This window comes from Trichoplax adhaerens, genomic scaffold (assembly GCF_000150275.1).
Source record: "Trichoplax adhaerens TRIADscaffold_5 genomic scaffold, whole genome shotgun sequence".
NCBI classification, from domain to species: domain Eukaryota; kingdom Metazoa; phylum Placozoa; class Uniplacotomia; order Trichoplacea; family Trichoplacidae; genus Trichoplax; species Trichoplax adhaerens.
Window position 1 is genome coordinate 6,259,716 of NW_002060947.1, and position 72,089 is coordinate 6,331,804.

The following is a 72,089-nucleotide window of genomic DNA, read 5'->3' on the forward strand; positions in this document are numbered from 1 at the left end:
GTAGGAACGACTGCATAGTAATAATTGTGGTACCGTAATCGCTTGATTTCTACATTACTTGCTGTTCATTATCAATCATAGCAATGATACGCACCGCTAGGCAACACCGGATACCGACCACTTAAGGCAGTAATTATAGCTATGCAGCTTACTGTCGTCATCATTTGCCCTCCTAGAACATGTCAGGAACTACAACTTCGCTGTCGTTAATTTTAGCCAGTGATTTCTTTTCACATACATATCTCACCAAATGGTTTCACGGTCAACGTATTTATAATTGAGTAGCAGTAGTCACGGACTATTCAATAAAAAAAGTGAATAGTTCATGCAGTAGTCAACTAACTCTATCATGCTAATTACTGTAAATAGATATAAAGAGGAATAATGTCCAATGCTAATTTAGATTTCGTTATCGTTGTACCCAAAAGTTACAGATAGATTTTCAACCTTTTCGGATTTACTTTACTTTATTGTAAACTAGGGTAGCATGATGGAATAAACTATGCAATACCTACGCTATCCTAGATATAAGTGATGAAAAATACTTCACTCTTTCTCCCCGTTGTCTACTACGTGTCATTCAATGAGCTCTTTTCTACAGCTAATAGTGTATTATCGGTAGTCTATTCCGCATTGCAATTATATTTCTCTCTATCCTCTCCTGATAGTCAATATTCTATGCTCTATCATTTTCATTAGTACTCTTATAAATTAATAACCTAGAATAACACTACCCGTAGTGGATACATTTACATACACTTAATTTAAGCGTAGCTCGTAAATCTTTAGTGTTAAAAATACTGCCATTCCCATATTAATCCAGTAATTGATAACTGCAATCCTACAACATCAATTATTATACTCTTAATCATAATTATGGTACATTCCAATACAACACAAAGTCAATGAGTTTATAACTAAATAAGAGTGTAACTGCACTATTAATGCCCTTCACATTTCGTAAAGTTCATGATTAAAGTGAGCCATGATAGTACGTTAGACATCTGCTAAGACACTACCAAAATTGAAAAAAAAAGGTCTTTTACTGTGTTGATCACAGTTTACGATAAGTAAAAACGCCATTGAAGATGTATACTGTATATCCTTGTAGATTTTATAACGTCGTTCCAATGATAAATTATACCCATATTTCATACGCACAAACAATGATGTATATTGAAAATGGTGTTTAAATATCTTGTATCTACACTATCGGATTTCAATTTTGCAGACGTCGACACACGACAGGACGAAACATAGGACGAAGGCCAAGGTACCTAATAACATTAGTGACTTTTTCAGTAATCATGGAACTGTACATTACTAAGCAAAGTAGCTTTTATATCCATATAAATCTACGAATAATGATGAAGCTAGTGTTTTTTATGAACTGCCAATGACATAATAACCTCATGTAATGATGTAAATGTCAATTCTAATGCATTAGTAGATTAACTAAATTATGTTCTTATTTACTTTACTGAAACAACATCAAATTTGTAAAGAAAGCTTATGTATTATCATACTGAAGAATTCTGTTATAACATTCGCTTAAAAAGTAACTTACTTTCACAGATCTAAAGTCTCTTTTGATCAAACCAGATCAAATAGTCAGCATCTGTAAACTAAAATTTGAGTGCAATTTATTCGTATTTTTCATCTAAAATTTTTAGTATTTGTTTATGCTGTAGGATCACGTCGCATATCGAGCGCATGGTTACGATGCCAATGACACTTTTATTGACGATAACCAACATGTTAGTTAAAACGATAAGACTGTATATTTTTCTGTTCCTTAACTTTTCGCAGTAAGCAAATTGGTTGTATTCCCTCCAGTTGATATTTCCAGCCACAATGACTCTATAGTTGCTTGGTAGCTAGTATTGAGCCACATGCGTCTGAGATCATTCTCAGTATAAAAGTAATAGATTCATCGCTGTATGCTCATTAGTAAAAGTGATATGTAGCAATAATAAATTTTGATAGAACTGATGATTAACTATATTTACAGAATATATCGTTTATCTCAATACTTGTCATACGGGAATATCTGTACTGTTGTGAATTGAATTATAGACATGTTCTTATTCATTTATGTTATTAACTGAATAATTTCATTTTTAGTGTGACGAAAATATTCCTAATAACGTAACCTTTAAATATGGTGGATTTTACATCAATTCTAATGAAGTGGAATATCGGCGATTAAATGATAGGTAATTTAACATACTTTCATGTAACTTTTCTTCTGCATATTATTTAAATTATTTCAACTTTACACTTATAACGAATATTAATTATCTTATGCACTTATTATATTTATATACTGTTTGGTATTTACTGAGGTCAACACCATATCTAACTCTCTTAGTATAACAACACAAATTAATGAACTACTTTCTCATTATAGTGATGACGAATTCGTTAAAGTATCGAAAAAGAAGGTCAGCGTGATTTAGGTGTTACCATTACGTAAAATTTGCCTGGCGTTTGAAATATCTCTGTAATTACAGATTTCAAAGAAACTCCTTAAGAAAAAGAAAAAGGATAAGACCGCTAAAGAAAAAACAAAGTTTGTACTCTAAACTATACATATGTAATTAAAAATTGCAGTCACACCCTCATCACTGAAACTAATCGGAACTTTGTTACCTATCAAGATCGAAACCTAAATCAAAAGATTCGAAGTCTAATGCTGAGAAAGTTAAAAGACCACGTAAAGTTAGCGATAAACCTAAGGAAAAATTGAAAAAGAGCCCTACTAAAGTGAAAAAGGAACCCGTTGGTCCGTATGATTGCTTCTAGACATATCTCCGGTATAACATAAAATCTAATGCTAACATATTGTTAATAGATAAGATTAATCCACAAACAACCTTGCCGAAAGATTTACCGATGGAAATTATAGAGATGGTTAATCAAATAGTTGAGGTTCGTAATTTATTAGCCTTTTAGAATTTATTAATTTGCCGTACATTTCCATCCTATTATATCGATTGAAGATGAATAACTTGGGCACAAATTACTACAAAGTTATAATGTTATATGAAATAGTTGAGATTACATAAATGAATTTTACAGTGCATCATTATCGCATTAGATGCGAAGATGTTTGACGCTAATTTAATCTCTACATAGATTGGTGGTAGTTTGAAGGACAAAGAGAATTTTGAAGATAGTCGAGCTCAAGAAATTCTCAATAAGTATGCAAAATGCGAAACGATTGTATTCGGATACTTTTAGCATCATGATCTCGTAAATCAAATCAGTTGCTCATCGTCTTAATAATATTACCTTTACAATCGATAGATTAGCGTCAAAATTTCGTTACTCAAATGTTTGTAGGAAAATGCGCGAGGTAAATGATATTGGATCGTTAGATGAAGAAAGTTTTCGAGATTACGGCTTTATTATAATCTTTTATTTTCTTAGAATGTCTGTATTTATTTAAAACATCACCTTCCCGGTTGTAAGATGCCAGTTCGTTCAGTAATAATCAAAATGATGTTGAACGAAGTTGTAAGTTTTTAGTGTTTAAAGACTGAATTTTGGTGATCAGATGTATATGGGTTATTATTATTATTATTATAGACTGATTATTCCTAATTATGGGTTATTGTAGAAGGATGATCTAAATGCACGGATGAATGAATTAAAGGAAGGTAATCCTTGATTTTGAGAAATACGTTTGTTGTAGCATTGGATGTGAAACTTGGAGCTAGACTAAGGATTTCTCGATTAAATTACCATGCCAGTAAACAATAAATGTCTTCCAAGTAACTAAAATTTTTTCTCCCTTATTCCTTTAGAAATCGACAAATGCATGGAATCACAGCAAAAAAATTATGATAAGATGGTTTCTCAGTTAGAAAGGCGAGCAAAAATCTGAATTAATTATGGAAATATTATTTATTGACTTTACTTTCATGATAACTACATTTTTCGTATAATCACGAAACATTGGAAAGTAGTTGTCAACCGCCTACTAAAGCAGAAGTAAGTTTCGTATAAATTTGTGGAAGGGTATTTGCAATATTAGTTGACAAAATATGATATTCATTGTGGATAGCATAGTCACGGTGTGTCTAATTAAATATTATTCGTTTACAGACAGGGGATAATAAGGAAAATTCAGATGATAGTGATATGAACGACCACACTGAAAAAGAAGTAATGGATTAATGTACTGTGTATTTCCCAAATTGTTGTAATGTGAATTTTTATGTAATGGATATATGGACAATACCTAACAATTGCCACGGTCTTTTGATCTTTTGATGCTGAGTAATTTATAATAGCGATTTTTTAATTTATCGTTGGTCAGCTTATTGATAGTAATCAACTTGTGTTTGAAGTATTTCAGGATAATTCATCTGTATTTGCGATGCATTTTCTGCTATAACATAACGTTGCAGTAATAGCTATATAGTTACAGGACATAAAGTATTAAATTTTTTGATATAGAAGTCTAAGGAAGATCAAGAGAAGCAAGATAAAAAGCGCCTTCCGAGAAAATCTTTCCAATGGAACGAAACGTTACGGTACTAACCAAATTTTGTCTAGCTGTGCATGAGTGATTTTAATAATCCCAACCACGATATTTATACTTAATGCCACCTTACTTGGAAATATACGTCGTGATGTTTATAGCCAGCTGCTGGAAAAAATTGTAATACTGAAGGAAGAATTCACTAAATTGTCATCCAATCGAGTTAGTCTTTCTGATAATTGGTTAACGGAGTTAAAGGTAACAGCGGCGATTGTTTTTACAGAGCTGATGCTTTGAAAGTCTTTCACACTCGTATTCTAAAATCCCTTTACCATTTTAGCTCTTTTTCGACAAAGAAGTAAAAACACTGTGGCCTAAAGGATGGATGAATAAAAGGTAAAATATAATTGCAATAGTTGTAACGATTACATATGTTTTTCCAATAATTATAATAAATATTTTCTGTATTTCGCCGAAGGGATGTACTAAGGGAAGTTAAGCATCTTGTCCACTTGCCGAAATCTGAAAAGTAATCATATTTTTTGTTGAATTACTATCAACAAGCTATTTTATATTAATCTTCTCATTTCAGTAGTTTCAACATTTCTTTTTAAATTTTCTGTTACAGATCAAAAATTGGTCAAGGTATTCCTTAACGGTTTTACAAATCACCACTATGTTCACATGAGTGACATCTTATTGTATTGATATAATCCTTGGGAAAAGATAGTGTATAATAATTAAGATTAACTCAATTTGACCGGCATTAAAGAGTATTAAAATTTGTATTGTATAGGTCCCAAAAAGAAGGAATCTTCAAGTAAAGGCGGGAAATCAAAGGTATGGATAAAAATGATGGAAAATAATTTTTGAGATTGTATTAAGCAATGGACGTGATAGCTGGCATGTAATTATTGAAAACTGATAAAGTTGAACACCTGATACTGTCAGCTTTCTTGATTGTGACTTTCTTTTGTTTTCCTTAGCAAATTAGTAAACGATGGGATTCACATTCACAAGCGACCTCAAGCACTCCTATTAAGGAATCAAGTGAAGGTACTATCTCACAATATATTCTTTCAAGTTACTATTAGTATATCCATACTCCTTTTGCAGAAAATATGTCGGTAATCGGACATCTGTTGCATTAATATTTTAGGTGAGGCCGCCTCGCCAGCAAAAGTACCAATGTTTGGAAATACTCCGCTGATATAACGTACTCTAGATTAGATTAGGAATTATTAACTTACGATTATTATAAAATTCCTTGAACAAACATTCCCCTTTCTTTTGATTATTTGTATTATTTTTATTAACAATTATACTCAACTGAGATAATTTAGATTCCTCTGATTATCAATCAGTATTGGTAGGCGCCTGGTAGCAAGTGTACAATTGTTACCATTATTGGCATAACTTTTTACAGTATTAACTGTGAAATCAGCGGAATCACGTAAACTTATGTTATTGAAACCATCGTTCGGATGTATTATAATTAATTATGATACTCGTAAATAGACATATACAGGAAACTATTGAGAGTAGTCACATGCAGAAATAGTAGACCCCTTTAGATTTGAGATCATGTAAATTCTTTTATTTATATTAACAGTTAGTTTGATCTATACTGTATATAAATTTTTTACATCGTACATGTTACGCTACTTTGTAGCGTTACGGCACTAGGATATAATATGTGTGTCATGTATTTTTACGGAGAAACTAGAAATATCGGTAGTGTACTGATCTGCATGGCTGCAGTCCATTGTAAATTTCTCTATGCTTAGTTCTTGTGTGAAGACATTTGATTGTAATTCATAAAGCTGTAAGCCATAAATTCGTACTTATAGCGAAAAAAATTTTGAAAGTTAGGAATACTATATTCGAGTAACATGATAATATGCGGATTGTAAAGTTATTACAAATAAGCTTATTGGATGTAGTATCTGCAATATGTGAACTGCGATTCCAGATTACTTACATTGTTACTGCAAGCACAAAATAAAGCGTATGATTTTGGCGTATTCAGTAATAGACTTGCTGTTGTTAGGTAAGACCTAATAAAATCTATATGTTACAAGTGAATGTAAGTATAATTCGTACAGGAGGCCTCCTGATAAACGTATAAAATTATTGGTAAGTACGTTAGTATGAGCGTTTGTCACATGTTGGTTTATGATAGATTAAAACCCAACGGAAGTTCAATTCTAGTCACCCGGTAAGGGTAAATTGCTACTATTTCCCATTTATACGATAACAGTAATTTCTAATTATTATACTGTTATCAACTATACATACAACGTGCTGCGTTAATGATAGATTGCAATTCTCCTCATTAACTAGCAGGCAACAGAACGATTTCAAAATTATTTTCTATTCTTGTTACCTTAATTCTTTGTACATAAGCTTAGCAAATATCATAGGAGTATAGATTTTTCCCCCCTTTTATAGATCGTGCTTTAAAGTTTGTACGGTATAATAGTTCTTAGATATTATTCATGCAGAATCCGGCTGAGGTAGAGAGTCAAGTACGTTTTTGCGATTGTCATGATTTCAATTAATTAAAAGTGGGTAAGTGCCTTGATCGTGTGGCAACATTTTGCAGAAACCACTGCAAGATGTCGAATAGTCTGCTGACTACTAAAGTAATGGTGGATTATAGTCATTATAATGAAATGGTGCAATGGTACTATTATCTAACTCACTCTGCGGTATCATTGATAAAGTAGCGATTTAATTAAGGTGTGATATTCTGCCAAGATTACGAAGAGATAGCTTAAAGCAACGAATGTGCAACATATTTTAGCTGACAAATTATTTGCAGAATATGAGCTTCTTATTGTCTGGAATGTATAATGATTGACATTAATAAACTTCTAAATATAATCGTAGATACCTATTATATACTTTTCACGGTACGTACTATCGTAAAATATTAAATATTAAATGACTAAATTTAGCGAATTTAACATCTCTATATATGGGGATTAGAATTGATTATTTACCGTAGGAATAATTGAAGTTATAATGTGTGACAGTAAAATTACATGCAACACTGCAATGAAATTGTTATATATTAATTGATTACAGTACAAGCTCTTGTGGCTGCAATTCTGACTAAAGAGTAGAGGTACTAAATGGATTCTATGAATGGATGTACAGTACTTTACTGTAATTCGACTGTGTAAAATTAGTCAGTAGATGTCCATATCCATAAGTATTGTTGTACTGTAAGATGATTCATCAATGATAGCTGCTGTTGAAGGGTATATTAAGCCTAGCAGATAGTAGAATAAAATCAGTTCTCTAGTTGTGTAATGTAGAAGTGAAGGTGACTGAGCTCTTGTTAGTAGTCAAGGGATACTGAATCTCGAAGACTAGAAATTTAGAGATTTGTTTTCGAGTAAACCTTGTCACAAAGCTGGTTTAATGTAATACTTTTAAGAACTAGATGAGATAAATTTGATATTAGTTTTGAAGGATTTGGCCTATGGGTCTTGAATAATTAGCTGGCTAATTAGATAGGAAATAAATCGGACTAGTTGAAGGCTGAGATAGAGGAAATTAGCCTGCAGCACTAATCAAGATCTTAGAGAAAGGGTAGTTAGTTAAATCAACCGTAGAGCAAATCGATATAATCCCTCAGAAGATTGCCCAGATAATCATCTATTTGGGCGAGTAATGATTTTTTATAAATTGTATGGGTTGGATTATTATTTCGTCTTTATCATTATCGTTTCAACACCACGAATTGTCTTGCTTAATTCAACTTTTTATTTATAACTTATAGTTAGATCTGATCTAAGATAATATTGAAACCATGGCTAATTTTAGCCTGCAGTATACATGTCAAAGAATGATTTAATTGAAAAATACTCTGCGCGCATTAAGTGGTTGAGCTGGACGGAAGTTATTAACCATCAAAACGCCAGGATCGATAGCATCTCCAGTGTAAACTTGAGTTCTTAATTTGTTAAGCTGAGAAATCGAAGAGTTACAGTAGGTAAATAAAATATTTTATGATATAGTTAAACTAGGCTAGAAATACTTTGTATTTATAATCACATAGATGTAACAAATAATTATGAGTGGTGCTAATTCTAATTGAAATTCGATACATTGTACTTAAGAAAAGACAGCTAAAGTTTAAAAATAATCTTGATGACTAGTAGAGAACGCTGCCTTTTTCATTATAGTTAATTCAGCCTAATAATTTACATTAAAATTAAACATGGATAGAATTTCATACCTGAGCATCAGTTGCGTGGATATGATTATTAAGAACAACCCATGTAACAGATTCATCACAAGTTGGTGTAGTTAAAGAACCAGCGTAAGTGGCATAGTAATGATGATGGGGCATTAATTTAGAGACATCAAAATTTGCGATGTAATGGGTATCACCTAAAGATTTTGTGATAAATACATACTGAAAGGATTAGCATTAAAGTGGTGAAATAATGCCAAATGAAATATTGTCAAAGAATTTTAAGATTTTTTTCACTTAGAGCAGCAAAGATAATTACATAATAGTTAGGGATTACATAGAAAAATTTTAATCGACATACCAGCATATTTAACGTATTGGGCGTTGTTTGCAATCTTATCGAATTCGTTATGATGTTTAGCATGGAGCTAATTAGAGAAATGGTTTTAAATAATTAATTATGGAACAAGATAGGAGACATTTACAATGGTAAAATTAGCCTAACAACGGCTCAAATCGGGTTCTATTTTGCGGTAATGATTACTAATACTAAAGTATCGCACAATTGCCGTTATTATATGAATCATGGAAAATTAAGCAAAACCTATTGACCATTTCTTAATCTAAATTAGATCAACAAGATGCATACTGTGTGACAAAGCATTAATTTTATAGTGGTATAGCAATATTTTGCTTAACACATAGATGGTCAACTAACAATAACATACATCAACAAGACCACCAATAACAGCGAGGCCATTGGCATTATCAGCGGCATCAGCAACGCTAAGGTACATGTCACTATTATAAAAGACAAAATGGACCTAAAATTTTCAAAAAAGTAAGACTTCACTTAGATAAAAAATGGCATATTTCTGCTAGTTATTAATTTAAATAATTATATTGATTATCAACAGCCATTTTTGGAATGAGTTTAAATTTTTATATGATGGTAGTTGAGATTTTCAACCTCACCTCTGCAGCGAAAGCACGACCATTAAGACGATGTTCTGATCCTTTAGTAGCGTCCGAACCGAAATGCACGTGGAATTGTCCAAGTCTATAGTTGTAGCTGAATGGTCCACCAGTAACAGAGTAAGAAAAGGTAGGATCTAAGGTACATTGGACAGCATGGCCAGTATTGATTAAAGTACAGCCACCAGAAGGGGTACCAGTAAATACTAATGGAGACATGTTCGGGATGTGAATCATGTTAGCAGTTACAATATCGATAGGTGATTGTTTCTTGCCGCCGCATAATTTGAAATCGTTAGCCCATGAAAGAGGATCAACTAACATGATAAAAATCAAAATTAGGAACGAAGGCTGTGATGAAGTTAACTCAGTATAATATAATTGAGGTAAATAAATGTGACTGCAAATATCCTTAGATTATACTTTCTTCCAAATCTGATGACTACTAGACTTTATCTTTAACTACTGGTTCTAGTTCAGTAATGGATATCATATCGTGGTTGATATTATTAGATGAAAACAATGCTAAAAGGTAATAATAGAATGAAATTGGACTGCATATACTACTTTATAACCGCTATTGTTAAAACCAACTTGTCAATTCAGTAAATTAACTAGATATTGCGTATATTAATTATATGCGCATCAGAATATGAATCGCATAAGAAAATGATTCACAAATGCAAATGACCAATTTGAATTATTCTGTACTGTAGCTATGAACTATTCTACGTCTATGTTAGGTAATAGGATTACATAATGTCGATCATTCATTAATTAAAGACTGCTAGAAAAAAATAATGACTACCGATAATTGTAATTAGCCATTTCATAGATATATATGTACGCGTATAAGGAAAATTTTTGCATACTGGTCGTTTTATTTCTGTATTTTTATTTATTTTATACCGAGGAGTGAAGCAAAACGTATATGTTAGCAAAATAGAATTAAGATTAAATCAAGTTTTTACTTCCGTGGCCGCCGTATCCCCAAGTGCTAGCGCTTGCGTCTAAAATAATTATAAAAAAAGACTTTTACAAGAAAGAAATATCAAATTATAGGTCATTTTTACTTTATCTACAGCTGCAATTTCAAATTAGAACTACTTTGAAACATATTAAATTGAATGCATTTAATTTACCAGCAACAAGACAAATTAAAATAATTCCAGAAAAGATTTTAGCAATCATGATGGCAATTTTACAACTGAGAGAAGTGATGATAATAGTGTCACAAATTCACAGCAATCCAGAGCGTGTGGTAAGCGAAAAATTTCGTTTCTGCGAGTCTATTTATAGAGTTACACTGGCAATGGGGCGGAGATAGCTTAAGTAAACAAATAGGGTCGAAGTCACAAGGCAAAAGAAGTGCTAGCATTAATTAATTAATCAAGGATTGTTTCCACCTGAATTTCTGCTTGCATAGTTGAATTGATAATATAATTAGGCATGATTTGGAATTATTTCGTTCGTCATCAACATATTTCTATGTCATTATACACATTTATTATTTATATTGATTTATTATCGGGTAATCAAGGATATGCCATGGTTATTAATTGGCAGAAAGTGAATATATCTTAAGTGAATTAGTATTTTACTAGTAATAACATTAGATATGAAGGTGAAATGATAGTTGCGACATTATCTATTCCATAATACTCAATCACTACGTATAAACGAATTTGTTACAATGTATGCCCACTATGAAATGCATCGAGATCAACGTGAATAGATCAAATATCACCCTGTTTCTGCTATTTTTTGATAAGACAAAAAATATTATTAGCGAAAATAGTCCGGTAACTGTACTAATGAAAACAGATTGGATAGATAAGAATTAAGTGTGCCTTAGTTTGATAAGGGAGATAATAACCCTTAAAACTACGAGATTAAAAATATAGGAATCGAACGAGTATAACAGGCGAGATAGGTAATAAGATTTTAGTTGAATAAAAAGATTGATATGAAGAGTTTAGAAACTGAATATGAGAGATTGACAGCATCGGATATTTACAGTATATGATTAATAAAGAGTAACACATCGATTGGATAGATTTCGCTACTTTCAACATGTTGCAGAGAAACATCATAGTATTGATTATTACGGCAGATTGCATATTAGCCTATTCAATAATGTAACATCAATCCTTTTTTATCAGCTTGATAACTCCTGTATCTTTCGATGAGCATAGAGGACAGGTAGTACAGCTATCCAGTCATACTTTGTTCTCGAAAGTAAAGCTCTAACAGAATGGAAAAGGTGCTACAATATAATATAGGATTCACGAATTATTGTTATTCTTTAATTATTACTCTTAACAAGAATTTCATAATCCAAGCAGCCGTCGATTATGGTAAGCTTTAGTTTCATTAAATGAATCGATTTTGTTCTTTGTTAATCTTGCGATCGAATAAATTAACTAAGACACGTGGGTAAACATCATTAATTGGTGAAATCCGATAGTATTTGTGACATTTGATTAATTTTATACTCTATCATGTTCTGGACAGAATAGAAATTGTTTTCTATCTCACGCAATATTATTGTCACTGGCTATCACGTTGACCATTAAAAATTTTTCATATCCGAATAATTTTAAATTATCTTCTTAATTAGTCATTAATTAATTATTACTCAATACACGGCTTTAACTTAGCCGGTATTGAAAGTTATGGGGTATGACTCCGATCCGATCCGATCCGTCGATCGCTTGTTATTGCTATAATGACCAGTCTAGTTCCATTTTACTTATACTATTACAGTTGGTTAGCAAAGTTCGTTGCAATTAGATCATTTATGTTATTCATTGTAATCATTTTTATCATTATAAGGTATGAATAGGTAATAATTGTTTACGTAGATGCGGCTACAGCGACGTAATTTTATCGGCAATTTACATTATAATAAGAATTCATAAACGGACAACTTCAGTATGGATGTGATACTATTATACTATAATTAATTAAATCTTTAAAATGGAATTACTATAAATTCAAAAATATTAGAACGAAAGATGCAGAGAGATCGATAAATTAGCGTATTATAGGGATTGATGCAACTCACGCTTTTATTGGATTAAGTTGATTATTAATTTACAAAATTGTAATCATTAATGTAGTAATTTGATGCTCAGGAGCGAAAGTTATTTCGAAAGTTAACGATTATTAAAGCTTATCATGGACGAGCGATATTTAATATGGTTTTAATCATTACGTTATGGGTTTGCATATCAAGGCCAATTAGTAGTTAATATCATATTCATGTATGTATGTTGGTAGTCTACTCTTAGTCGCTTTGTAAATAAGTGAAATGTCAATTATGGCAACTTTCTCCTACAGTTAGGTTAGGTATCACTGTAAGCATAATCATGCGAAGCGAAGTATTTTATGCTGTAACTGCAATTTTTCGGTCATCAGAAAGTGAATTCAACTGAAGCAATCCTGTTGCCATATATTCAATCTAAAATGATCGAAAATACGCTTTCTGAATTAAACGGATTTAAAGCTAATTAGTTATATATATATATATATAAAGTGCGTTCATCAATTTATCTATCAATCAAACTATGTTAAAGAGTGTTATGTATGGATCACGAGATTACCACTGTAAGCTGTAGACAATGCTATATGGGAAGGATCATTGCTGTAGATTAGAAAACCTAGTTATTCAATTTTCCCACATCTGTCTTAGTATTGTTTTCTGAAAACTATTATTTTACGAAATACATTAGTTGATATCATTGCTTGAATGTTATTTCACTTAAAGTCAGAAGACTTTAAAAGAAAAAAATCTTAAAATTGATAAGAGACCTATAATAGTCGCGGATGTATGTAATCCGAAAGACAATCGTTTAAATTACTTTAATTTACAGTAGAACTACTTCACAGATTATCCGTACATTTAATGGGTTATATTATATTTTCCTTTATATGTAAGTTATCAATATATAACAGCGAGATGTAGCACTTAGTGTGATATACATTACTTCATGTCTACTATGCTTATAAACGCTACCTCCGATGAAGCCTTAATTGATTTAAAATTAAAAATTGTTATTGTCACCATAAAATAGTAACTGTGATCATTAATCTTACAAGTCGCAAACGCTCTTTTTTATTTCAACTTCATACAAGCTATGATATTGCAAAGCTAGAAATGAATCTTAAATCTAATTAAACGTGATAACATTTTACTACTGATGACCGATAAATAGTTGGACTATGGACGCGTCAGTGATGGTCATTGTAAATCTATAAAGGATAAAGTTGTTTTTTGTTAGTTATTCATTTCGAATTTTGAATTTAGTAATTACATAATTAGAAAGGACTTTGATATTATTATTGACGTATTTTTTAATTGGTTAATGTTTACTTAGTTATTATCTACTGTTTCTTAATCATTAATTATTTCTTTACGCTTACTAACGGGTGATAGACAGACGAATTTAACGGGAGGATTGACTATTTATTGCTATACTTATCGCCTGGGAAAGTAAAAATATGCTACGTGTTTTTTTCTGATCCACCTTGTATTACTTAATTAGATAACAATGTAAGTTAATTGTATGCTTATTTTAAATTAATCTGTTAATGAGATTAAAGGTAATAGAAATTGATCGTTTCGCAGTCTGGCTGAATGATTTAGTTTAATCATTATAGTCCAGATCGAATGAGGCCTTGTTTTAGTGAACCTCTGTTGCTGTATATCAGTTAAGTAGTGAGATTAGATTTTTTCTTATTCAAAACTTATTTCGATACCAATCCGGGGTTAAATTCCTAATACATCTCATCAATATTATGCTCTAGACCCTTAAAATAATGTAAAAGCTATTATTAAAGATAATTGAACAGTTATTGTCGTTACTGAAATCCTTTTGTACTCAACATGATCCACTTATAAAAATGTAATTATTTTCACGCAGTATTTCGTGTTTTAACTTTGTAGGAGATCATTTATTAATTACCATTTGGTGCTATCTTAGGTTGTAAATTCTCTGTTCTATTGTTATGAACATTATCTTTCGGTTAGCTATGTAATGAGATTAGTATATTATCATTTCTATTTACATTTGGCTTCTGTAAGTTAAGACGAGTAATAGGGTAGTAAGAGTATATTTGAAGATTGTTGATATTATACTTCCTTTAATTATTAATTTGATTACGAGCAGCAATTTTTCAGTTAAGATACTTATATTTCATCTTTGCTTCAGTATATATTAGCTTTAATTGTTATTGTATTTATAGGATTTAAACTGTTGTTACTAATTGATTTTGTATTTATCAAAGTAATTGCAATCAATTAATGCAGCATTGACATTTTAGACTCTAATTCTAGAATGAGGATCATCTAACTACTGAGCTCTAGTATACGTATGCTCATATTATTTTTATCATGCTTAGAAGCTATGATTAACTATAAATTGGTTCACATATGTTATCTAATAGGCAGTCATTATTAGATTAACTGATATTAAATTTAAAAGATGATATTTTGTAGTAGATACAATTGTAGTCCAGCTGATAAATGAAGTACAGACTTGTAGCAAGTTTATTCTTTTAATCCTGTATCATATGTGTCAGTGGTACAGATCAGTACAAAAAACTTTCACGTACAAGTTCCATTGAAATATTTCCATGCTACAGGAATTATTTTTCCGTCATTATTTCGAACCAAATTGAAGTTTGCAGATCATTTGCAAAATTTGTCATTATATTTGTGAAATTATCAGATCCTTCTGATTAGTTGTTATAAATTTATTACATTTGTAACGATTGTAAACGTATTACTATTCTAATTGATCTGAACATATATATAACTATTTTGCCAACCCAATGGTATTATCAATGCGATAATGAATAATATTTATTTTCAGGTAGCCTGAAGTTGTTAATGAAGTTTTTGATATGCATATTATATTGGATAAAATTAAAAGAAAGTCTAAGGTTCAAGATAAGAGTCCGTTCGCATTACATTATTTTTGACTTGTTTTGTTTGATTGGCATTCTCATTTATTGATAAATATTTTTCATCTGTCAAATAGGTCGCGACCTGTTTATAAGATGATTCAGCATAGTTCTAAAACCCATCGGTTAATTTGACAGTTTTAGTATTGTTAACATAATATTTGCACAGTCATGACTTCATAAGTCATTGGGTTCGAAGTTCTACATCAGATGCTGTCCTCGTGAATTCAATTTGTTGACTGTTGATTAAGTCAATGTGCCGGCAGTTAAATCAATAGCGTTCATGTATACGTTTTATCAGCATAATTATTGATTCATCTGCTCTAACATTCTTAGAATTAAATTCGACGCCCATCATCAGGCTAATAGGTTATTATTGTTATTAGATAATAGACAACAAGATGATTGTTATTACTCATACAGATAAAGAGATTAGCTTAGATAAGGCACAATTATTCCGATGACTTATACTCGTGCGTGTATCCATCTAAGTAATGGTATGCACAAAAATTAGACAGGAAACTCAATAGAATGCTATAATCGGTTTATATACGTAACATTATTCCTGGAAGTAAATTAACGCCTGGAATTTTGCCTTATTAGATTTAGTATTTTGTTGAAGTGGATGGATTAATGGTCAGATTAATAATTAATGAGATGAAAGTTTTATTTGCGTGGGAGGCAACGGACCAAGATAGATAGAATAACATTTGCACGCAGCCTCCTCATGCGGATTCTTTTCTTCCTGGAATATTTTTAAAAATTTTCGTAATCTGACCATCATTTCTCGTACTTTTATTACTTAACAATTAGCAATATTGTCAAGGTGGGTAATCTGAAATAGTAGCCAGTTCAAAAGAAATTTATATATTATTGTGTTGATTGCCTATTGCGATCAGGTGAATTTTAACGACGGATATTACTAAAGTAATCGATATTAACAGTTATTTTTTCTATTATTTTATTTAAGAAATGTTGAGCATCCATGTTATATGCATTGCAAGATAAAGTAGTACCAATTCTCTTCTAGTTATTAACAAACACGCTAGTCTAACTTTATTTGATTACGTGTACGATATACTCGTATTTTCATTTGATTCTTTTCTTCATGTGCAGATGATATCATGTGAATTATGTGTTTTACATAAACGAGCAAGCAATAAGGGTTACTGCAATGGCATGCTTATTTTTCGAGAGTACATCAACGGACAAACATTACTGTTGTATTTATGGAATGTTGTATGGCACTAGTATCAAAAGCTCTTTTTGATGTTTAATTGTTTGATTATGGGTAGACAGCGATTGTGTCTTGCAGTTCATTATTTCGCGAAACTATTAATGCATTAAGAATGAACTCGTGACCCTATGTTGACATAAGCAGAGAACTACTCATTTTGCTTGATAATTGTCATCAATAGGATGAGCATAGCTGTGGTAAAATCCAGCTAAGAAAACAGAAAAACATTCAATAGAGTTTAGCATGTGTTTGGGATAGTTTATTGACTGGGTGTAGACGTACTGTGGTTGAAAAATCGTCTTTAATGCCTAAGTTTAGTATTAAGATGTAATCCTTCATAAACCGCAAAAAAGTTTGTTTAAAAATTCTCGGAATTAGTTGCAAAATATTTAGGAAGTTACTCTATGAAGTTATTTTACGATAAGGTAGTTGTTGATTTACAACGATCAAGGGTATTATTATTTTTGTATCCAATAGAGAAATACGCATCGATGAGCCATCGTCAAAAAAGTAAACAGATGTGAGTAATTCGGAGGGGAGTAGGGGCAGGTGGCTTTAATTTGACAGGTGAACACCGAAAATCTTGCTGGATTTCACTAAGAATTGACAGATATGTTTGGATAAATGTATTGAAGATATATAGCCGTTTCAGCGGTATTTCTGGATATGTCATAGGGAAATGAGTGGATCTGATGTCCATATTATACCAGTATGTGATAGTGTATTTTAAAAAGCAATTATTATAAATCGAAATTTGTAACGAGGAAAAAATTAAAACTATTACAGAAATTACCCTATGAGTCTAGTCTGTCAGGTTTGTCTTCCCTGACATTACCCTACAGTACGACTGTAAGTACTGACGATTGAGATCGTCAGAAGGAACAGTAAGACAACTTGTTTCTCTTAGACAAACTGAACGTAAACTTTATAGAAAAAGTCATTCAATTTATAGTAGATCGAGATATAAAGATGAATTCTATTAAAGGTACCAGTGCTTGGATACTATTATATAAAATATGCATAACGTCATAGATAGCGGTATGTTATCTGACGAAAATAAGATCAGTATTTTGTGGGAAAAGTACATGTATCTATATTGGTATATTATATATAATTAACTAATGTATACTTATATATATATTGATATGCTTTATGTCAGAATACGATCCTATTGGATTAATGTGCTTCAAGTTGTGTCGTCCTTAATAGATAGCATGCTTTTGAGGTGTATCGCTTTTGTCCTAGTGTCAATTTTGAACAGGAAATGGATTCAAAATGCTAATAGAAATATGTCTATAATAGAGTGGATCAATGCTACTAGGAAACTGCGGTCACTGCTATGAAAGAAGAGTGGTCTTGTTTGGCTTCCTTTGCGGCTACTTATCAATACGATCTACCAGATTGGAAATGTTTAAGGGATACTTCTTTTAGCTCAGGTTATTTACTCATGCCAATTCGCTCATTATTGATCATGATATCTATCCCTTGACTCGTCTCTTACGTTGTTTTTTGCAGATATGGTTCTATTTCGTGCTGTAGGAACTGAGCAAATGGGTTATCCTTCCTGGCGTACACGTACCCGCATCCAGTATCTGAAAATGAGGAAAATCTGTCCGTCTGTTATGTAGGATAGAAATGCTATAGCATAGCAAACGTCTTTTCAGTGCGCCAAGTAGAATGCATTCTATTGCCAATTTTTTCTTCATGGAAAGCGGGCTAAGCTATTGGTATATATAGAATTAATATCAGGGATCAGAGATATTTGAAGAGCAAATTCCTCTTGCTATCTATCTGGCGTTTTGTTCAGCGCGCTATTCGCCATGGTAGCTCTCTTGGTACAGTACTGTACTGTAGTCCGTCGTATATACAGTACAGTATATATGACAATAACAAATCATACAGTATATACAGTACTGTAAGTCGGATATGTAGAATTAATATCAGGGATCAGAGATATCCGTCTGGCGTTTTGTTCAGCGCGACTTTCGCCATGGTAGCTCTCTTAGTACAGTACTGTAGTCCGTCGTATGCATAGATGACAATAACAAATCATATATAAGTCGTATATATAGAATTAATATCAGAGATCAGAGATATTTGAAGAGCCAATTCCTCTTGCTATCCGGATGCCTGGCGTTTTGTTCAGCGCAACTTTGGCCATAGTAACTTTCTTGGTGCACTACTGTAGTCCGTGTGGTACAGTACTAAGATCAGAAAGAGACTGTAGCTTAGAATACAGTACTGTACTGTACTGTACTGTACAGTACGCTGTACCCGATTAGAAGTACTGTACAGTCTGTACTATATCCATTGTGGCGTTGTGCATGTACCACGTCGTACGTACGTCGCATAGTATGTAGTGTATCATGAACGACGCACGTACGCACCATGAAATTGAGGCCGACCGGGCTTACAGCGCTGTAGGAAAATCGAAAACCAGCAAATACCCTTCTACAGTGTATTCTATGCTTTATTGCAGCTGTTTGTGCACTAAACTTCGTTGCGTATGGATGTCGTGACGGACGGATCAGAGCACCAGTGGGGAACATCTTGCAGGTAAATCGACAGTATGATTCCACCAGCTGGTCCCAGCGCCAGTGACGGTCATCCGCAGTGCACTTCACTTCAACATGTACAGTCACACCTAGAGTTAGACACACACACCAGCTGATCCCAGTGCCAGTGAAGTTCATCTGCACTTCACTTCAACATGTACAGTCACACCTAGAGTTAGACACACACACCAGCTGGTCCCAGTGCAAGTGACGGTCATCCGCAGCGCACTTCACTTCAACATGTACTGTCACATCTAGAGGCTACACACACACAGCGACGATTGGGCCAATCACAAGACTGAAGGTGACGTGTGTACTAGTGTCAGCGGAAAGAAAACACGATCGGCCAGTGCGGTCATCCCCTTCCAGTTGCTTTTGTTGGCAAATGCAAAATGGCGAGCTCGTCTAAGAAGAGTAATATCGATTATTCCGCTTCCTCGCCTCTTACCTTATCCATGGAATCATCCATCTTAAGACAGCAATCGCTATCCGATGAAGATCAGTTCAATCAGTCTGCTTCATCGTTGATAACCAACGATAAGACAAGGCAATCGTTGGAGTCGTTATTACTCATGATTCCGAAAGTCTCCACCGGTCAATTATCCCATCAAAAAATGATTGATGGCATCTTTAGCCTTGTAAGTATATTATTTTTCACCAGGATATTTTACTATTTGCTTTATCTCTCTTTTCAATGGCAAGGGATCATCATTGTCGGCAATAGATTCCATTTGTAGTTCAATGTGATACAACATGGCTAGCGATCATCATTACCTCCATCCACTTGTAAAACGTAAGAGCATCGTCATCGCTAGTAGTCATCCTTTTCGTCATCGATGGACAAGAGGATCATGGCTGCATCTTGACATACAGTAGAATCGTATTGTCGTCAATGGACGATGAAGAGAGTTGAAATGAAAAGTATATAGTACTGTAATGCATAAGGGTAGAAGCAATATTAGTCCATGCTCTATTATTGGCTTTGCCGTCTGAGTCAAAAGTACTTTGAAGTGGCTTAAAGTCCGCTTTCAAATTAAGCGATTGTCATTCTGTAGAACAGGATCAGTACGATCGTGCCAATGGTAGTGCTAAACGATAGGATAACAAAAGTGTTTCATTAGTGCTCTATCAATTTTAGCGATTGTCATTCTGTAGAACAGGATCAGTACAATCGTGCCACTGGTAGTGCTAAACGATAGGATAACAAAAGTGTTTAGTCAGTGCTCTATCATTGCATTTTTTTGGCCAGATTGCTAGACTTATGCAATAGTCTTAATATTTATACAGTGAGGATCAATGGATATAGAATTGAATTGCAATGATTTCCCTTCCATACAACTACATCATCTGAATGGTTAGATCGCTAATCCAATATCGTCTTGAGGATAGTCTTTCAATGCTATTCCTGTTACAATCAGATATCACTTTCTTGCAATGACATCATTGACTGTACACTTGAAGTTGTTCTATCGTGAATGGAAAGCACTCTACTATCCAACTTGTACATGCATAGACTGTCCATCGATGAGTAATATCTTGGCATAACCACCATTCCATTGGACAGTCAATGGCTCCAATGGATGATATCAACGACGAGTCGATATTCTCCATTCACATGGATACTCGTCCTCACAAGCAAGATCAAGTGGTTATAAATTTCATTGTGGAACCATGTACACTAGATAGTCAACTACAGTAGAACTACATGACAACATGATTGAATAAACTCATTTTTATTGGACAAAGGACATTGGCTTACTAACCAGGCAGTATCATTGAATTCGAATGCCATCACAGTTGTTGGTATAGCATTGATCGTAACCTGGAGTTCTAATCCATGAATTAGATCATGATTATCGCTGATCATCCATCAACCAACATCATCTTCGATATCCATTTTACGACGATATTCTCCTATGCCATCGTTACTGAACAAGTACCACGATTACCCATGTGTAATCTTGTAGTATAGCGTCTTCATGCACATGTTACCACCATGGTGATATGCAATCACGAGACTTTAAACAGTCGACATAGACGTACAGTAAATGCAATCACCGACTTGTTCAAGTAAAAATCCTCCCCTTCTTATCCCTTAAAAAATGGATCTTGACACGTTCTGATCCACTGCTATGGAATCTTATCCCCTATATTTTATTCACTGTAATGGTTAGCACAAGTGTACAATCGATCTTAACCATGAAATCCAATCTGGCCCTACACTTATAACAGCAATAACAATATTGAACATCATCCAGTACTCTGCAATTGCCAACATGTACAATAAGAAGAAAAACCTACGTACACTCGATACTGTTTCAATCAGTTGTTTCCTTGCTCATACGTACAACAGATTACACTCTAAGTTTCAATAAAATTATCCAACTGGCTTTCCATCGATGATTAACAAAACTGTAGTATTTACCCATATTTAATATTTCATTGATGAACTACCGAATGAGATCAAGTACATCGATGACCAGTATCTGAGCAAGAATAGAAATGCTATCGAAGGTAATTGCCATTGCAGGGAAAATAGCAAATCTTGGAGGTTTAAAAAAGCATGATTATAGAGCGTAAAATGCCTATTTTCATACCATTTAGAAAGCACAACAGCGATGCTACGTAACATACGAAACGAATTTGTATCGTTGATATCAAAGGTGTAGTCATTTACTTGCATCATCCCATCTTTATATGATCCCCAAAAAATAAACTGCCTTTTCTATGTAGTAGTTGGATGAGTAACAGCGATATTTCCAAGTTGGTTAATTGATAATCAATTGGACTCTGTGTTGAAGATGGCAAACCTATCAAAATTTTAAGATCTGCATATAATAATGGACTTGACGAAGATAGAATGTATCAATAAGATATTCATCGATTCTGGTAGAATATCTACAAGCAACCGATAGATTCAGCATTGGTATCGGCTTTTTTATATAGCGTATGATGTTGATTGACGAGGAGATGATCCATTGATCACAGCACGTTGGTAGCTTGGGCAATTATGCCATCATTTATTCTAGATTGCAACTGTATTGAATACGGCAAATATGAGTACTTAATATAACATGGCAGCTAAGCGAGAAGAATAGTAATTTTGACAGAAGTAGACATCTTGAAAAAGATTTCAGTTATTTACTGTCCAAATGATGACAATCCGTACGATATACCTTTTAGACCTATATCGTTTAGTAACGGGTATATATCATCACAGCTTTGGGCTTGAATGATGAGTCAGTGATAGGACTTGCTTACAAAAATGGCTGCTATACTTTATCGTGTCGCTTTAAATGATGCCATCATTAAAGATGATGTGGCCTCTTAACTCTTTCATTGATTGGATTCAGTATGATATAGGCAATAGAGCAACTTAATTCTAGTGAAAGGTTATAAGATGGATTAACTAGACATCGTGATTCTTAGTAGAGTATCAATCTCTCGTAAAAAGGGTTACCAAACAGTCCATATACATTATGATATTGAAATACTTGTTCATAGTTGATCATGGATAATCTTGACAAATCGAATTTGTTCAGAAATGATATCAAAATGATAAAACATGCATAATTCTAGGATAACAACTAGCGGTCAAATAAATTAGTTATTTCTCCACCTATAGATTATTGGTGATCAACAATTTGATGCTAAAAATGCAAGAATACAAAGTCATCATGGCATATTACTATTTCTTGAACTGTTAGATAAATGCTTGGATGCTTTAAAGGTGCGGGTATATTATTGATTTTTGAAAAATTATAAATATGAGAAATAGAGTGTTTTAGCCAAAATGAAATCATAGTTTTTCTGATTTGTTTCATCAACATTCTTAGGCAACTTTATGGAGTACGCTAACTGCCATTTTGAAAAACAACATTCATAACTTACAGTTATGTTCTAGAAACAATCTTATTAAACAAGCAATTTATCGATTAAGAGACGCAAACCGTCATGTCGAAGGTTGGTGTAGCATCATATAAAATTTTACAATTATTTTTTGTAAAAAGTCATTGTTGCTGTGCTACCGACATAAATTGTACTATTAGCTGTATTAGTCAACGATAGAGACGATCTTGTTCTATTTTTTTACTTACTATAGATGCAATACTGGAACTTATTGTAGTGCTAGCACGCCATAGTATCAGTGTCAAAGAACTGAAATCATTGATGGCTGCATTGAAGGGAGAAAACAGTACTTGGGTTAGTTGATACCAACTTTTCTAACTACCTTTTACAACTCTATTTCCCTGATAAATTAATTGAGAATATTATAACTTGGATGCGTAAATGTAATTGTATATTAACGTAAGTTATTGTTTTACTCATTTTAATCTTATTTGTAGCCTAAATATTCTGTAAAGTTGTTAGCTGCGATGCGTCAAATCATTAATCGCGATCAGACAGATGCTAGTGTCTTTTTTAATTTTTCAGGAAGACGAGGCGGGGTAAGTAAAATGTTATCAAGTTGAGCTGTCTATCAACGATTTAACGATCGATCATCATTAGCTAACAGTAAAACAATTTCGAACATGTAGACTATTGCTTTACCACCAATTCGGAAATGGCCAACACAAACAGGATTTTCGATAGTAACATGGTTTCGTCTCGATCCGCTAGTCAATAGTGGGTCTACCAAAGATTTATCTCCTTATTTATATTGGTAGGAAGAATTGCCTTATACTGCTGGTTTGCATTAAGCTGTTATTGCAAAGAGCATCTTCACTTATGTTATATTTTTTTGCTTTTACGTCTGTAAAGCTTTCAAAATGGCAAGGGTATAGGCTACAGTGCCTATTTTGTAGAGTCAAATCTTATGATAGAAACGATTACGAAACCAAAGAGGAAAGGCTACAGTCATGTTGTTAATCATAAGTTCCGTTCAAGAAAAGTAATATTGGATAGAGGATAGATGAATATGTTTTCTTTTATACGCATATTGTATTGATATACATTAAGTTCATTTATTTTTATTCAATTTAGTGGTATATGGTTGGAATTGTGTATATATATAACCGATTTAGACGCAGTGAACTGCATTGTTACGTTAATGGTCAAGAAGTTTCACACGATGATGTATCCATAGTTTCTTGCGATGAGGTAAAAATTTCGTTGACATCAATATGTCAGAACTTATAATCTACTCGTCTTACTACAGTCTCAACAGCTTTGTAATTGTCATCGTACGTAGTTTATTTACTTATGGTCTACTGCAGTTATAGTCATTTATACCTGTCATTTATTTCGTGTTATGATCCAGCCATTTCATAAGTGTTTCATCGGATCTTGTCCGCAAGCCTTGCCTTCTACCGTATTTTCTGGCCAAATGGGGTCATTCTATACATTTATCGAGGCGTTGTCAAATGATACAATGGCAGCGATATATTACTTGGGCCCAGATTATAGGGTATAAAGTGATTTCATCTTATAAAATCATTTTCTATCATTATAAATGTAAATACTACAGTTTTATAAATATTTACAATCCACGTAGTGTCAGTTCAAGCATGGATTTGAGACTGATGTACCACTCTCCGCATCTCAGGAAAAGGTAAAATTTTAATATGTTACTACTTACAATACCAAGCTAAAATAAGTCAATTCTTATTCTGTTGAAATACTTTATCAGCTCCTTTACGATGGACGTTTATCTACTGCAATTATGTTTACTTACAACCCCAAGGCGTGTGATCAGAAGTTATGCCTTGAATCGTCTCCAACTGATAATGCAACATATTTTGTACATTCCCCACATGCGATAATGCTCGAGGTTAAATGTTTACTCCTGTAATGTTCGACGAATAATCAAGAGTTTAAGTACTAAAATTTTTACTGCGTTTTATTGTATAAATTTTAGGGTGTATATCCAGTTATTACAAATTCTTTCCAAAGCGCCCTTAGATCATTAGGTGGTATTCAGGTAACTAAAAGAGTCTTCGATATATTATATATTTTAATTAAATGCTACGGTTGTTTTGAATGAACATTATTTAGCAGTAAGCGTGTACCCTATAGTAGTCTATTTATACACGCGTGAGCGTAACTGAAACAATACCCAAGTTATTTCCGCAACTAAAACTGAAAAATTTTTTATTTACTACAGATTATCTTTCCCTTATTCGATCAACTCGATTATAATGTGTATAACGCGTCAAAAGAAAATGATAATAACGATAGCGTTCCTAGTGACGATATCGGGTTTGTAGAAAATATTTTACTAATTGCTGTAACGTCACTAAAACGCTATAGTAATAATACTATACGATATTCTATTGACAAAATGGTCTGAATGATCTTTTGCAGTTCGATGCTGTTGTCCCTCTTGTGTGACTTACTACGCGGATCAACTACTTGTCAGCAGCAAATTGTGCAAGGCAATGGATTTCTTGTTTTAAGTCGTTTAATAGAAAAGGTTAGTTTCTAAATCATTCAGAATTTGTACTGTAGTTGCTAGCTTGAGCTAATGTATGCTACCCATTTTTACCCCTGTAATAACAGGTCTCACCAGCCAGCTTAGAAGATAGTACCTTAGATACGCTATTGATGTTAGGAAAGTAAGCTAAGTGGCAACAATATTTAAGCTATTTATTTATTAGCTTTTGTATATCATCGTTGTTTCTACTCTAATAACTCATAAATTTTCGAAATATTGGCAATTATTCCTTGTGTTAGATATTTATTTAGTTCACCTGGTAAAGCTAATTTATTGAACCAATGGATTGACCATATATTGTTAAAGGCTTCATTATGGATCCATACCAGTGCTAAAGTAAAAATTTGTTTTAATTGGCTGATACAATAATAATATTATTAATTGCTTTCTTTGTAGCTTAAAGATTATATCCCGTTAAATTATTAGGTTCAAGTGAAATTATTTAGTATGTTGGCCACTGAATTCGTTGCAATGCCGGAGCAATTATCACTTCATATGATCGATTTCAAGAGAATTATTGGTGTACCTAGATTAATGCATATTTTAAAATTCTATTATTGGTGTAAAACAACTGAAAGTTTTAACGCCAAGGAATTATCAGGTCAAATTAACTGATAAGATTATGACTCAAACTATTTCTGTGTTATAATGTTTATGAGATTACTAATAAGTTAATAATATGTTTTAGATGGACCACGACCTAGCTTAAGTAACTTGTTGTCTATCCGTGCATTCATACTTTTGATCATCAAGCAGTTACTATTTAAAGTAAGTTGAATAATTCTATTTAGGACTTTCTTTGCGTTTTTCAATATTAAATGACTATAAATTTCTCAAAAAATATGTATATTTATAGAAATAAGTTACGTATACGAACTGATATACTAACATATTATATGTACATAGGGTAAAGGTATAGAAGATGAAGAAATGAAGAGTTTATTACATTACCTTACGTCTGTGAAAGAGGTATCTGTATTATCTGTAATTACAATCACTTTACTATACAGGAGCACAATTGAGCATTATCCTTATTTCAGCTTTTATAATCATTTAGCCTGAGAATTTAGGAGATGTAGTAGAATTTGTCTTATCAGTTATCTATGAAAGCCCAAGCACATTTGTTCCAGCTTTCGATAAACTGAATGGAATTAGGTTATTACACTTCGTCGAAGTGAAAAATAGAATTATATTTATGATACCTCTTTCCTTAAAATATCTTTAAATCAATTTAATGTATCTTTTCCTTAATTTTTGTTTAGGGTTATTTGTTATCTGCTATCTTTTAACGATATTACTATACAAGTTAATGCACTAAAGATTATTGCTTGTTTCTTAAAATATTGTGGTAACAGGTATTGATAATATCCTAGTAATTTATTCCCAAAGATATTCGTTACATGATCTTATTATCAGTGTGTGCTAATACTATATAAATACTTGTCCATACATCTAGGAGAAAACAACAGCTAGTTTTAAAAACTGGCCTGTTTCTAGTAATTGAACGAAGGCTTGAACTTTTATCGAATATTTTGCCGTCGGCTACGTACAACTCCCTTTATGAAGTAATTATATTAAGCATAATAAGGCTCTTCTGTCGTGTATGAATGAACGTGTAAATATAATACCTTAAATCAAAATTTATTAGATTTTAACCGAGCAAGTTAACCGGCAAATCCTAAGCGACAAACATCCGGATGCTGATTCCTCTTGTCGTCTTCAAAATCCACGTATAATATTTATAAATTTTCTTAAAATAAATCATTTATCTTATGCTATCTTATATATTCCAATGTAAAATGTAAACTTGTACTATTACTATTAGACGTATTTCCCTGCATGGCAAGATTAATTGAAAGATCACTAGAATACGAGTTACAAGAAAAGCTATCGGCTAATCCGAATACTGAGATAATCCTTGGTTATTCACCCTCAATGCTATTAAAGAAGCGTATTTTATCCGATTTAATATTATTATTAAATAATAATCACGATAACAGAAGGTAATTAATTTATCGATATTTCATCATAAAAATGACAATTTAATCATTAGATATTACTACCTTTATAGATTATTCCTTCAGTTGGAATGCTGGCAATATTGGTTACTTGTACTAGGATTTAGCAAGAATACAGAATTATTTGAAGGTTATGATTGTTTCATGATTTCTAAAAAGTTTACTTGATTATTTTTAAACGTACCAAGTGTTAAAGGAATATAATTTTTTAATCTAGAATGCAAGCGAGTATCAGATATGACTTGTACAGTATTTAGGATCTTGCTTGTTCATGCCCTTAAAGTTGAAAATCAGGGCTGGCGAATTTGGGCTGATACGGTAGCATTTAGCCATATTCAGGTAAAAATATTCAATGGATTTGACATTTCGTATATCAGATAATCGAACAGTCAATTAAATTACCTATTCTTTTATTAAATTTCATTAATTATTGCTACTTGCACTATAGGCTTCGTTGAAGTCGTATGCTAGAGTTCAACGGGTTCCGAGCCGTAATATAAAATCTGAACGTAATGTGAATACCGCAGAATTAGAGAAGGGTACACGTAGTGGTGGAGAACTATTGGCTGCTAAGAATAATGAACCTTTAGGTAATCAAGATAATGCCGCTTCTTTAAGCGAAAGTAAAATCGATCATACCTCCAATCCTGATAATGCTACAGCACATAACGAACTTTTAACCAGATGCGAATTAAGTGATGATAATTCCGAGCTTAAAGGTATCATAAGAGTCATGACTGTGTTAGTATTAGATGCTAGCAATTGTTGGAAATAATTGTATATCTCCTTGTAATACGTCAATGTTTATGCTATAACTTATCATATTTTACGTTATAGACGACGGTAAGAATATAATGTCTGATGATCGCCGAAATGCTGGTGTATATATAAAATATATATAATAGATAATTTATTTTAAGATTTAATCTTGCAATCATTTTTCGTTAAATTTACTATTACTTTTTATGTCTACATTTTAGGTATAGATGGCAGTGATGAAACTTTAAAAGGCAATAGCAATTTAGGTATGTACGCCTAATAAAAATATTTTGAGAGTAAAAATTTCAGTAATGATTATAATTTTTATCATACCGATATTGCATGTAGTATTGACGAAATGTTATTAATTCAAATAGACGACGTGCTTATTAAAAGCGAAGAAAATTCCAGTGATTTTGTGAGTAATGATCAAAATATACAATTGGCAGTACCAACGATAGTCATAGAATCGGCAGGTTTGACAAATATTTAATTTTATTGTACATTTTATGAAGCTTTAATTAGTGCGTTCTTTAATGTATCTCAAAAATTTACATTTGTCTTTCAGTTGAGGAAACTGACATAGTTGCAGCAGTTGACGAAATACCTAAAGTCCGTAGTAACGTTGATGTTGAAGATATTAGAATGCATGAAGATGATCTTATTGATGCAAATAATAGTGAAGAGAAGGGAAAGGCGCGAACAAATACAGATGATTTGATAAATGAACAGGTATCATCAAATGTTGTTACGACCGAAGAGAAATTAACCGAAAACACATTACTTGATAGTAGCAATAGCGAAATGGATAAAGAAATTATAACAGATAGAAACCGTAGTGATTCTGGAGAAGCAATAACACATAACGTTGCTGTTAATATGAACAGTGATGAAGTATCATTAGGCGTAGTTGTTACTGATTATGAAGCCAACGAGGAAGTGACACCTGATACTAGTATTGATAAGATAAGTAAAAAGAATTTGGATAGTGCACATGATGGTAAAACAACTGAAATAGAATTAAGTTGTGATGATGCAAATGAAGAAGTGACAGCTATTACATCTGATGGTAAGGGAAATGAAGTAGTACCTGGAGTCAATGATGAAAAGTTAATTGACGTTGTAGTACAAGAGAAAGAAACTTCTGAGAACAAGCTGTTAGAGGAGGAGATAGAATTGGATGCTAAGAATGAATTGGCAAGTAAAGAGGCATCCCTTGCAGCCAGTAATCTAGCTAGTAGTAGTAATGACTCCGAGCATACTGGGGAAGCGTTACAATTTACTCATAATGAATCAAGGCCATCTGCTTTCGGATCTGGTACTCTTAGCCATGATGAAATACAAATTCCTGGGGACAGTGAGCTCTCTTCGCCTTCTGTCTCAAGTGATGTATCGTCCAATGCCGCATCCTTCAGTCAGAACGATAAAAGAAGGCAGATACCAAGTTTTTCATGGTCCAGTGTTCATGAAAGATTACTATCTGATTTATTATTTGCAATCGAAAATGATATTTTAAGTTGGCGAAGGTAACAAATGTCTATGAGATTAACTGAAGGTTCATATGTTTTGATTTTTCGATAGAAAATATTTCAGTTTAACAAAAGCTTGTTTTTTGTTTTGTAATGTGCAGTATATTATACTATATATGTTCCATTCAATGAATTTTATTTGCACTTAAGGATATATCTATTCTGCTGTGTGAATTTGCTACTTTATGGCATTATTGCTGATGACTACCTACTCTATAAAGAATTGCTTCAAAGTACATACTTGCTGATGCCTAATCTTATTTACGAACTTAGCCATAGCAGGAAGAATATTTCCGATTTCGTCAATGCAAGAGAAAATTTTGTTTACGTCACTAACGTGCTCCATGTTATTTCCATGCTATCCGATCATCTAATATACTCTTGTGGCGGTATTATGCCACTAATGTCATCGTTAACTAATAATACGGTAATTGAAAATAACGAACTTTTTATTACGGTAATTTTTACTTAATCAACAACATTTAAACACTCTCAAAATAGGGTAATTTTAATGCTGTACAGCCAACGCAAGGGATGGAGATTGAAACTGCATTCAAATTCATTGATCGTATTATGGGGATTGTTGATGTTTTGGTTTTTACTAGCGTCGTTGGTTTAAGTCCTATTGAAGCTGATAGAGGTTTCGCAACCGGCGGTTTTCTCCGCCAGTGTCTTCGATTGAGTAAGTATAATAATAACGCTGATTTTAAACTCGTTTTGATTGAATAAACAAGTTTATTTATGTAATCAACCACGATTTATTTTTAGCATTGTGTTCAACTGCATTTACAAGTCTTCAAAATCAGGTTAATGATAAGGTAAGATAATTCTATGGCGATTAATGCATCCACTCAATTGAGTTTTACTGCAAAGCTTAAAATAATATACATTTAATATATTTTATTAAATGTAACTATTTGATTAACTCATCGAAAGTTTGTGTCTGTGTTATCATTTGTCATGATTATATTATAGATTAAACAAATCTCTTTTAAGAATATTCATTCAGATATAGCTAATCTAAAGGCTTTACATGATCAACCGGACCCTGTAAGCAGTCAATTATTTTTGCTAATCCTATTATCTAATTTCCCAGCTTATACATATTACAATGTTATTATTTTCAGATGGAAATTTACGATTTGTCGCGGTCTATGGTGGATCCAACGAAACTTTTTCAAGATATTGATATGAATAGGCTGAGGGCTGTAATTTATCGAGATGTTGTAAGACATTTAACAAAATATTTTGTAGTGTTATCTATTGTACAAACTTAAATAAAAAACAGTTATTGTAAAATTTATGGTAATGCTAACATTCATATTAATAGGAAGAAACCAAGCAAGCTCATCAAATCGTATCTGCTGTCCTATTCTTTATTAGCTCAGTTACAGTTGCGAAATACAAGGAAATTCTTGACAGCATCAACCCTCCGAAAAGAATAGAGCAGACTAGCAGTAATGAGACCGAGAAGCTTCAGTCCAGTGAGGGATCCGGGAACTTAAATTTAGACGTCATCCAGCCAAGAACTCGAGCTAATACTTGGGGCTCTAGCTCTTTAGGAACTGACGCCAAAATTACGATTAAACGTCGATTTAGTGATGCTGAAGATATCGATACAGTCAAGGGTAAGATACAGCATTCAATTGTTTCATCATGTTTTGTTTATTGCGTCAGTTTGCATAGGGACTACTGAAGAAAAGAGAGAGGGAAAAGGGGGAAACTGATTTTTCATAGATGAAAATATAAGGGCCGACTTATATAGTAAAGTAACTGACAAAAAAATCGACCCTTACGTTCTTGTCAATGAAAAGTCATTTCCTTTCCCTCTCTTTTCTTCCATAGTCCCTGGTTCGCATTGCTATATAGATACAGCATATTAGCAGTGATCGACTGTGTATATTGGTGAGATTTAACGCGTTTGAAATTTAACTTGCAGTTCCTGCTGCTGTCTTATCGCTTGAGAGTCTATCACAAAACCAAATTTCAGATATTGCCGCAGAGTCTATTGCATCACAAACGGTGACTAACAGTTCAGTAGTTGAAGCTTCTACGGACGTTGCTTTCGCTATCTCTAGCGTTGACAATAAAAGCAATTATAATAAGCCTATTGATGTTACTGATTTAATGGAGAGCTCTATGGGCAACTGCGTTGGTATCATACAAGAGGCCATGGTTGATTTTTATCCTTACTTATCTCGTACATTTGTTGGCTCTAACGGCCAAGATCTTCTACGAGAAGGTTTCTACTCTAATTGTGAATAGTTATCGTTCGATTGTTCAATGAGAACCGTAAATTTAATATAAAATGATTGTATTTGTGATTATCATCAGGTATATATTCCTTGAAAAGTGGCAAACCAGTAGTAGAGCTGATAATGCTCCTTTCCTCTCAGGTTTCGTTTTGCAGTTTGATTTGTTAAAGTTAATGTTATTGCTCGTCTGTCGAACGTATTCAGATAATAAATGTGCTTACTATATATAGGAATGGCAAATCGCTCTTCAAAAATATTTTGGTGCGGCGTTTATTGAATTAATTAACGAGGGACGGTATGAACGAGTATTTACATTTTATTAAATTCGTCATAGATATTTGGTAGAAATTATTTGTGATTGAATTTCGTATATTTTCATAGAATAATATCTCACTCCGTTCGTGATCAAATTATGTCGTTGGCTAAAGAAGCAAAAGTGATATTAGATGATCGTCTATCTGATGAATTTACGAAACGAGAAGCTTTTGAGGTATATAGAAAATGTCTCTAATGTATCTGCTTGCAATTATGTAAATGTTCAATTCGGCTGTTGTTTTAGTAATGCTGATATGCTTGTATAAATGATCGTAGATAATATCTAGAGATACAGTTAAAGAACTCATTACTGAAGCTCAGCAGTACGATCGAATGCTTGTCTCTATTAAGAAACGTCATCGAGATGTTGGTGAATACTTATGGAAAAAGGTTACTTAAATTGGGAATATTTCCGGACTAACTATGATACTTTGTTTTCAGTATTCAGCACTTTATGACTTTTATAAACCTGCTAGACTTGACTTTGCTACTCCTACCAATTACTGCATACTATCTAAGTGAAATTAAAATATCAATTATTTATGTTTGAAAATACAGATCTATGATTCTCTGACGAATGAACTTGGAGTATGGAAAGGAGATAAGAAGGCTGAAAAGTAAGCCAAATTTAAAATTTTGCATTCTAATTTCAGGAATATATCTAACGGAATCTTTTATGACGCTGTATTTTTCATGTATTAGTGCTATTAGATACTTATGTCTGGATAGATGGGAAGACACGAAGAGAAGGCGCTTTAGATTAGTTCCGAATCCGTTTGGATCTTCACATCCTGGGGCCACGCTTGAGTCTCATCTGCGAGATATGGGTAATGTCAACTGATTCTGCTATGAACATTTTTTGTACATTTGTTATCTTGTACGCTAAAATTTTACTATCTATTAGGCCAAGACTCTAATGAGAAGGCGTCCAACATTTCTTATGCTCTGAGAGCTCGACAGCTATTTAGAACCAGGGCAAAAATATCGGCTTCAAGTGATACCGATGACGAATCCAACAGATCATTCGATATTCCTGATGACAATAATGCAGAATTCGTGTCTTCTCCTGAGTTAGATTTTGGATTAGGAGGTACAACGAAAATAAAAATCAGTTAACCGTTATTATAGTTATTTTTTAGTTATAAAATACTATTTATGAGGAAAATTAACTAAATAAACATTAGAGATATTCTTCTTCATCATGTGATACTTTAATAATATTTAGGACCTATAGTCTGCGCTGTGGAATGTAGTATGCTCGCACCGGGTGTAGTCCTACCAGGCAATTTAACGTTAACTACTTCAACGCTATACTTTACTGTTGATGACGATAACGTGGAAACCAAAAGTATTGACCCTCAGGTAAGATTAATCCCTTAATCATAATAAGCATATGATGAGCTTGTACTAACAAATATGCACATTACAACTTGTTGCATTTAAAATTAATTAAATATAATTGAGAGTATTTAGACAGCTAATTCCTTTATTTAAGTTACGCATATTAAAAAGCATATCTACAGAAAGTTAATAATCAAGTACTTTCTGCAAATCGCTCATATACGATAGATTATAAGAAATTACGTTCAGAACTTCCCTGTTGCGCAAGCTATCACGTATATAGTATTACGGTACTTTTTATTGCTGCGCTGCTCTTAATTGTTGTATCTTAATACCGGCTGCCGTTCATGTGAATTAAATTGTAAACTAAGTGTCATAGTTTGCAGATAGTTTTAACAATGTAAGGAGATCCTTTATGACAGAATTTTAATTTCTCATCCATGGCAACATATGTAGTCTCTATAGCTTGAATAGTAATGAAGTGCCCAAGTACTTTTAAATACGATATGATTGTAATTAATGCAAATTAAAAGAAACAACAATGGCTGATTTCATTACCATAACAATGAAATAATAACGGAACTTCTAATGTATCCATGGATTATCTATAATTTACTTTTTTACCTATTCGATCAAATACAAATTATAGTGTCAGAATCAAAGTATTAATGATTATTTTACCGTAGTAAGCTAACAATACCGTTAATAATATAAAATATGAATAATTTTTACAACGTCAAAAACAATTATTTTCTTGGTCGGTGACACATATCTATAAAAATCAAGTGATAGTCTAGTAGAGACAAAAAACGTTGGCCTACGCGACATACTATTGTCATGAACATCATGTCACAACAACAACTGTCTGGCCATCATTTGTTCCTAAACGTAACATTTAGACGTATGTCTGTGATGGCCATAATATGTGTTGTTGATAGCGTGGGAAATGCAACCCTATTACTTTCGGATAGTGCGCAGTGAAGGATTTTTTGGCGGATTATTATTCAAGGAAGTCTTAAGGATAATATTTGACTTAAAAATTAGTTACGACAACCCAAATAATGATAACAGAAAAGGGGTGTAGTTACCCTAAACGGTTAATGAAGGTCTTCACTATAAATTTTATTTAAAGTATTACTGTACTATCGGAATGTGTCCATTAGAATCAGAGATAGAAAACACGTAAAATGCTGAATTAAAGATTTAATGAAAGTTGTTTAGTGATGATAATAAATTAATAAATAAATAATTATTACGCAAATTGATTGATAAGGATTAAACGCATAAACAGTTTGGATACATACAATCAGGTTATATTTACGTATAGCATAAAATTTCGATTGGACCCTTGCTGGTACGTGATTTAGTTGATAAATAGTGATAATTTGTTACCCGGGGATCTGGTGTATTGGTTAAATAATATAGTTAATAAATTATAGTAGTAATATGTAAATACATTTGTATCAGGTTAGAATCAGAAAATTCCATTCAATATATATGATATGATATTGTATGTAAATGTATATTTATCATTTGGAGCATACGCGTATGTGAATAGGTCAATTAATAATATTCGAATTAGCATAAATTGAGAGTATACGCCGAATATAGTTATACGTATAGTTAATATCACCGTCATTATTACATAGGTTATGTTCGTATTTGTATATGTATTTATTAGTATGGATAGGATAGTTTTGATAATTAATATTAGTACATTTTAAGTTTTAATGGATTCTTGATTAATTTGGTGTAGTTGATCTGGGTTAGTAATGATTTGTCTTGTAATACGCCAAGCCTGTTTAGTTGCTATATCTAATACTGCTGTTGGCCATCCCTCCAGTAAATTAATTTTAGGAATAAAGTAATGTGGGCAGCATCGGCTTTGTAGACAGGAAACAAGCTGTAAAAATATTCCTTTGAGTCGATCTTGAATACAATCTGGCATCCATTCATGTTCAAATGGATGCTTCTCGCACTCATAAAGCAGGATAGTTTTCATGTGATAATTTTGTAACGGTTGGCCAGGCAATTTTAAATGTGTATCTCTCAAATAATTTAAAATAGTTAAACACAGTCGTCTACATCCTCTTTCTAATAATTTATCTTCAATCTCCATGAATGAGATGCACCATGCTTCGCTCTCATTACTTGATAATGTAGTATGTTTTTCTTGTGTACCATTGGCTAGTAAATGAAATCCAATTTCGCGTACTTGATAGACCATATCTGGACACGGCCACAGAGCATACATATGTGGCCATGTCGAAGCACAACGCGGCCAGATACCACAGCACATAAACGCTAGTGTAATTTCAATAATATATTCATGATTAATACTGAGGATAACGGAACCAGCGTCTTCAATAACAGTCACCGTATCATCCAATTTAGCTTGTATGATTGCTTTAGTCACCAAGTTATGAAACTTATTTCTTAATTTTTTAGCCGACAGATAGCCCGATGCTGTAATAAATTCTGTCCACAACGATGTTGATCTTTTTCTTTCATCACTGAGTTTGAGAAATGCATAACCTGGTAGACTACCACTGTCGATAAAATTTAAAACACCCATATGATTTAAAAATAGTTTAGCCAAGAATCGCTTGCTCGAGATGACTTCTAAGCATTCATATTGATTTTCTAATTTAACAAATGATGAGATAAATCGAGCATCTTGGGCTTCGACTTCTTGGAGAATTTTCTTGGTTATTGGGAATACGGTTTTAACAGATGTGGTCAACTCGTTACTGTATTGAGCTAGATAATTATGTCTAGGATAGTAAAATGCTGGTGAAGTATCCTTCAATATTGCATCCGCCATGGTAGAGCTGTTAAACTTGGAATTAAGTAGCTGCATGTTGATCACCGTTAATTAAGTTAGCGTTAGAAGAACAAATATATTCCACACGCATATACGACACAAGTAGAAATAATCTTAACCTACATCTATCGACGATATTTATGTTCAAGAATTATATATTACTTCTGATTAAAATGCCAATGGCCAATCGCCTTATGGCCATTTTGTTGACATTGTCATTAAGTTATATTGTTCTTGGGGGCTTTTGTTTAATTGGAACAATATACGATGAAGAAGATTTAGTTTACCATATTTATCTTTCAAGTTAACGATTTGTTTCTCTTTACTTGGCTTATGTATTCTTTCACTACTGTTTAAGAATAGCAAACAAGGTTCTTGAGGGATTAGATTGGATACTGTTTAAACTTATAAACGTAGATGGAGAGAAATTGAGTCATAGATGTTCAACTGGCTGACCATTTAACTTGATTAATAATAATTAAATTGACTGAGCTAGTTTAAGGTTGAAGTGCATTCATCAGACTTTTTATGAAGTTCCTGTAACTTGGAATTCGAAAGGAGGTAATTGGGAAACGATTTTGACATGTAATCATTTCGAAATCTAATGATTTTTTTATTAGTTTTTCTCTACCATCCTAAAGAAATGCATTTCCTTACTTATTTTGAATATACAAGAAACAATTAGATTACTTAGATGCTATTGATGACTTCTTATTATATTCAGATATTATGACTACTAGTGCAGATTATTATTCATTGCCTTAGGCGCAGTTAAGTTAAATAATAAAATCCAACTGAATGATAATCGGTTATATCGTTGATGTTAAGAAAAAGGTTATTAATATTGGTTTGATGGGTTCAGCTACATTTTACTTTTTATGTCAGAGTGAAATAAATCTAGTGCAATTCCACACTATGTTTTTATCAATCGTTATAGTCCAATTTGCTTACTTCAACAGAATGGTCTACTATGATCAAAACGACAACGAAAAGTAAAAATATAGTTCTGCTCTAAATATGACATTAGCATGCGAATAGAAAATGATTCTATTCACGAACTCATCGTGTCGATTGTCCACTTGACATAATCGGTTTAATCAGTGTCATCTATTTTATTTATATAATTTATAATTCAATTACTAACATGTCATTTACGCCTTCTATCACATCTAAACAATAATTAAGTTCTTTTATTATATCATTATGCTATTGATGTTAATTTTATTAGCATTTATAGGGTCCACTATTACATTTAAGGCTATATTATTTCGGTTGGCAATGGTCGTGGTTATACTGTTCAAATAGATGGACTGTTACTTTATTACAAGATAATATTATGTTATTCTTCTTAAGAGAATTAATACATTGTTGCACCGTATTTTAATTTTATTACCTGACAATTGCTATCGCTCGATCTTAATTAGTAAGAGTAATATTTGAAAATTATGCATTTGCATATCATTTGGTAAGGTCAACTGAGTGCGGAAGTCTGTTGGCTATCACGTAGTTCCGTTGAATTTTGATAACCATTATAGCCGCAGTCATTTTTTTACTTTTCATCAATCAGTTGTTATGAACATCAAAGGAAAAAGATGATTTTTACAGTAGTCGTTTATAATTTACTGTAAATTATGACTTCACTATTTCTTTGCCTTTTATCTGTGATTTCATTACCTGCGAATACAATTAACGATTGTTTAAGATTTCTATTTTTAGTTACTATTAATTGAAAGGAAAAATTAGCATTGTATTAATGTTAGCATTATATGGACTTTCTAGGTCATTATGACAGTAAACCGTTGTGTTCTTTGATATTTGACACATAGTCATAAGTTCTAAGAATAATTGATGGCATATTTGTACTATACAGATCATGAATTAGAATTTGAAAGATTTTTTGACGCAAAGATTCCATGTCAGTCAAATATTATTCTTTTGATTGATGAACTGATAATTTGACGTCATAATAGTACGAATCTTGAGTATTAAAATCAAATTATCCAACCATTCTTATGTTAATATTAATATGGAAGAAAAAGCTCCTCTGACTAATTTATTGTTTCATAAGCATTCAGATAATGCTTTAATAATATATTTACACCAAGGGTAAGTACCAGTGTAGAGTGCGGTTGTAGTTTGAGTATCATTTACGCGTGTATTTATAATTTATTCACGTTTCGATAAATTAAATTATATCTTGCATGGGACTAGAAATGTATAAACACGTTGGACAATGTTTAATCAAATAGTACATGCCTGATAATATTTCGGTTTAAGCAGGCAACAATGTATGGATTACATCATTTATACTTGAATTTTATGCTTTTACACAATGCAATTGTACATTGCTTACATTTCGAGAATAGGTGAAAAAATATTATTAAAAATCGATTTCAAGCTATTGTTTCATTGGTAGCTTGATTAAATTGGGCATGGTCGCTAATATGATATAGCGACATAAAAGTTGTTTAATGCCATCATTAGATAGATTAATAATCATAAGCAATACATATTACTTACTTTTTTGGTTTTGATCGTTCTACTGAAATTTGCCTTTCCGTATATGACAACAAATTAGATGTAATAAACGTATTGTAAGCGATGAGAAATTATTTCATTAACTAATTATCATAACTTTTAAATAGAACGCGGTCAATAATTCGATTTTAATCTTGTTTAATGGACAATGTATCAAAATTTATTCTTGACTTCAGGTTCTAGTTTATGTCAATGACATTCATGGGAGATGGAGTTTTGATAAAATCCGTGCTGTTTATAGTCGTCGTTATCTATTGCAGAACTGCGCTATTGAAATATTTCTCGCAAACAGAAGTATGGTTTCATTCATGCAATTTATTGCTCTTAGCTGTTAATCATATTACTTCATAAGTAACGTCATATAATTATAAAAAACCTTTTAGGATCGGTTATGTTCAAATTTGCTGATAGCCAAACAGTTAAAAAGGTAATTAACAATTTACCATCAATTGGTATTGGAAAAATTTATGGTGCGCCCCGAGCCAGGTTAGAAATGACAAAAGTATTCATAATGACGGTGTGAATCGTGAATAGTTAATTATTTTGATTGGTTCTGTCGGTTAAAATGTCTTATTATGCTCCTTTTAGGGCAACAAGCACGTTAATTCCAAGTCGACTTGTTCGTAAATGCAATATGACGCAGAAATGGATCAATGAAGAAATAAGCAACTTTGAATATATTATGTTCTTGAACACTATTGCAGGTAGAACATTTATAATTCAAAATTTTAATTCCGGTTGTCGTCAATTGAATATTGCATATTATAATGGTGTTAACCCTTTAGGTAGAACTTATAATGACTTAAATCAATATCCCATATTTCCCTGGATATTAACAAATTACAAAGCGAATGAAATTGATTTAAATGATCCTGCTAACTATCGGGACTTATCTAAGGTAAAATAATTGTAATTAGCTGTTAAGCTTGGCGACGTACGATAATGTCCAATTATGCATTTATTAATGTCGATGTACCATGTGAATTTAACGACATATTCTATATCTTATTTTGTAATGGCTTCATAAAAGCCTGTTGGAGCATTAGATCCGCATAGGCGTAATAAGTTTAAGAATAGATATGAATCATGGCAAGATGATGAAATTCCAGCTTTTCACTATGGCACACATTATTCAACGGCAGGATTCGTCTTAGCTTTTTGCTTACGCATGGTAAGCTTTATTAAAGGCATGATTTTTCACCAAGTGAATCATTAATCCTAGCAATCATTGTTGATATTAACATTTACAGGAGCCATTTTCAACGCTATTTATAAACATGCAAGGAAATAAATTTGATTCACCAGATCGTTGCTTTAGTTCTGTTGCTCAAGCCTGGGAGAATTGCCAGCAAGATACAGCAGATGTTAAGGTACTTCATAGGGAGCTTTAAAAATTACTTCCGCATTTAACGCTAATTAACATAAACTATTCTTGTTTAAAACCTTAGGAGTTAATCCCAGAACTATTTTATCAGCCGGACATTTTATTGAACAACAATAAGGTACATATTGACAGGTTCATGATAGCAAAATCTGTTCATATTTGAATGAAATTAGCGTAGAGAATTTAAAGACTAGTAACAGTAAATGCATTTTCAGTTTGATCTAGGAATTACAAGTGAGGATGAAATCGTTAATCATGTTAAACTACCACCTTGGGCTAAATCTTGTCATGATTTTATTGAAATTCACAGGATGGTATGTGTCATAAAGCTTATTGTATTTTTATTTAATAATTATTTGTATAGTTTAATTCCTTTTTACATGACCCATTAATTGACTTGTCATATACAACTGTTTACAATAATAAGTAATTATTTTATAATACGTTGCTGTTAGGCCCTAGAATCAAAATATGTCTCACAACACTTGCATGAATGGATTGATTTAATATTTGGTTATAAACAAAGAGGTGCAATTGTTATCATGGCTACCATATGCAATATATCTTCTTAATTATTATAATTAACATTTAGAACTTGATGTTACTTAGGTCTTGAAGCAATTTCGTCAATGAACGTGTTTTATTACTTGACTTATGAGGGAAATTGCGATCTTCAGGCAATACAAGATCCCGTGATGAGAGCGGTATTTAGTCATAAGATAATTATTTTGGTGCAATTGTTTTTGAACCAATTCGTGAAGTTTTTTATTGGATCCGTTAAGTATAAATTTTTTACATAAATACAGGGAATTGAGCAGCAAATAAGAAATTTTGGACAAACTCCATCGCAACTGTTCATGGAACCTCATCCACCACGTCAAATGAAGGTAATAGTGACCTTCACTCTTGTTGTTTATTTCAAAAAAGTGTTTAATATCATAAGTATGAAAACGGGTTTATCATGGCACATACTTTTATTTTTACAGTCTCAATCTAAGGATTACATAGACAGAGGTAATTATACAAGATATGATTTCCTAATAATTATCATTATTGATACGCATCCAGGCTAAATTATTGTCTTTGACCCAATCATAACTTAAAAGACATACAAGCAATTTAAAATTTTATTTCATGATATTTTCATATTTTAGAAATTACAATGAATTTAGTAGTTACGAACAATGTTCCGATAGCCTATGTGAAGAGTTGTACCCAGTCTTCTTCCATGTCCGCTTCAGTGATTACTATTAGTTACAATCAAGTTTATGCCGTTAACAAATGGATGATGTCGACCAGTGGTATAATTAATTATAGGATTCTAAAATATTTATTGCATTTATAGATATATCTTGAAATAGGAGTACCTACGTTGTTATACTAACAATAATTCTATCGGTACTATGACTTTCTAGGTGGTGGGATTGAAATCGATCCAGCGCTAAGTAAATAATAATACATTATCTCTTTTACCTGCTACGAAGTTAATTTTTAATATAAAAAACTACAGTCTTACTTTTTTCAAAACAAAACTATGAAATAATTAACTGTCTAGAAAAAATTCAATATTAAAAGCTATTTCTTTATTTTTATTAACGCTTAAATAAATAACATTAGCTACACCAAGTGGCCTAGCGCAGCGACGTTTAGGAGAACCTATGGATCAATCTGTTACGCCATCAACACATTGCTTCTGTTGTATTTGTGAGAATCGATTTATTTTGGCTTGTGGATATTGGGATAAAAGTTTTAAGTGCTTTTCGACAGAAACCGGTAATTTATATGCAATAATGCAGTTTCATGATATTAGAATTTGCTATAGTTCTTGCTCTACCATCGTAAAACTAATTATAATGACATTTAGAATAATCATAGTGAAACATTATTCCAGGATTGAAACGGTATATCAATGTATTTTATTCGAAAAATATAGGTAAATTGACTCAAAGTATATTTGGGCATTGGGATGTTGTTACATGCTTATCTAGTACGGTAGATATTCAATCCGATAACAATGACTTAATAATCGTATCGGGATCGAGAGATGCTACAATTTTGGTTTGGTCTTGGAATGGACGTCGCGAGAGAATTGTTGGGGAAAATAATGTTATTGGTAAACTTAAAATAATTTTAATTCATCTACCACTTGTATGAATATCTTTGATTTCTGTCTTGATGCTCAGTTGCTAATCTGGTATGTATTGGCATTCGCTAGGAGACGCTGGTGCACCTAGAGCTATTGTAACTGGCCATGAAAATGGAGTTGTTTGCGTTGAATGCAATGGAGAATTAGGATTAATTGCCAGTGGATCAATAGGTAATTTCTTTTGAGAATAATGAAATATCCGTAAATACTTCATTAGTCATCGAAGCTACTGCTATAAATTGTTCTCCATCTAATTATAATATAGGCGGGCCATGTTTGATACATACATTATCTGGTGAATTGTTACACGTGATGTCCGTACCCTTGTATTGCCAGCGACCATTCCAAATTTGCATTTCTGATCATGGCACGATTGCTGTCAATTTCACTGATAATAAGGGTTACTTAATAGTTTTTACCGCTAATGGTAAACTTTTATATGAACGGGAACTGGAGGAACGAATACTAGTACGTATTCAAATTAGCAAAATTTTTTGCTTGATGTGTATTGGGCTATTAATCAATAAATATTTTAAGGAAACTACTAATTATTAGAATGACCTAGGATGATTGTTATATTGTGTTCTCGTTAGGCTATGAAATTAAGTAGCGATGGCAAATTTATCATTGCTGGTGGATTCCGAAAGTGCATCGAAATTTGGCAGTTGCGTAATTTACGTTTGTGTCATTCAATGACTAACTGTGATAGTAGCGTTCGAGCTATTGATTTATCCCACGATGAAAGGTGAATTAATCGTTATAAATATTTATAGTTTAAGATGCTGCTATAGAAGAGTGTATCGCTACTGGTGTTATTGTAATGTGACATAAACACCTGTTCTACTGCATATATATCGATACGGAATAATTAACTGATAATTAAAAGGAAATGGAATTAATTCATTCGCTATACTCAGTGTGCATTCCTTGAGATTTTGATCATCAGATATTTGGCAGACTTGTGATTATCATACTTTTAGCATTCTTATTTGATACTGATCTTAAATTAACGCTAAGAAGGATGCAAAAATTTTGCGATAACTAAGTTCAATTTTTATGGTAATGGTAATTAGGTTCGTAGTTGCAGGATTGGCAAGTGGAGGATTAATTGCACAAAGTATCAACTTATCCAAATGGTCAAGTAGCTGTTTTTATTCGTAGACGGTTTATACGAACAAAAAATGGTTGGAGGCAATTTATTTTAGATATTATTAATATTTTTAATAATAAAATTATTTACAGTTAAATGTATTTATATTCTGGACAATTATGGTATGGTATATGTTTGTTAACCATTTTTATAGTAAGACGGAATGATATAGGAATTCGTGATAACGCTCCAACGTTTGCATTACAATTTATTCAGAGTACTTGAATAATTTTGTTATGTCATATTATGAATGCTAGTTTAATATTTTATATTGTACATACTCTGCTATATATTAAAACTACTGTGTAAAGGCAAGATATAGATGACAGATAATTAGTAATTGGCATATATTTCAGGCCTTTAAGGGTATTAATACAACTATGTAATGAATGAATTATTTTATACAAATCCAATGAAGAAAAATGGATTTGCAACTGCTTAGTATTAGAATTTTATAAATTTAGATTTATAATACAGCATCTAGGTTTATTTTACGGTTGCAGCTGTTTAATTTGTGTAGTAATATTATTCTATAGAGTCTCACTATAAAATGAACTGATTTAACCTGCTTATGGAACAACAGGTTTGAATACTCAAAGTTGACTTATAGCACTGCTGAGCGATTGTAAGAAGTTTTAAATTATCTTTTTTCGTATACTTAGGCATACGAGATTTTCAAGAATAAATTCTTTATCTTAAAAAAGACTTTGATGTAGCTAATGTGTTATACTGTTTTGATAAACCCCCTCTTCTATGACTGATTACTTTACAATATCTACTCTGTATCAGCTGTAGACACGCTTAAAATAAAATATAACTAAACATTAAGGTGCTCCATGTAGTATAAAAATTGAATTTTATTCATAATTGCAAACAAATGATTAAATTGCACTGCAGATTAGATTATAAAGATGAAAGAAATAAAAACAGGAATAAATTATAGCCTTCAAAGTCCTATGTATTCAAGCGATGATACTATATGTTATTCCGAAACTAAATTTACTAAAATACTCACGCTATATGAGTTGATAAGCACAAAAAATTTTAAAAGTATAAATTTAAAAAAGTAATGACAGGAAATAAATCGTTAGGTCCAAAAAACGTTTAATTGGCATTACTTAATACATATCAAAATATTATATGCGTGTTTCATTCAATTAATTATGGAGGATTGAACTGATTACCATGAAATCATAAAATTAAATTAAACGACTAGAACTACAGAACCAATGACTAAATTTCAGACTAACTTTCCATTATTAGCAATCTATTAAATCGTGATACTGAAAGGAAAGACAAGAATTTCCTTATTAAGAGATTAACAATCGCACCAATCCGGCTATGAATAACAGGATTGTCGCTGAAAGGAATTGAGCTGAGCGTCCACTTCCTGAATCGTATCTTCCGAGTAATTTAGCGACTCGGTCGGTATCATCTGTGATTAATCTTTGTAATCCCCAACCAATCATTTGGTTAATTAGGGTATCACTAGCTTTCAGTTCCTTTTCTGATAGTGTCATTTTGTAAATGGTCCAAGCACCTGCGCTAACTTTATTGCCGTAATATTTTTCCAGCCCTTGTAGACTGCTTTCTTTCATCAATCGACTATACATATTATAATCGATATCGAAGAAAGCTCCTTGATAGGTTTTCAAGACAGCGCCTGTCATGAGTAAATACTCGGTAAAATTAGGCCCGTTGGGCAGAACTCGTAGACATTTGGATAAATCAGGTAAGCCACCATATTCTTTTTTTGCGTCATAATCTTGATCAAATTCACCAAGGTAAAAGAATGTACCAACAACAAGATTAGGGTTTAATTTTTTAACGGCTGCGGTTGTAAAAGCATCAAATGAGTTGACAAAAACTTTCTTTTCCATATTATACTTGGCGATCATGTCAACTACTGCTTTAGCAACAGCCTCTGCGTTTTGTTTACGATTCGCATCTCGTCTAGTTGATTTAATCTAGTGAACAGAATAGAGAAAAGGATTGATAAAGATGAAAAATATTAATGAAATGAAGTAGTAAAAAATTTTCTGCAATATACGCGTATAAACTTATATCAAGGTGAAAAGAGATGATAAAGTAAATGTTAGAATATTAACAAGAATTGCCTATAACGGTGTAATTGTACATAGAAATATACCGTGCAATTGCAGATATTTTAATTGCAAATGAACTGGGATTGGTATATCTATTACTTTATGATAATATTCTGTTTTAATTAAAATGGCTAAAGTAATTATTAGAAAGAATAAAAATGCTAACTAACATTTCATATTGCTCAAAACTGTCCACTGTCGCATTTATGTGTGCTTATAAATTAGAATATAATTGTCCATTTCAAAATACTGTAATACTACATCATGAATTCTATAATCTAAATAGGTTAAAACATTAAAGGAAATTATGGGAAGGAAACAAATACAGCTTTATTACATAGTGCAGATAGAAAGTCATCATGATCCTCTATGAAATCGTCTTGATATTTTAATGTCTAATTAGTAACGATGGTATAACTAACTTCAGTATAAATTAGATAGTCTTTATCTTGGAACATTTCATAGATATCTTCTAGCAATGGAATTGGACGTTCTTTGTCGAATTTAAAGATCTTTCCCTCTATAAATGGATAATATATATATATATTAAGAAGATATCGATGATAGGGTTACCTCAAATGATCGATTATATAAAGCATAGGTAAAACCTGTGATTATAAAGGCTCAGTTTTGTTTAAGATAGGATTAAGACGAGAGACACTATGAAATTAAACTGGCTACGATAAAGATATAAAGTAAATATAGTATTATGTACATTATTTATCTATTTCAGGAGTTCTTACCTAGAAAATTTATTCTATTACTATATGTTAAGGAAATACCGGAACTAATTAGTTAAAATTATTAAATATTTATCGGTGAGAAATCAAAAGATAATAAAGGATAATTTATGCAATTAATAGTGAGTGTAAGCTATGAAGAGACGCTTTAAAAAAAGTACTGGAATAACTATAGAAAATAGAAGATTAATATCAATCGCCTCAACTATCTAATGCAAACGTTCTCTCCTCTAAATGGGTCAATTTATCGTGCATTATGACACTGATATTCAATTGTTGCGACATTTAAAAATTATTACCTAGATAAAGTATATAAAAATTATGTTGTGATTGCCTGCGGATATGTATAGTGTTATAAAAATAGGTAATTATAATTGTAAGGTAAAACTAGATAAGAAAACATTAAATATCAATATGAAATATTATAAAAATTTAATATTAATATGGAATCGCTCTGTACTTTTAATGTGGATATGTAAACATTGACTATCTGAAATAGCACAGCCTAGACCATAGCTGTAAATATAGTTAGCGAAGTTCACGTATCATGATGGCATGTTGTATTATTAGTTGAGGTATACAAGCACAAGTGTAGGGAAGTAACGCCAAGTCATATTGATACAAAGCTGTAAGGATGTCTAATAATTAGTGAGTACATGATGATTCGGTCAACTGGAGTGCATACTGTACTGAACTTGGTGTAACTAAGTGTTGTAGTCCATGTTGGCGTACCTGACTGCTCATAATAAGTACACTTATTTAGACTCGTCCTACGTACGACATAAAGTAGGGACCTAGCGTAATAGCGCAAGCTATTACAACCAGTTGTGAATAAAGGGAACCAATTTAAAAGGTACTTTTAGAGCAACTACGAGTAAAATAATAATATAGATACATAACACCAACACAGATGAAAAGAGAAACGGAGGCAGTTTATATAATTACCGGAAGTTGAAAATAGTTATAGAAACATAAATCAATTTCGATAACTTCTATCGTCAAATTCAATAGATATTTCTGTAAGTAGAGGATTTTCACATTATTAATCTAGATGCCCATACTAAAGTTGGTGATAATTAAAATAGTCAACGAGTGAAAAAGGTAGTCTATCATACCGTCTTAAGTGGAAAATTGGGAAACCGAGTTATCAAAGAAATTCCGTGAGAAAAAAATTAAAGATACCGTAATCAATTTTAGCTTATAGAAACAATTTGGGTTCTGCTTTTTTATTTAATTAATTTACGGATCTTTCTCTACATGAATAGATTCATCTATCACTGATTTGAAATACGGATGTTCACGCTAATAGTATTTTGAATTATCGAGGCTACAAAATATAAAAAAAAATTGGGTATGGCCGCTTTAATAACAGCTTAAGTGAATATTTGAGTACTGAGACGAGAAGCTATAAGGATAAGTTAGTGAAAGGCTTCGTAGAAATAGAAATACAAATTTAATTAATTCTTTCATCATCAAGTTTTATAGATACTTTATCTAAAGCTGATTGAAGACCAATTTATATAAAGTTGATATTGGCGTTTATAAATCTAAAGATGTGTAATCAACAAGCCGATAATTATGATCATTCAAAGTTTATCTCTATAGCATTTCTGACGAAATATTCAGTAGAGAATATAGACTGAAGTAAGTGAAAGAAATATCAAAGGGAAATATAATAACTCCAGTTGGAATACAATGATTATTCAAATTGTAGTCGTCTATTTTAATGACGATAACATTTATATTTCATCTTGTGAAGGATATCAACGCACGCCGTTTAACATTCATTGAAAATCGAAAATATTTAATTTAGATCAATACTAGATTACGTGATTGCCTTGTCCTAATAAATATCACGTAATTGATTGATTAGCTTGACGTGGTGGCATATGCAAGAAGATATGATTGGAACGTTTAATGATTGAGTGACATTAAAGTGAAGCTGGATTATATGGCATCTTGTCACCTCATCACTATCTCGATTGATAGATGGATGGAAACGAAATTTCGAAAGGGGTGTAAAAATCTATTTAAAGATGGGCTAGACAGATATATGTAAGATAAAAGCAATCCTGTTTTAGAGATCGAAAATAATCGTATAAACAAATATGAGTATATATGTAGAAATATGATTTATCGTTAGCTTATCATACCATCGCTCCATTACGATGTAAATTATACAGAAATCTCTTTCATATCTGGTACTATTTTGTTATTAAATTGTATAGTTAGAAACACAATAACAGAAAATAAAAGATATGAAGGTTTGATGAATTAAATCAACATCCTAAGAGTCGATTTTGAAAATATTTGAGATATTTATTTCTACGCTATTGCTACCAAAGATATTTAATTGAAAAATTTTTGTTATAGTGGCATTTCAAAGAGTCTATTATTGATCATAAAGTAAACAACTATACATCATGAAATAATGGACTTTTTAAGATTGAATGAGAAAGTAATAATGTTAATATATAAATAAAGAAATATAGAGAGAAATTATTATGTCTAAAGCTGTATAGGTCATGACATGACATGGCTTAATTTTCGATATTCAAGTGAAAACCCAAAACTTTTTGCCTATCTATAGGTATTGCAACAATTAAGCATAAAAGCAAGAGCAATAAATATCGGCATATAATATAATCGTATTAAGTCGAAAAATCAAGATAGAAACTTGGATAGCGCCTGCGGCATCATACGAGTATCGGCAAGTTTATAAATAAATTGCAGCTCCTTAACTTCGATTTTATTACGATCTCATTTACCGTGATCAACCGTTGCTATAGACGTTGCAATTAAATATGCAAAAGAAAATTAATCAATATCAGCCTGTAATATACTCGTGTAATGCCGAAAAACCAAGACAGAAAGTTGGATAGTGTTTATTTCATCATCGAGGCAAGTTTGTAGATAAATTGCAGATGTATCACTGAAATCATTACGATCTTACTTGGCATAATCCATCGTTAAAATTAGTACCACTGTCTAGGGAAAGTAGTGAAGGGTGATAGTATAGATTCGTTTTGATATGCATATTGGAGTACTGAACTCAATAAGACTATCAGGGATAGAAAGATTTTCACTAAAATCCATTGATGTTGACGTTTACTGCTTTTATGAGAACGGCTACTAATAATTGATAAAGCTTGTTAAAATTTACAAAAGAGACGAGGTAAAGAGGGGTGGCGTTAATTCATTCTAGCATTAAGCAAAAGCCGACCATCATTTTAATCTAACAACAATCGATCACAATACTATAAATAGTCAATTTTCAATTAGAATTAGTCCTAATAACTAATAGAGGGTTATGAAATATTCAGTAGAGCTAATGATGACTGCTGTACTTGTAATAAGTTTCTATCGCGATATAATTATCGGGATAGTTTCTATTTCCTTGTATAAAAAAGAAAAGGACGATATTTTTCAATTTAAAACAATGACAGCGATAAGGATGAGGGAGCTGTCTAATATCAATGACAGATTTAACATATATTCAGTAAAATAAACGATTTTAACATTTGAATTTTAATTGAAATGATGTGGAGTAAATTAAAATCACGTAGATCGCCAATTGACAGAATGATGATCATAAGTAAAATTAAAATGTAGTGGTACCACGTTAACAAAGACAATTCCTTAAACAATTTATGATGTATTTCCGAGTGTGAGCGCAATCTTGGAAAAATAGCCATTCTTGCAATCATATTATGACGGGGCACAAGCTAGCAAATATACTGTCAATGATGGCTTCCTAATAAGAATAAATTAGAGTACAGGAAAATAGAGTCATAAACTCAAGCATCAGAACTGCAAGTATGACGTTATCCCGGAAAAAGTCAAATCTCTAAGATCACTAAACTGCTATAGAATTCATAAAACAACGAGCGATGAAATTGCCAGTCAAAATAAACTTATTTCAATTACAACTACTATATAAACCCGAAAATAATTTAGTAAAATTTAGAAAAAATAATGCCAGTCCTTATAAAGCCCGTGAAATAGAAGGAATGGGAACTGTTTTTCATCTGACGTGATGGACGGAAGTTGTGCAGATCCTGTGTATGCTTTGATGTCCGATAGACAGGATACAGCAAGAGTGATGGCAATCATGCGACATGTCTTGCTATTATAAAATGCGAATAAAACAATTCAGAAATAGTTTCATAATTGAACCAAAGTAAGGACATATCAAGCAAAGTCTTCATGTTATGATAAATGAGCCCTGAATACCCTAGTATAAGATGTCAAGAGAAAATTTAAGAAAAGAGGAGTAAACGAGTCAGCACTAAACAACAATCACATCTTTGATCCAGTTAGCGATAGAGCACCTTTACAGGAAATTAAAGTAATAGACGTTTGGTTAAGGTAGGTTGACTCTATCTTGTGGTAAAGTAATTAACGATAAATAACTTACATCATGATGGATCCTATAAAATATTATATTAAAATTTGATCATCACGAGTAATGAAAGGATAACAAGATTATATTTTTACGCTGATCGTATTTAGGAAATAGGATGTAGAATCAATGAGCAAGAAAGAAAATGAAAATGCATTATGAAAATATGAAAATAAACAGTAAATTCTTTCTCTAGATACAGTATCCTCTAAAGTCATATTAAAATGGAAATGAATGATGTCATATAGAGTTTTTGAAGGATCGTGGAAAACACTTCTCATGGAGGCGAATGAAGCTATTGATCATAAAACAATAATTATTTCAGGCAATAGAATGTAAAGCCAAGTTGAACTATTTCATAAAACTGTAAGAAAGTGCAGAGCGCCTAATTATAATTATAATAGAAGTCCATGATTTTTATATTTTAAAACTAAATTCCATAGAAATAAAATAATATCCGTAATTGTCATACGACGCACTTACATCTGGATCATTTTTTGAACATCTCATTATATTCTTAATTAATGATTTACTGAAAATTTTCAATATTTCGCATACCTCTAATATAGAGTCTGTATAATATCGTGCCCATTTCATCAAAGTAGAAAGTACGGTGAATGTTTATATTTTAGTCTTTCATAAATGATATTTACTGTTAATAAATATATTTTCGAGATTTAATCATTTATGATTCAAATATTAGCGGTAGGACTAATAATTAAATCCCGATAATTCGATTGTAAATTATTTCGGACCATCTTTTTATCAATATTAAATAATGAATAACTGAAAATTTTAATACTTCGCACAACGCAAATATAGCATCAATAATATATATTATCTGTATATATCGTGTCCATTTAATCAAAATAGGAAATATGATAAGTGTTTCTATTCCTGATTTTCATACATGGTACTTACTGTAGATGAATATGTTTTGGAAATTTTAACATCTGCGATTCAAATATTAACGGTATGACTCATAATTAAACTATGAATTATTTTTTGACCATCTAAATATTAACAGTAAATAACGATTTACTGAAAATTTCAATATTTTACACATCACTAATATAGTGTCAGTATATAGCGCGCTCCTTTAAGCAAAGTAGAAATTACAGCGATTTTTTTACTTTTTTAACTTTCATAAATAGTACTTACTGTTAATGAATTAATTTTGGAAAATTTTATCATCTACTATTCAAGTATGAGCGATGTGACCCAATTAAATCGTAAAAGTGATTGTAAAATTTTCAATAGCAACAAACTCAATGACTAGACTCAATGCAAGAATTTAACTTAAACTATTCTAAGGGTGGATTTTCACTTACTATAGTCAATCTCCTTCTTTACCATGGCTTTGGATATTTCTTCGTATGTTGATTCGTAGATATTAAGTTTTTTACCAGTCAAATGCTATAAGATAAAATAATACAGGATAACCATTAAAATACTATACAGAAGAAACTACTAAGTGAAATAAAAATGGAAAGAGGAGTGTCATAATATGCAATAATTGAGTGGACCTAGAAATAAATGCAAATCAAGAGCGATAATTTTATCCTACTTTCACAAATAATAACGATAATTAAATTGAATTTTTATAGCATTCAATCGATATTTACTTCTAAATCTGCATCATGGAAGACAGCTAATTTATTATCTTTTGTCAAAAAGACATCCAATTCGAAACCGTCAACATATTTCTTTTTAAGAAGACTTTCAAATCCATCCATAGTGTTCTCTTGGTAAACCATGGGATTACCGCGATGGCCAATAATCAATGGCTTCTTCTTGCTATGAAACAAGTGATCTTCTGGAATAACACCCGTTGCACCAGATACACAATCTGGGAACGGCTTGCGAGCTCGGCGGAATTTTCTTAGTAATCTGCCAACATCATCGGCTATCAATCTATGATAGAGGGGGTCAAAATGCGATAAGTCATGATCTGTAAAAGAGCTTTGCAAAGTATTATAGACTTGGGAATATTAAACATTACACTTCACCTATACGAATAGGTATAAATTCGTAAATGTCATTCTCAAATTGGAAATTAAATCTATATGCTGCATATACTGTATACTATATATCACGATATATAGGAGAACTTTATAAAGATTTGTAGATAGTTCTACTATAGACTTGGGAATTATTAAATATTACATTCCACCTATAGGAAAAGGTATGAATTAATAAATGTCATTCTCAAATTGAAAATTAAATCTGTATGCTGCGTATGTGAGTCATGATATATAGAAGGACTTTGCAAATACTGTAGGTAGTTTTGCTATAGACTTTACTATAGACTTGGAAATGTTAAATACTATATTTTGCTTATACAAAAAGGTGTAAATAATAAATATCATTCTTAAATTGGTAATTAAATCTGTAAGTTACTTATAATATAAGCTACGATATGTAGAAGAGCTTTACAAAAAAATTGAAGGTAGTTTTAGGTCCCTCTCTCCTTCTCTTTAGTAATGCCAGGTTTTACTATAGCTTAGAAAATTTTAAATACTACGTTCTGCCTATGCGAAAAGGTATAAATTGATAAACGTCATTCTTTAATTGGAAATTAAATCAATAAGCTGATAAAGCTAAATAGAATCTAATATCTTACGTAGAATATTAATGTATCATTAATTCTGAAATACCACAGTTTAATTTTCAATCTAAATCAATTCTTGATGAAGTAATATAATTTAATTTTATAGCTGATTAAGGATAGGTTAGGCTAAATCAACGTCTTGTCCATAAAACTATGCCACCACGTGGAATCTACCGATTTATGCATATCTCGCGGTCGAAAATAAAAATAAAAAGTAAAAGACAATTTCCAAAGCAAATTATTGCAACTATAGCAATGAATTGTAAAATACCAAAGTCATACGAATACTATAATCATTCAGATAGAGCTTATAGTATAGAAATTAGCTAAGGAACCAAATATATTAAGCGCTTAGAACTCAATTAAATATATTTAGAAAGCTATTTTGAGCGAGCGTATGTAAACTATCGAATATTATTACCTATCAACTCCCCATTTCATCATATTGTCAATTTCTTTTTCTTGAGCGTCAATTTGTTCTATCGTTTGTGCCATCCTATAGATAGTGTAAGCCCCACCGCTAACTTGACCTCCGAATAAACCTTCCATTTGCTTTTTAGTTAAATTACTAACTAAAGGATTATTATAGACTAGCGAATTCATAGTAAAGAAAGAGCCATTATAAGTTTTCAAGACTGCGCCTGTTTCAAATAAGAATCTCATAAATTGCAATCGATCGGGTATGGCTTTGGAGCAAGCTTCTAATCCAGGGAAGGATCCATATTCTGCATGGCTATCATACGTAGCCGCTTGGAATTCATCGGGATAAAAGTAATTACCGACTACTAATTTAGGATTGCTCATTTTAGCAGCGCGAACTTTCCAAAAATCGAAAGAATTAACCACGGATTTATTTTCCAAGTTATACTTTCTAACGATATTACCAACAGCAGCACCGATTTTATTGATATAATTCATATCTGGCTGTTTAACAGGTGTGTCAGGTTTCATCTTTAAGAAAAGCAAACAATACAAATCTCTCCTTAATATTTAGCTGTAAAAATTACCAATTTCTTAATTTAAACGAAAATTGAAGCATTCATACCACAAGCGTATCTGAGGCCATAAAACGAAATGATCAAACTAAAAAGCAAAGAAACGCGTATATCCCACTTTGAACAATGCTCAACTACTACTTTAGGCCCATAGTATATCAATTTACAATAAACTTGTTTTTTTGTAGCTTACTATTGGAAAATAAACTATCTTTCATTTACTTACCTTTGGATCCATTTACCTCACTTATCAAGCACTAGTACTACTTAATGTAACGAATTCTATTTTTTTTTGAAACTGTGTCTTAGCAGAACGATGACTTCGATGCAAAATAAAATTTACGCAAAAAATATATATCGCCAATTGCAACGATTTATGCCTCGAGTACGGTACTTTATCAGAGTAAGTTATGCATAGCAAGAATTGATTGTTTCAATCAGTACAAGAGATTTAAGGTATGTAAGAGTCCTGTTTATAGAAATCTCTCTAACTCATAATACACGAAGAACGCTAAACATGTTTAAATTTCTAACAAATTCGCAAATCTTATTATAACTCATGTAATTCTAGGTTTACCTCAATAAATATAAGCATGTCTTCGTTGACAAATCGTTTTAATATGTCGTCCAGCAAAGGAAGCTTTCGTGTTTTACCAAATTCATATGTATTTTCGCCTAGAGAGAAAGAATAGTACGCATTAGCTATAATTTTATAGATACTAATGCTATATAGAGAAAAATATCTATGCATAAACGTTAGGAAGGGCAGAATTTCGCTTTGCTAGTCTGACTATAATATATTTTTAGGCAATAGGAATTACACATAAATAATACGATCATATTATATTATAGGCATTTTATTGAGTTATAACGTTTTATATCTTGTTTATAACAGAGCTACACCAATTACTATAGCTGTATATTAAGTACCCATATTTATAAACTTACCGTATTTCATTGTTGCTTTCAAATTTAAGTCACTTAAAATCTCTGCGTAGGTCATATTATAGATGATTTTATCAGTTCCAGTCAAATGCTGCAAATATAGTGCAACAAATTTATGGTTACGATGGATAATAAGTTATTTACCACTTATCCAAGATACAAAGGCAGTTAAATTGAAAATATTAACTATCTTCTTATTACACCTTTCTGGCTAAAACAGTACTGATAGTAGCAATAGTTTTCCAAAGTATGATTGCTGTTATAATAGCGGCAAATAGGAGAGAATACATGGTATCAAGATGGCAGATGACGTATGATTTATTGGATTAGCAATTATATTCAATGCCGAATATAGACTGTTACCAATATGCAATTTAGAATTGCGTCTGCTAACTAAAATTAAATGAAACGCTAATATAATTGTCTAAAAAATTAAAATTACAAGTACTTTTTTACGTATCTTAGCACGGAAAATAAGTATATATCAGCTGCTTTATGCTATAGAAATTGCAGTTCTATAGCTATTCCTACTATATTTTACTGCATTTGCTAATTATCAATTTATACATGCTAATCTTAGTTAAGTACGAGCAACTACTTCCATATACCATTGTTATAATGCTACCATAAATTGAGAATGTACATTTATCAACTGGTACGTGAGGATATAGTGTGCAACCTGCAATGTAGTTGCTATCGATTTATGCCTAAGACGATAGCGTTCAAATAGTATTACTAATAGATGATATTAAATTTGTATATACGACGACGTAGAAAGAACAGGAAACGCCCAAATATTGTCTTTAAGAATATATATATCCATCTGTAAATATTTAGGTTCCAGTATATTTAGTACTGGCATACCAGTGGTTATGATTAGCTAACGTCGCCAAATACTTGAAGTATTACTACTCGTACATGCAAATATTTATTATGCTTATCTAGCTAACTAGTTATCATTTTTGATCTACTTCAGGAATGACTAATAATAACAATAATTGCTTGGCTTTTACTATTACATGGTATAAAATTAGACTTCTTAAAATTTTCTATGTTATCTGTAAATACAGTAAATATATTTACTTTGGATTAACTAATTTAACTTAAGTATAATTTTAAATAGTATCTGATAGTAATAACCCAAGTTTTATCAAGTGCGGCTAAGAAATTCTTTGCAATATTGAATGTTAAACTGACATGCCCTCATAGAACTTCAAGCGTAAAATATCCAGGATATATTATCATCGACTTTTATCTATGCGAGTAATTGAATTCGATTTTTTAATGCGGAAATACTCATTGCAGTTTTGTGCGTTACATAACTTAATTATGTCAGTCATAGCGATGAAGAGATACCGTTCTGATTTGAATAAAATAAACTGTTCAAGGAGCAGCACATACAATAATTTTCTGTGAATATCGTGCGGTTAATGGAGTCATTTAAGAATTTTTTTAAATTTCTGAAATTTATAGCTGATTTACCTCCGTATGCGGCTCATGAAATAGAACTAGTTGATCATCTTTCGTTAAGAATACGTCCAATTCGAAACCATCAGCGTTCGTATCCAATAAGCTGACGAAACCATCAAATGTATTCTCTTGATAAATGCGTGGATTGCCACGATGACCAATAATCAAGGGTCTATGGGTTTTATTATTTAAAATATGACCAGCCGGTATAGGTTGTATATGTGCATTTTTGGCTAGACAATCAGGCCATCGATTTTGTGCTAAAAGTAGTGGTAAGATGGTAGCCAATATGAGAAAAACTGAGAGCAAATTGAATTTTCTACTCAGCATCTTGATACTTTACACTTCAACAAAGCTGTATTGTATCTCGATTCAGATTTTATTTCGCTTCTTGAGCTACGTTAGATGACTGGCTCTAATGGTCCTTAATCATTCAATAATATAGGCAGAGAATGCCGTCAAGGCATCTCCAAATACTAATGCTATTGTCGACATCCTGCTAGATCAAATAAACATGTTTATCAACTAGAATATCTAATGTCTTCTTTATGAAGATTGATCTTGCCATCTGTTGTATATTTCAAGTTCGCTATTTATTTTCATTTCTGCACACGCCAATGATATCTATGATACACCAATCAATCATGCATTTGGTAGTTCTAAATGAAACATTTCGTCCACTGCGTTCTCTTAATCAGTGGGTGTGAAGTGTCAAAAATATTTTTAAATTACGTTGTGGAACTAAATAAAAAATTATTGGTGCTCATCAAAGTAAATACCACTGGATTTTGAGGTAGCACCTACTGTGTTAAGGTAGAAGAATTCTAATGCAATGGATCACTGCAATTATTTTACAATTTAGGTGAGCTATCAACGGTAATGGTGAACTGATATCCTCATTAGAGACTCCAGTAATGGCACCTATTACGATGAGAATTAATTAAAGATGATGAACTTATAGCAAGTTTATAATATTTGCAAGCAAGATATTTCGATCGTTGTAAATAAAAATATGGTGAAATATGTAGTTATGCAATGGCTCTACTCATTATACACCAGTCAAATTTCTAATACATTAACCTAGCTTAATCTTAATCATGAAGCGTTACTGTTGCTAAAATACCTAGTATTTATTTAATTACTAAAAGTATGCTGAACTTGCTCTTCGTTTTACCTGACTATTGCTTATTTGCTAGAAGCTTGCCAGCAGTATCAAATGGTTTCTACTATGGAATAAATATTCCGCTATCGCTGTAATTTTTCTACGTATTTTTAAGCTCCGAAAATGTTAACCTTTGAGAATTGACAGTTAACCATAGCAAATAAACATTCTGCTATCATTGAACTTACTTTATGCATTTATAAGCTCAAAAAATTTTAATCTTTGAAAATCGATGGTTATGCTAGAGAATAAGCATTCTATCATCACGGTAGTTATTTTAGGCATTTTTAATCTTCCTACATTTTTAAGCTCCAAAAATGCTAACCTTTGATTCTTAAAGGTTGTTACGACTTATACTAGAGAATAAATATTCTGCTATCGTTGTATTTATTTCATGGATTTTCAAGCTCCATAAATGCTAACGTTTGAGAATCAACCGTTTACACTAGAGAACAAAGATTCTGTTATCGTTGTACTTATTTTATGCATTTTAAGGTTCATAATACTAACGTTTGCGAAACAATAGTTTATACCAGAAAAAATATATTTTGCTATCGTCATACTTTCTACAGTATATGCATTTTTAAGTTCCAAAAATGTTACCCTTTCAGAAGTGGCGATGTACGAAATTAATAAGAAATATGGTCAGATATATTTCAGTTAGCTATATCAGATCCTAAAAGTGATTAGACCATATGAAATGGAGTCCATTCAATAACGGATTATATATCGATCGATACATTAATGCACTTAGGAGTTTGTGTCTCGTCTAAAATGTTGTCATTACTAACAATTTCATTAATTGGAATCGATTTCCTTCAAATTATCTCCATTGATAATGAACAATATTAATCGAAACCCAGTTGTGACCCACCTCTGCTAATATTCCTCTGGAGTTACAGGAGGATCATAGCATCGAGAATCAGCGTACCTGATTCATGATTAATCAATTAAATTGATAAGCAATTTATCCAATATTGCATATTAATTGATGTTCATGTATGTCTATCAATCGTAGATTTTGTTGTAATAAGTTAGATAATTAGTAAACTGAAGGTAGATCATCCCTAATATCCTTAAGAGATGAACCAAGCTTAAGGAGTAAAATGAAGAATAATCTGAAATACAAGTGCGTTTTTAATATTTTAGAGACACTTTATCGTATTTCATTTTTATTAACCTCACTCTTACCTTTAGTATTTTATGGATATCATCTATTTGATAATAAAATGGAGTTACTGTTCTAAAATAAGATTTACTTTATAGCTGAAATGATATTAACTCAAAGCTAGAATGAGCTAAATGGATGGCAGTGGCTGCTTTTTGAAGACGATAGACTAGCCATAATATTACTAAAAATTATCTGCTTTATTTTAACTAGTCAAGTTCCTGTTCAAATGAATGGGTATTTAAATATATATTCTACACAAAGCAAGATATTGTAAAGAAATTCGCAGCCAGATTATTTCTTACTATTGTACTCGTATAATGTACGTATTAGGGGAAATAGTCTATTCTATCCCGATTGAGCAGCTAATGACGACGTAGTCATGATAAAACAAATTAAAGCATGTTACAAGTATTATCTAAAAGGAATTGTGATATTATGAGAGAGTAATCTATGTTATCCCGATCGAGCAGCGTAGTTGCCATAAAATAATATATGTTATAAACAGTATCTTGAAGGAATTGTAATATTATGGGAAATAGTCTATGCTATTCCGACCGAGCAGCAATGGCAACATTGCCATAATAAAATGCATTAATACTTGTCCAAAATAGCATCTTGCAGGAATTGTAATATTATGGGAAATAATCTACGCCGTCTTGACCGAGCAGCTATTGGCACTATAGGTATGAGAAAATGAATTAAAGCTTGCTACAAACAGCATCTTGAGAGAATTGTAAGATAAGAAAATAGTGTATGCTATCCTGATCAAGCAACTAATAGCAGTATTGTTATACCAAGATTAAAGGATACTGCAAACAGTATCTTCAAGGAATTGTATGTAATATGGAGAAAACAGTCTATGCTAACCCAATGAAGCAGTTAATGGTAGCATCATCATGATTAAATTAAAGCCTGCTCTAGATAGAATCTTGACTGAATTGCAATACAATTTTATAGCGGCAATTTTGACAGCAAAGCCTTACTTTAGTAGATTGTCAAGTACCAAGCGCTATGATTACGATTATACTAATTCGCATCATCTTAGAGAAGACTGCCAATCATAGGTACTGTTTATTTAATTATAAGTTATGCATTGAGCATGTAGTTCAATATGCAAGCTATAGGACAGTAGACTACGAAAGAAGGGGATTAGACCTTGACAAACTAAATCGTGAATTCATACCAAATAGGGCATTGAAAGGATCTATCTTACTGTTCGGATTATCGCTCTATCACAAGACCAATTTACTCAAGGGTTATACTGGCTTTTTTTTATGATCGAAAATCGACTACCTGACTAGCGTCTTAAAAAGTAAGATGGCACCGAATTTACAGTGACCTGCTTGTCCTATTTTGCTTTGTATGAGATGGACTTTGATCAAGCTGTTTATTTGAATAATTGAAGGCGTAAACGATCTATAGACATGTGTTTATTTATTCTTACTTATATTAAAAAATCTTGCATGAAAGCTATGATAATAAGCAATGATGGTATGATCCTACTCTTACAAAATCTCTTATGACGCAGCTTTGTGGGCATGGTAGCATGTAAAGAACTTTGATTGGTTGACAAGATTAGAATCGCAAATATCATTTTTAAACTCGATTTCAGTGCCAATATTGTGCAATTTTGTATAGTTGAGATATTTTTATTCTCTTGTAATAAAGAAAATCTACTATTATCAGGGCTTTTAGCTTAATTATAATAGTTATCAATCCTTTTCATAGCATTATTTTAACATTTTTTAAGTTTGTTAGTAACATTCAATCGAATGGTAATTTTGTACAAGTATGTGAGCGTGATATCGAGCTATATAACCTACATGAAATGAACGAAATGCAGCCTAATTTTAAGCAGTATCTAATGATATCACCATCCAAGCGTATAAGTTTGATTTTAAGCTATGTAACATACATGGAATGAACGAATTGTAGGCTAGTAGGCTAAGATGAAGAGTTATAGTACATTAAAATGTGTGGTAAGTTAGAAAATTATTTGTTGCCAATTTTAAGCTTTATTTAATGATAATCCTGTCCAAGTGTGTGAGTGTGATTTTGAGCCATATACGATACATGGAATGCAAGAATTGTAGGCTAATTTTAAGCCGTATTTAATAATATTTCTGTCCAAATGTGTGCATTTAATTTTGAGCTATACAACGCACATGGATTGAGTTCGCTGCAAGCTGATTTTAAGCCGTATCTAATGATAAATCTGTCCAAGTTTGTAAATTTGATTTTGAACTATTAAATACCCATAGAATGAATAAATTATAGGCTAGTAAGCGTTAGTCTTAATGATGAAGTTAATTTGTCTATGATAGAGGGTGAAAGTTGCTAGAAGTGAGAAGTAAGTTAGAAGAATTGCTTATTACCAATTTTAAATAGTGTAGTCAAAGCCAAATAGTGGCCAAAACGTATTGTGTTTCGTTAATTACTCATTTGCTAAATCTAGTTTTAAATTAAACTGATTGCAAGTAACACTAAAGTACAGTATTCTATCGCAGATATTGATAGTACTACTCTACACTTTACCGCCAATCCATAGTGAATGATATGCACAGTATTGTAAAAATAAGTAATTATATTGTAATTATAAGGTGAATTAGATGAGCATATAATAATTAATATAGGCATTTTGCAAAATACCTAAAGGATTTCAGGTATTTTGCAAAATGCCTGATTTCGCAAATTGCCGTTGACAGAGTCATTCTATCAAGCCCATTTTTCAAGGATTCTAAGTTTTGTGCCATAAATCCATAGAGTCTAAGGGTAAAAATGTATTCTGTTCCGTCCTCAAATTTTTCACTATTTGCCTGACTTCGGGTAATTATTATGCATTAGCAAGTAAAGTTGTACTATTACTAATACTCTCATTTTCTGTAGCATGCTCCTGCTAATTTTATTACTAGTAAGAAATAATCTAGCTGTGAATTTTCGTTTAATGCATAACTTTGTGTAGATATATGTAGATATATGTACCCTTTCATTCGAACGGAAAATTTACTAGTAATTGATAATAATACCAACCACAGTATTGAATCGATTGCAATGCATAGACCAACTAACATAACGACAGAAAGTGGAGAAGAGGTTCAAATTTGTATAAAGTTAAATAACTTGCTCCTATTCTCTTTATATTATTGAATAAGACATGATGATTAACTACGCGTGATAAAGTACAAAATAATAGTGAAGCAAGTGGAAAAACTTGATTGTAATACATATTTTTGACCTTGCTAAACAAGTAAGACTAAGTAAATTAATGCTATAGCATTTGTGAGATAAGCGGGTAATTTATTTGAAGAAATATCCATTTCCTATTTTAAGAGGTGATTAAAATTCAGAGTTGAAGTACAGTGACTATTGTCATTCAATAATACTCAAAACTATTCGATATTGCGGAGAAAAAAGGATGAAATGACTAAAAGACAGCATCATAAGCAACAGAATGCGATTCTAATTATACCTGTTCACACATATAGAATATGCAACCAATAAGATATGTTTTAAACTATGCTGAAACGAAATAGTAGCTGAAATAAAGATAAAATGAACCCTATTTAAGCTATTAAACTATGTAGAAATGAAACATGAAAGAATGAAGGATAAAATGAATAAGGTTACAGGTAGTCAAGCGATCTGGCAAGGAGGCACCGGAAAAAGTTTTAACATAGAGTTCGAATATTTAAATTGTTAGCCACTGTACCAATCCAAATATGAATAACAAAATAGTAGCAGAAATAAGCGGAGTGGAAGGTAAGCTGCTGGAAATAGTACCGGTCGTTACCCATACAGGAGTTGAGCTTGTAGAATAGTTGCTGTATCTGCCGATTAGTTTGGCCGTTCGAAAGGGATCATCTGTAACTAATCGCTGCACTCCCCATTCCACCATAGCTTTATACATAGGTTCTGCAGCTTTCAATTGCTGATCTGAAGAACCCATTCTATAAAGAGCCCCAGCACCGAAACTCGGTTGATGACCATATTGCTTTGCCAACGCGGCTAAGGTTGTTTTTTGCAGATAATTGGGAAACAGATAATCATCAATATCAAAGAAAGCTCCTTGAAAAGATTTCAGGATCGCACCAGTTAATAATAAAAATTCTGTAAATTTGGGTCCATTAGGCAGAACGCGTAAACATTTGGATAAACTGGTAAAGTTGAGGTATTCCTTTTTACTATCGAAATTGGGAGTAAATTCTCCTCGAAATAAAAATCCACCTGTTACTAGGTTAGGATTGAGCTTTTTAATGACCATCGTGTTGTACGTATCGAACGAGAATATAAAAACTTTCGATTCCATATTATATTTGGCAATAAGATCCACTAAAGCCTTAGCAACCCTATTAGCATACTCGAAGCGAATACTGTCTTGCTGCGGTGATTTAATCTAGTTTGCCAAAAACAGCCCGATGCCCAAATGGTTTTCGTAGGAAAATATAAATGATTGGAGAAAAAATACATTGAGATTTTCATTGCTGATCATTTATACGAGTATATAGTATAGAATAAGACTTGATATTTGTACTTTTATACCGCAACCGTATATCATGTATTTTAACCTCTGTGTAAATGATAAAGCTTTCATTTTGAAACTTTTTATAAATATCTTCCAGGAGTGGAATAGGACGCCGTTTTGAGAATTTGTATCTTCTATTTCCTGTATCAAATGACATTCCCGAATTAATGGTGAATTACAAAATGATGATATCCGTTTCTTCAGTACTTTCATCTAATAGCAACGGTAAAATGATATACGGGCATGTAAAGGGTAATAGTAAATACTCTTTCTGGATAGTTAGGCACAGTATAGGATGGCAAATTACGCTTTAAATTTTTAGATTCACAAACCGGTAGGAATACTCTAATTATTATATTGCAGTACAGAGACATAGGATCTAAAAAAATGATACAAGGTATAGTGTGCGAGCTATTCTAATCACTGCAATAACTTTGATAAGGCATTTTCATATGGAAATTATACAGCTAAATTATACATAAAAAGCGTCGATCAATGTTCTTTAAAACCTGATGATAGCACGTCGCTTAATAACTATGATAACTACTAGTCAATAAACAATATTTTATAGTAAGCAATAGCTATCATCATTTAGCCTAGGGTATTCAAAGGTCCCATTATTAGTCAATAAATAACATTTATGGCAATCGATGTCATCGTTTAACCCATCGCAGTAGGTCTAATTCCTGGTCAATAACTAACATTTCAAGTAATGGCTGTCATTATTTCGCCTTCTGTAGTAAAAGGACCTATTACTGGTCAATAAATAAATAACATTCAAAGCCATTGATGTTATCGAATAGCTTACTACAGTAGGTATAATTACTGGTCAATAACTAACATTGAGAGTAGTAGCTATCTTCATTAAGCATTCTTTAGGAAAAGGTCTCATTGCCGGTCAATAAATAACATTGAAAGCAATATCGATATCATCGTTTAACATACGGTAGTAAAAGATCCAATTGCTGGTCAGTAAATTAAAAGCAATCGAGATCATTTAGCTTACCGTAGGTAATTTCGTCCGTAACTGTTAGGTTCGAAATTTCATCGTAGGTAGCTTCATAGACATTGATGTTGCGACCAGTCAAACGCTATCGGATAAGCATTAGAAATATTAAGCTCATTTAGAGGATCATCACTAAAATTTGCAGCTAGAAATAGTTATGAACAGGTTCTAATCTAGCTTTATGCTAGCTCTCTCCTAGCTCTCTTATTTCAAAATAAATTTGCAAATTTAGATGATCGCTTACTGCAAGATTGCCGTCGAAAATGGTAACCAATTCATCATCTGCAGTTAAAAAGACATCGAGTTCAAAACCATCGATATAAGTCTTATTTATAAGGCTTTCAAACCCATCCATCGTATTTTCTTGAAAGTGCATAGGATTGCCCCGATGGCCAATAATGAGTGGTTTCTTCTTAGTATTGAAGATATGATTGGAAGGAATGACTCCAGTAGAACCTGAAATGCAGTCTGGATATTTTTGGCGTGCTCTGTTAAATTTTCGCAACAATCTACCAACATCATCGGTTATTAGCCTATAACATATAGTTAGATTTACCATTAGACTTCCCTAGTAGCAAAGAAATGGTAAATGGTTATATTAATTATCAAGAAGATATTCTTAACTAGTTAGTAATGTTATACCAAAATACGCGTAAGTACTAATTTTTGTTTTCTTCAGAACTCAAGAATTCATCTGCAGAAATTCTTAGTAAATTATATTACACCAACATAAAGTACTAATTCCGTTTTACTCTTAAATCTAGGATTCATCTACAGACATTCTTGATAAATAATGTTACACCAACATAAGCACTAATTCCGTTTTACTCTTAAAGCAAGGAGTTATCTTCAGAAATTCTTAGTAAATAATATATTATACCAACGTAAAGTATTAATTCTATTTTACTCTTTAAAGTTAGCAACCATCTCCAGACATTCTTGGTAAATGATGTCATACAGATATAAAGTACTAAATTCGTTTTACTCTTAAAGCAAGCAATCATTCGAGGTATTCTTAGTGAATAATGTTACACGAATATAAAGCACTAATTCTGTTTTGATCTCATAGCAAACAATCATCTCTAAAAATATTCTAAGTAGATAGTGTTATACCAACATAAAGCTTTAATTCTGTTTTATTCTTAAGCTTAAAAATCATCACGATACATCCTATCCTACAGTAATAGCAAGCAATTTTTCATTTTATCCTGACTATTATGTCCTATTCCTTACGAATTTTGTTGAAATCCTTCAGCAATGCAAATTTTAGCTACGATTTGTCTTAGAAATGACAGTATAAAACGGTGCCAAGTTGTCGATTTCATGTTGTTAGAATCAATTCTATACTTATATATTCGATTCGCATACAACTATAACCTAGAGATTTGCACAGACAACGATCAGGCACTACACATATTATAATTTACAGTACCTTTTAACTCCCCATTTGATCATATTGTCAATTTCTTTTTCTTGAGCGTCGATTTGTTTTATCGTTTGTGCCATCCTATAGATAGTGTAAGCGCCACCACTAACCTGACCTCCGAATAAAGCTACCATTTGATTTTTAGTTAAATTACTAACTAAAGGATTATTATAGATTAGCGAATCCGTAGTAAAGAAAGAGCCATTATAAGTTTTCAAGACTGCGCCTGTTTCAAATAAGAATCTCATAAATTGCAATCGATCAGGTATGGCTTTGGAGCAAGCTTCTAATCCGGGGAAGGATCCGTATATGGCGTGACTGTCATAATTTACCGCATCGAATTCTTCAGGATAAAAGTAATTACCGACCACTAATTCAGGATTGCTCATTTTAGCAGCGCGAACTTTCCAAAAATCGAAAGAATTAACCACGGATTTATTTTCCAAGTTATACTTTCTAACGATATTACCAATAGCAGCACCGATTCTATTAACATAGTCCATATCTGGCTGTTTAACAGGTGTGTCAGGTTTCATCTAAAGGTATCATCAATAGTGGAGTAGAACATGAGATAATTGAGGATTGTTAAATAATTTTATGAAGATTATGAGAGATTGAACTAGTGTGTTAGGTTTAATCTACAGATATCCTAAGCGGTGGAGTAAGAACAAGACATTATCGAAGATTGTTTAAATAATTTTATAAAGATTACTAGGGAAATATTGATACTAATGATAGAGTCTTGATGGAGTAAAATGAAGAGGTCATGGATAAATATAATTCGGCTCAAAGTAGTTGATATTTATCCTTTCTTCTCCGATTATCGAAATTATACTGGGTACTACCTTATTAAATTATTTTAAGATAGTAGAATCACTGAATAAAATATGAACATATTCAAACTTGACATGGACGTTTTAAAAAGAGATACAATCACTGTCAAGAATGAGTTAATAAATTGAATTTAAAATTTGGCCAGGTACTATTTTAACACTATTATTTTGAGATAGTAGTACCGCTGTGGTAAGGAAAGAACCACAACATAATATATTGATGTATTTATACTGAATAGGAACGTTTAAATTAGGATATAAACACTAGAATTAATAAATTCATAATTGACTAAAAAATTTGGCTTGTTACTCCCTTACAACATCATCTTAAGATAGTGTAGAATCGTGTTAATAAAGAAAAATTATAATGTAAAATATTAACGTATTCAAACTTTATATGGACGTTTTAAAGTGGGATAGAAACACTTGAAATAATAAATTATCGACTCTAAAACTTGAACAGTCAGTGATAAAATGATACTAAATAAGACAAAGCAGTCTGATAGAAATTGATCCCAGAAGCAATAAGACAACGAGTCATTAGCTTGATATTCATTTTTACTATTCCACATAGATTTTTACCTCAATAAAAATCAGCATACTCTCATTTTCAAAACGTTTTAGAATATCGTCCAGAAGTGGCAGTGGGCGTGTTTGATTAAATTCATAGACATTATTGCCTGTAGAGAAAATATTTTTGAAATGAAATAATGGTCATTCAGAGCAATAGAACGATGATATAGAGATACATGATCACAGCACTTATATTACATCATTACTATCATATCAAAATTCATTATCATTCACCATATTTTAACTTCTTCTTCAATCTTAATTGGCTGGAGATTTCATCATAGGTCATGTTGTAGATAGTTTTGTCTGTTCCAGTTAAATGCTAGATATCACCGAAGAGAATTAAATCAGGTAGATGTCAATTTCTAATTTCTTAAATGATTTACTCCATTCTTTATGTTCTCTTTACTGCATTTATTCTACGCCTGAGTTGTACTATAATTTGAAAATGGTTACTGGTATCAAAGAGAGAATGATTCTGTAATACTTTGTCTAGACATCTATTTCAATTTATCAGACTAATTTTGAACATGAGGAAATCTATTGATTGAAGACTATGCTGCTATAAAGAAATGGCTACTGGATTTGCTAAGGAAAACTGAATACAAGTATAATATTTCTTTCACCATTTGCCAAGTTAAGCCTACGTACAGTATATAATAGCACTGCTACTTAGCACCATTTCGCATCGTGAGCATAATTTTTTCACCGTTTATGTCCTTAGTTTACTATAGCTATCTACCATTAACTTTAGGTGTCAACAATCGTTTATACAATGACAAGAGTTAAAAAATTGACCAATCTTATCATGGCTACGTCTATGTCTATAGTTTATTAGAACTATCGATAATAATTACTTAAGGAATCAATGATCGCTTTTTCAGTGAATAGAAGTAACATTAACAAATGTTATGATGGCTAATACTTTGAGTCATTTTAGATTACACTGAGTACCGGGATTGACCATTTCTGAGTCCGATAAATCTGTAACATGGATGACGATAACGTTCTAGCTTGTCAGAGGAACATTAAAAAGATTTGACTATCATTTTAAATGCTTGCTTTAATTTCATGAACAATATACACCGTTAGGTTCAACACAAATTGAAACTGGATTCTTAGTGTAATGCCTCCTCAGGCTGCTATAAGTTTAAACATCCTGATCTTTTAAAACATTTCAATGTATTGTGCATCCAGTAAAGCTCAAAACGAATCTTTTTCAGTTACCTCAGTGTTTGGCTCGTGGAACAAAACTAATTTGTCATCTTTAGTCAAGAAAACATCCAATTCGAAGCCATCAGCGTTGGTATCTAATAAACTTACGAAACCATCATATGTATTTTCTTGAAAAATACGAGGATTACCACGGTGGCCAATAATTAATGGAGGTACTTTCTGACGGAGGATATGCTCAGCTGGTATAGGCTGAATATGTCCACTTTTATCCGTACAATTAGGCCACTGTGTTTGAGCTGAAACTGAACTTAAAAGAACCACAACAAGTATCCCAGCGTAGTTCCACATTCTATTTCGGTTCATATCTGCCATTTGGTAATTTTGCTAATAACAAAATCAAATTCAAAATGCCAAAATGGAATGTGCAATAATACCTTTGAACACGACTAATTATATCATTTAGTGGGGTACCATGGTGGTAAAGTCTTTTAGGATTGGTCTATCATGATTCGTGAACTTCTTTTCCAGTATTCAAACCATACATGGCATCCTACTGGAGAGTGATAAACAAATTCTATACCATGCTTATTATTATCCTATTATTTCTTTAGATCTGATATGAATAAAGGTTACTTTTATGTTTCAAGGCTTTTTCTATAATGCACCGCCGAATCTATTATGCCCATTAAGCTAATAACGTGATCAAATTATTCAAATGCTCTTAATATCGGATAATAGGCAGTATCTACCAAAAGAATAAGTCAAAAATAAGTTTCTAACTAACGAATGACAGTACTTGTGAGCAGCTATAAGGCATATTGCAAGTTATCCTAATATCTGATGACTGTATTTGGTACAAGATTGTTTTTGTATCAACATGTTGCTGCTATAAAAATTAGCTTCGTTTTCTGAATAAATCATTTACTGAACTTTTAATGCATAACTATCTGATGACTGTACGAGTATAAGATCTTGATCAACATGTTACCGTTTGTCACGATGTTGATTCTTGTTATGTGTAAATTAATTCTAGTTGGAAGTGCTAATGGACGATGACATGATTATGTTTATGATATTGAATTTAACACCAACCATATTATCTATCCAGTTATTGTTAATTTTAGTCTCTTAAATGATTTAGTGGTGCTGATTCTCTAGGTCTTAATTAATCGTTAATTGATTTATATTAATTAAGGTTGTTTACTGTTAGATTCTATAGTATATTATATTATAAATTTATCTCTCATTCTAATATTAATGTAAGTAAATTATACAACCGGCATATTTCAACAATGCCCCATTCGTTTAAGGCAAATGTACGTAAGCCAGTGTAGCGAATTAGTTGATTAGTTGCTATTTCTTTGTTGTACGATAAGGTCTATACTTTTCGGGTACTCTTAGAATAAAACTCATTCAGTTAAAGAACCTTCTAGCCACTTATAATACTTGCGAGTCTGTAGTTGGTCAAACTCGTGGTATTTCTCCTTAGTTAGTAAGATTCCTGAAGTAGCTAGTAGCCAAGTTTGGACGATCACAAAGACGACGTTGTGACACTGTTATAAAAATCGGCTTCGTTTTATAAATTCTTCATTTGCTGAACTTTCACACTCGTAGAACATTCCTTATAGCATTGGCTATGGTTCACGAAATGAATTGGAAAGAAATTTTATTTTATTGTGCATTCTATAGAACTAAAGCGACATAGCAGTTTAATTAACAGAATGACAATAAATTTTGATACTAGACATGGTTACTCTTAATATGCCCAAAATGAATGATGCCTTATTGTGGAATGGTACTTATGAGGTAATCGAGCCAAATCGAATCGATTGAATCATGGAAAAGATGGAACTACTGTTATGTTTAAGCTAGAATTAGCTATTTAGGCTTGATAGAATCCAGACGGCTATCTATCTGGCCGCTAGAAAATCATTTATTTATTATTTATTATGCATGCGTATTTCAATAACAATTCAGCGTCGGAGAGCTATTGCACCTACATTGCATGATATTTGTTGGTATGAATGGTTTATTTGCATTTCCTATAAATAATATTGAATCCCTTATTATATAAAGAAGAATAAACGAGTTGGACGTAGACTGTGATTATAAATATTCCTAAAACGTGTTACTCAGCCACGATAATGTTGAAAGATCAAAGACGGCGAATAGTTTTGATCTTAAAGTATTATAAATATTGACCTTAAATTTGAAAATACATCTCGTTTCCACGATTCAAGATTCTTATGATAATATCAAGGTAGAATGATGCAAATTTTATTATAATTGCCAATTAATTTTAATTACAGCTATCTAGTTCGATTGTAAAATAATCTAATGTATTCCTATGACTGTAGTTTTACTTTTTTAAGCAATAACCACCATCAAACTACTGCTTAGAGTAATTATCAACTATTTTAAAATGAACTGTGCTCAATTTAAGGGCATTTTGACTGAAATATTGGAATATTATCGGTAAAATGGAGAAATATAACACAATATTTCATGGTGCTAAAGTCAAAACATGAGTTAAGAACGATAAACATGAGCGTGAATCTTGGACATTCCTTGTTCTAGAATCCATAGCGTACGGAAACTTGTTTTAGACAACTGTTGGGGATTTTGGAAAGATCACACCAACAATTTTTAGGTATATAATATAATATTTAGGTTATGTCGAAAGCTGAAACGACAATGCAGCTTTTAAACTGAGCGTAATATAGTACTAAAATTGAAATTGAATTCATTTTTGCCGTTATAGATTATATGCCGAACCTTTCTCAGGTCTAGTAATATCTTAAAAATGCTAGATAGAAGATAGAATTACTGA

At 32.0% G+C, this 72,089-nt stretch overlaps 8 protein-coding genes across 8 annotated transcripts in view; 4 read left to right on the forward strand and 4 right to left on the reverse strand.

Annotated features, from left to right (window-relative positions):
• The window catches only part of TRIADDRAFT_56741 (uncharacterized protein), a gene marked incomplete at both ends in the record, with an annotated part of 6,772 nt that extends 1,068 nt beyond the window's left edge, over window positions 1-5,704 (forward strand). Inside the window, 20 exons of the mRNA XM_002112543.1 lie at window positions 1,232-1,273; window positions 1,692-1,757; window positions 2,125-2,216; window positions 2,411-2,444; window positions 2,514-2,572; window positions 2,661-2,785; window positions 2,855-2,931; window positions 3,139-3,203; window positions 3,310-3,358; window positions 3,433-3,519; window positions 3,623-3,662; window positions 3,810-3,856; window positions 4,111-4,170; window positions 4,465-4,541; window positions 4,651-4,747; window positions 4,830-4,885; window positions 5,118-5,134; window positions 5,286-5,329; window positions 5,476-5,545; window positions 5,649-5,704. Coding sequence (XP_002112579.1) covers window positions 1,232-1,273; window positions 1,692-1,757; window positions 2,125-2,216; window positions 2,411-2,444; window positions 2,514-2,572; window positions 2,661-2,785; window positions 2,855-2,931; window positions 3,139-3,203; window positions 3,310-3,358; window positions 3,433-3,519; window positions 3,623-3,662; window positions 3,810-3,856; window positions 4,111-4,170; window positions 4,465-4,541; window positions 4,651-4,747; window positions 4,830-4,885; window positions 5,118-5,134; window positions 5,286-5,329; window positions 5,476-5,545; window positions 5,649-5,704 — 1,260 coding nt within the window. The remainder of the gene's footprint in view (window positions 1-1,231; window positions 1,274-1,691; window positions 1,758-2,124; window positions 2,217-2,410; window positions 2,445-2,513; window positions 2,573-2,660; window positions 2,786-2,854; window positions 2,932-3,138; window positions 3,204-3,309; window positions 3,359-3,432; window positions 3,520-3,622; window positions 3,663-3,809; window positions 3,857-4,110; window positions 4,171-4,464; window positions 4,542-4,650; window positions 4,748-4,829; window positions 4,886-5,117; window positions 5,135-5,285; window positions 5,330-5,475; window positions 5,546-5,648) is intronic.
• A 2,549-nt stretch (window positions 5,705-8,253) lies between these two features.
• TRIADDRAFT_37760 (expressed hypothetical protein) lies at window positions 8,254-9,995 on the reverse strand (the record flags this gene model as incomplete). Its single annotated transcript, XM_002112986.1, has 5 exons — window positions 8,254-8,467; window positions 8,739-8,893; window positions 9,058-9,124; window positions 9,425-9,520; window positions 9,672-9,995. The coding sequence occupies 5 exons, from the start codon at window positions 9,993-9,995 to the stop codon at window positions 8,351-8,353; spliced, it is 759 nt and encodes a 252-aa protein (XP_002113022.1). The 3' UTR covers window positions 8,254-8,350.
• A 9,827-nt stretch (window positions 9,996-19,822) lies between these two features.
• On the forward strand, window positions 19,823-21,129 carry TRIADDRAFT_56743 (uncharacterized protein; the record flags this gene model as incomplete). The annotated part of the gene is made up of 2 exons (XM_002112544.1): window positions 19,823-20,068; window positions 20,995-21,129. 2 exons carry the CDS (start codon window positions 19,823-19,825, stop codon window positions 21,127-21,129), a joined length of 381 nt encoding a protein of 126 aa, XP_002112580.1.
• Window positions 21,130-23,266: 2,137 nt separating this feature from the next.
• TRIADDRAFT_25032 (uncharacterized protein) lies at window positions 23,267-26,478 on the forward strand (the record flags this gene model as incomplete). The annotated part of the gene is made up of 15 exons (XM_002112545.1): window positions 23,267-23,393; window positions 23,533-23,633; window positions 23,777-23,878; window positions 23,969-24,093; window positions 24,192-24,321; window positions 24,414-24,530; window positions 24,691-24,837; window positions 24,925-24,981; window positions 25,060-25,200; window positions 25,288-25,350; window positions 25,534-25,628; window positions 25,734-25,842; window positions 25,929-25,984; window positions 26,103-26,199; window positions 26,290-26,478. Coding segments are annotated over 15 exons (1,656 nt in total), but the record flags the coding sequence as incomplete, so codon positions are not given.
• A 5,806-nt stretch (window positions 26,479-32,284) lies between these two features.
• TRIADDRAFT_25672 (uncharacterized protein) lies at window positions 32,285-44,133 on the forward strand (the record flags this gene model as incomplete). The annotated part of the gene is made up of 28 exons (XM_002112546.1): window positions 32,285-32,426; window positions 32,504-32,565; window positions 32,655-32,719; window positions 32,806-32,927; window positions 33,029-33,129; window positions 33,298-33,356; window positions 33,442-33,566; window positions 33,692-33,829; window positions 33,965-34,101; window positions 39,619-39,736; window positions 39,826-39,928; window positions 40,031-40,146; window positions 40,228-40,340; window positions 40,473-40,613; window positions 40,693-40,812; window positions 40,891-40,944; window positions 41,042-41,140; window positions 41,282-41,354; window positions 41,436-41,530; window positions 41,633-41,780; window positions 41,999-42,127; window positions 42,273-42,335; window positions 42,444-42,599; window positions 42,760-42,939; window positions 43,045-43,143; window positions 43,238-43,440; window positions 43,566-43,717; window positions 44,046-44,133. Coding segments are annotated over 28 exons (3,201 nt in total), but the record flags the coding sequence as incomplete, so codon positions are not given.
• Window positions 44,134-45,432: 1,299 nt separating this feature from the next.
• Window positions 45,433-47,711, reverse strand: TRIADDRAFT_56747 (expressed hypothetical protein; the record flags this gene model as incomplete). The annotated part of the gene is made up of 3 exons (XM_002112987.1): window positions 45,433-46,089; window positions 46,650-46,745; window positions 47,700-47,711. 3 exons carry the CDS (start codon window positions 47,709-47,711, stop codon window positions 45,433-45,435), a joined length of 765 nt encoding a protein of 254 aa, XP_002113023.1.
• Window positions 47,712-52,061: 4,350 nt separating this feature from the next.
• On the reverse strand, window positions 52,062-57,720 carry TRIADDRAFT_56748 (uncharacterized protein; the record flags this gene model as incomplete). The annotated part of the gene is made up of 8 exons (XM_002112988.1): window positions 52,062-52,127; window positions 52,291-52,322; window positions 52,701-52,785; window positions 52,995-53,283; window positions 54,402-54,931; window positions 55,553-55,650; window positions 55,924-56,011; window positions 57,403-57,720. The coding sequence occupies 8 exons, from the start codon at window positions 57,718-57,720 to the stop codon at window positions 52,062-52,064; spliced, it is 1,506 nt and encodes a 501-aa protein (XP_002113024.1).
• Window positions 57,721-63,411: 5,691 nt separating this feature from the next.
• Window positions 63,412-69,631, reverse strand: TRIADDRAFT_56749 (uncharacterized protein; the record flags this gene model as incomplete). The annotated part of the gene is made up of 8 exons (XM_002112989.1): window positions 63,412-64,116; window positions 64,289-64,386; window positions 65,252-65,336; window positions 65,496-65,784; window positions 66,684-67,213; window positions 68,093-68,190; window positions 68,318-68,405; window positions 69,311-69,631. 8 exons carry the CDS (start codon window positions 69,629-69,631, stop codon window positions 63,412-63,414), a joined length of 2,214 nt encoding a protein of 737 aa, XP_002113025.1.
• Window positions 69,632-72,089: the final 2,458 nt, after the last annotated feature.